The 72,089-nt window shown below is 41.8% G+C and overlaps 1 protein-coding gene across 1 annotated transcript; it reads left to right on the top strand.

Annotated features, from left to right (window-relative positions):
* Window positions 1–17,599: 17,599 nt before the first annotated feature.
* LOC117886492 (ubiquitin-associated protein 2-like) lies at window positions 17,600–69,768 on the top strand (the record flags this gene model as incomplete). Its single annotated transcript, XM_034788361.1, has 10 exons — window positions 17,600–17,908; window positions 30,696–30,835; window positions 35,477–35,554; window positions 38,679–38,789; window positions 44,877–45,030; window positions 47,350–47,427; window positions 61,997–62,051; window positions 63,434–63,537; window positions 68,075–68,134; window positions 69,716–69,768. Coding segments are annotated over exons 2-10 (792 nt in total), but the record flags the coding sequence as incomplete, so codon positions are not given.
* Window positions 69,769–72,089: the final 2,321 nt, after the last annotated feature.

Genomic DNA, 72,089 nt, shown 5'->3' with positions numbered 1-72,089 from the left:
TGTGTTTTTTTTTGTTTTGTTTTTTTAAAGGTGTTTGTTCCTTCAGAGCCTATCATATCCTACTTGCTCTTCAGTAAAGCTCAGATTTAGGGCTTGTGATACTTATTTCTGTTTAACTAACCTGAACACATTACTACCTATTCATGGTGGGAAGGATGAGAGGCTGTGAGATGAAGCCTTTTATTAAGACACAAACCTGTAATAATAGCAAAAGAAATGCAGAAAAACCCTGTCCATATTATTCTAATATGAAAGTCCTCCTCTCCAATCACATTTAATGTCAACTGCTAACTAGAACTTCCAGTCCTCCTTGAAGGCTCTTCCACTCTACTCCAGGAATATGTTCTCCCAAGCTCTTTATTTTCTGTTACTCCTCAATACTGTGAAGAATACACACTATGACTAAGATAAGACCCAAGTCATGGTTACGCTGAGTGAAGTAATCTTATCTGTTCTTAAAGAGCTAGCCTCATGCATGAAAAAACCCTGAAATCATTAATTCCCAAAAAGGTCTAAATAAGATAAACCTCATGGTTCAATCATTTTTTCCCCATCATTTCACATCTCTCTTGCTGTGAGTGTGCACGCATTTTTGTTGTTAATACTCTCTCTTTACGCTGTAAACTCCTCAGGGCAGGGTATTTGAGCTGCTTGCATGTGGTTCCTGGGGGTGGAGTTGTTCCCATCTTGTGTGCTCTTTGTCCCACCATTTCAGTTAAGACTGCTAGAAGCACTTGTTGCAGAGTGTTTTGAAGGTAGATTTGAGAGACGGTGCCTTTCTCTCACAGTTTCCTAAATCAGTTTTCTAGCACAGTGGTCTCCAAAGTGGGGTGCGCAAGAGGATCCTTAGGGATGCGCGGCAGGAGGAGAGCTTTTCTTTTTTTTTTTTTTCTTCTTCGGCAGTTCGGGCGGGAGGGGGTGCGTGCTCAAAAAATTTGTACTGATAGGGGTGCGCGATCAAAAAAGTTTGGGGACCACTGTTCTAGCAGATCAGCTGGAGAGCTCGCTAGCCTGGTGAAGAGGTAACAGCTTGCCTTAAAATCCAGTGGCGTGTTTCCCATACTGAGGGAGCTTTGATCTTTCCTGGAACTTTATTTTAAAAAACTTCATCCTAAGTGACCATTGCAGGGTTTTTGCTTTATCCTACTGAAAACTCAATTTACTTCAAATCTGCACATGGAGGATAGATAGCAACATTTATCAGTGCTCTTAAAATAACCACTGTCTGAATCTTAAGAAAAGCAAAATATTTTTGTTTTGTTCATCTCCATTTTTGAGCCATCTAGGTTATAAACATTTTTACCCAGTTTAATGGCAAAAATCCTTTTCTTATTCCATTAGGCAGCCATATGGTTTAGTTGTAAAATTCAGATTTTACAGCTGAGTTTATTCCCAGATATGCTCCATGGCTCTGTGTAGAAGGGAATCTATTTGTGCCATTTTACTGTGAGAAAAATAGGTTTCATCCAAAACATTTTAGTTGCATTTCTCAAGACTAAGATGTTGTTTCTAGAAGTAGAGTTATTTGAGGGAGGAGCTCTAGAGACCAGATTAAGATCCTTCTTTCTGATAAATATTTATTTTAGATTCTTTATACCAGATCTAAATTTCATTGAATGCTGTTTGGGCCACAGTGATTATAGTCATGCATAGTGGAACAAAGGATTAACTGTTGGGTTGCAAATTTTAAAAACTCTAGAACGGAAATGTGGTAAGAACATATCTGAGTGATTTGATAATTTATCACATTATCCACTTTTTTCTGTATATGGAGGAAATGGCTGTTGGCTATTTTCTCTGAAGTTTTATGAACCACATTTTGCTTGACCTTAAATCTTGTACTGTGCATAACTGTCTGCTTGACCAGTTTCAGCAAAATGTGAATCTTTAACTTATATTGTGGCCAATTTCTGCTATGTTGCAAAGGTGTAATTCCAGAGTACATCCATTGAAGTCTTTGTAATTGTGATGTCAGAATGTGGCTTACAGTCCAAGGGCTTCTCTACACTATGGGCATCACAGTTGGAGTGCTGCAGTGTAGACGCTTCCTCATTGACAGATGTTTTTTTTTTTTCCATCGATGTAGGTAATTCCCCTCCCTGAATAGTGGTAGCTGGGTTGACTGAAGAACTTTTCCATTGGCCTGCTGTATCTGCACTGGGGGTTAGGTCAGCTTCACTATGGCACTCAGTGGTATGAATTTTTCACAGCCCTGAGCAGGGTGGACTGATTGAAATCAAGACAAATTAAAGTGGCAATTTAAATCATGATTTAAATCACCAAGTGAAAGCCTTGTTTTAAATCAGCATTTCCATATGTACTTCAGTTATTTTCTAAAGAAGGGTGTATTCTTATTAATAGATATAACCATTAAAACATGTTGATTCACAACTAAATGGAGCCTTTGCACAAGATTTGGTACATCTTTTTTGCTACTTAGGAGGGTACACTATAACCATTTTCATTTAAGCAATTGTTTACCTTAATATTTTCAGATTCTTATTAATTGTATATTTTTAGTATGTTAGAAAATGGTGAATCATATATTGCCTACTTATGTAATTAACTCTTTGCTCACGATTTGTGTCAAGTTGCATTAGAGTGGTAACTGGAATGTAATTAAACATATAACAGCATATACAACTTACTTTTATGAAACAAAATAATCTTAAATGTTTTGGATACATAAATTTCTCTTATCAAAACATGTTTCATGTTTACAGCTAAATGATTTATTAAAGGAACATAGGAGTTAATTGTAGTCAGTGAATTAAACTGATTATTTCAGGTCAGCCTAGGAACATTTTCAAATCTGCCTAAGTGAAAGTGACTGGAGCTTAAGTTCCTACTCACCTAAGTCCCTAGAAAATGAGATGACAGTCTCCTAAATTACTTAGGCTGTCATTCAAACTTTTTAAACTAGTAGATCTCATCTCCCACACTGCTTGTTTTTACTCTTAGACTGGAAGAGAGAGAGACAAGTTTTCCTGCCTTTTCGACTCCCAGTTGATATCTCAACTTTGAATGTATGGGTCCAAAAGAAGCAAATACTGTGTGTGCCTGCAGGAGAGGCTACTGCTGTTGAAAGCTGGCTTAGCACTTCAATAGACTCTGGTTCTGGGTGCTTGGCTAGTAACTTCTACCAGTTCAGTGATGTGACTTTTTTTTAAAAACATCAGCAACCATGTACTACTTGAATGGTCACCTCCAGCGTTGGCATGTTTGAGTGATTATTAGATGCCCATGTCACAGCAGCAGCATCTTCTTCTTCAGCAGTTTGGCAGATTACCTTGGTGCATTGGGTTGAGAATATTGGTAAGAAAATGAGGTGGAGCAAGTGCTTGTCCAGATGCTTTTTTTAATGCCTGCAACTTAACTTTGTTGTTGGGTATCTTTTTCTTCAGTGTCTCTTGAAGTTCTTTCCAAATTTCAACAGCCCCAGCAAAACCACAGAAATCTTTCTGCAGTTGATCCAAGGCTATGGAAATAGATTTCAGTATATTTTCTACATTTTTCTTTAGTCCAGTGTTGACTACTTTGGCAGTGATGGTTCCATCTATTTTGTCATGGTTTTCTCCACAAATTATCAAAATAGGCCAGTTTTAATAAATTGATCAAAACACTCAACCACTGAATTCCATTGTACATCTTGTGGAGAATTAGTTTGTATCCTCCTGCTCTCTTCGGTGAAGCTGAAATGAAATGGTGGTTATAGAAGTGTTAGCAATTTCAACAACAATTTGCTTTATTATTGGAGTTAAGTCGTTAGCTGAAAGATACACCAAATGGCCATTGCACCCATGTGTTATAAGTTTCAGGTTCCCTTCATTATCTTCTTCTAGATTTCTTCTCATCTTTGCTACATTTGCAGTATTGTCTGTGACAAAGCTATGCACTTGACACTTGAATGTTTGTTCACAGAGCTTTTCCTGCTACTTCTTTTAGTATTCTGCTGTATGTGCATTTCCTGATGTATCCGTTATTTTTGTAAAACAGACAGTCCCATCTTCTGTTGTCACACAAGCGTTGGTTACTAGATCATTGTGTACATTGCTCCAGCGATCAGAGACTCAGATTAACTAATTTCCCGTCAGTATTTTTTGCATACTGTTCAGTTTCCTTCTCGAACATGGTATCCAGCAATATCTGCTCTGCCAGGTGATGCTTAGCCAGGTCATAATGATTGAACCATGTCAATGAAATGTTCATTCTGAAAAAGACAAAAGGGAGAATTTGTTACATAAAAGATGAAGAAGGTCTTTTATTTGATACAGGTATGTTTAGTTGCAGCACTGCTGGTGGTACCAGCAGATAATTCTGAAGTTGTAGACATTGCAGATGATGGACATTCTTAACCCTTTATATCTAAGCCAGATTCTTCAACAAAATGGTAAACAAAAGTCACTCTCTTTCACTGACCTTTAGTGCACTGCCTTTAAAAAAAAAAAAAAAAGAAAAGAGGTGGTAAATGAATGATTCCTCCTACTACAATTGTTAGTACCAAGATCATCTGACTCTATTATCTTTAGCAATATACCGAACAGCTTGGGGGGAAAACACTTTTTAAATGTAAAAATTCATAAACGCCTAATAAAACTTTACTTTTAAACAGGAAATCTTCACATAGGATGTTTATTATATTGAACAATTAAAATCATCTTAGAAAGTCCAGCAGTAATAGTAAAAATGTAATTGATTAATACTCCCACAATTAATTATATTTAGAACACAAACATTTTGAAATTCATAAGTACTCCACCCAAAACACAAATGTCTAATGATAGTCTATCATCATTTATTAGCACAGTAGGACATAGTAGTCCGTCTATTAAAATGGTGTAAAAATAAGTTTACTAACCAGCTGATCCAGATTGTTCAGACATGCCCACATAATTTTCAAAGTCATTGCCGTTTGAGGAGCATTGCCTTTGTCACATTGTTTACATTTGGCATGTGTTCCTTGTTTACCCAAAGGTACAGGAATTTATTGAAAATATTCTTAAATGTGGTGGTTTTTTTTTTTTTTTTTTTTTTTTTACAACTTCCAGACATGGCAGTTTTCTCTTCTCTCTTCTCTCTTCTCTTCTCCTCCCAAACTGCCCTCCCTGGACTCTCACCCAGAAAAACAAAAGAACGATAATCTAAGATTTCTGCTTGTGTAACCCACATACCTTTTGCACTGCAGTACTTTTTTTTTGTATAGAGACTGAGGGAGGTGGTTGAGAAATTGATGGATTGCTGTTTGTTTGTATTGCTGCCTGCGCACATGTGCGAGGAGACAGATCAAGACCATTTACTTGAGGTGCCCAGAAGGAAGGTCCTGGTAGTGGGCGGATCAGTGTTTTTCCAGGAGCTGGAGAATAAATTTCCATGGTGGGTGGAGTCATAGATGCTCATAATTTGAGAACTCAGCCACTCAGGGAGAAGCTGTAAAATAGGAGTACGAGACCACCGAGATGGGCTCAGTAGATACATGATGGTGTCTCCTGGAGTCAGAGGCCAGGTCCCAACATGTGTGATGACTTTGTCAGTCTGTTGGTCCACAGGATCACGCCTTTAATACAGTACATGACATATTGTGCCATATTTACAAAGCTTGACCGTGAAAGCTAGATATTTTCCTCCGATTCTTTCTCTATATAGAAAAGCAGCCTTGAACTCAGTGTTTTTGGTAAAGGTTCATGGGTTCAGTATTTTTTTATTTAGCTGTTTGAAGATATAAGTTTAGACTTTAACATATATTTTGAATTAATTTCAGATTTCATTTTAAATGGGTTTATTTAAAAAAAACTTATTATAATAATGAAATAAACATCCAATTACAATAAAAAACAAATTTGATTTAAAAAAAAATCTTTTTTTTTTTAATCCACCCTGGCCTTGAGTGACATAGCTATGTTGATCTAAATTTTAAGTGTATATCAGGGATCAGTAGCTTACGTCTGAAGGGGGATAGATTTATTTCAGAAATAGACTTTCATTTTGGCTTTAGATTGCACATTCTTCTGTAACGGAGTTGGTGCAGTTTGGGACTTGCACATGTCAGTGATCTCCCTTGCAGATGTTAAGTTTGGGTGCTTAATTACTATGGGGATGAGTGTGATATAAATAAATAGAATTGCATTGGCCAGCCTTATACTTCAGTCTCATTTGGCCCAGTTGGTGCAGATGAGTATCTTATCCAGTGGATAACTAAATATGGGGGGCGGGGGAAGGCTAGCTGGTTGAGTCTCAATCCAGATAAGATTGAGGTAATACTATGAGCATGGGGGAAGCCATTTAGTGGGTGGAGAGGTTGGTTTGGAATGGATGCTTTGAAGGGAAGACTTTGCCTGTTGCTTGTGACACAGGTTCACAGTCTGGGACTTCTGTTACGTTCCCAGCTGCTTCTAGATGCCAAGACATCAGCAGTGAACCAAAATGTTTTTTTTTTTTAATCTTCCCTTGGCTAGAAGGTGAACCTCTTCTGCAATGATCAGTGCTTGTATCAGCTAATGGTAAGATTGCTACAATGCACTTTACGGGGGCTACACCCGAAGACCAGAATGTGGGGGCTCACTTGCTTCATGGAGCTTCTCACAGGGAGTGCTTTAGACCTGTGCTTGGTCATGTGCACTGTATGCCATTTTGTGTCTGGAGCATTTCAAGGTGTTGGTTTTATTCTATAAAGCCCTAAATGGCTTGGGGCTTTGTTCATTAAGTGAGAGACAAACTGTGTGTGTGGTACTACCAGAGGTGCTGGAGCTTAGCAGTTACCCAAAAGGAGGTTGATAGCAAGGCATTTTTGGTGAGAGCTCATCTATTCCAGTATTTATTTTCCCCCTTTAGTTGAATGAGCCTAAATCCGTTGACCTTCAGGGTGCACACAGGGCCCTACTGTTCTCTCAGGCTGTTGAAAAGGGGACAGGTTAAGGAGACACTAAGTGGATTTAAGTGTGATGTTGATGGTGGGAGTTACTAATTACTCCTGCTGAGTTGAAAGGGGGAGTGGAATTCATCTTATTTCTTTTTAAATGCACGTACATCTAAGACAAAAAGATACATTCATGTTTTAACAAAATCCAAATTTTTGTGGCTGCAGAATGGAGACCTGGTTGGTCATCTCTGCATTGGCAAAACAGAGAGATCCATAATTCAGTGGAAGTGGCTCTCGACAGGGCTCAGTCATTTTACCTCTGTCATCTGCACAGTGATAGAAGTGCCTGAACCGTGTCTGTGCAACTTATAATCACTACCGTTGCACACATGGTGAATGATGGCCATCATTGTTTGTGTATGTGCTGCAGTTAAGGCTGGGCAGAGTATTTGGTACCTAATATGCTTGTGTATGTTACAAAATTGTATAATACTTCAAAAACACTTAAAATAAAACCGTTTTGAAGCATTTGCTGCTCACATATTGCAGAATTGGGCTAGTACGTGAAATTCTGAAAGCAGAAACAAACTATCCCATTTTCTCTGTTAACTGAAGTGCAAAAGAATAAGCAGACTGCAGTGTGGTGAAAATTGTATTAGATGGTTAACATTACTTCAGTTCTAATAATTTTGGGTATTAGAAACATAAGGAAGGGAAATCTTAAGAGTCTTACCTTTTATTTCGAAGGACTGAAAGGATGTGTCAGTTTCTCCTTGGAAACTTACCTAAATTGTTTCTGTACTGTGGCTTGTTTCCCTCACTGGTCCTCACAGTGTTCTATAGAAAGGGACAGAGTCCTGTGGCACCTTATAGACTAATAGAAGTATTGGCGCATAAGCTTTTGTGGGTGAATACCCACTGTGTCTGACAAAGTGGGTATTCACCCACCAAAGCTTATGCTCCAATACTTCTGTTAGTCTATAAGGTTCCACAGAACTCTTTGTCGCTTTTTACAGATTCAGACTAACACAGCTACCCCTCTGATACTTACTGTTCTATTGGATTGTTCATGAGTGCCAGGTCACTCAATGAGAGGAGTGCAGAATATCCAGTTTTGATTTTATTACTTCTCTCAATAAACCAAACTCCCCCTCCCCACCTCCAAGAGAACAGAATCAAAGATGACAACCATTTTTAAAAATTACATGCAGTTGGCTACAGGAGAAAATGGGGTGACATTTTGGGTCTAGAAGCCTCAAATGTGTCCTCCTCCCTTTTTTTTCTTAGTTCATTTTAGCTTGAAAACAAAAACTGAGCAAAAAAAGGTGTGTTCAGTGACTAGGCTTACTTTGGAGTCCAGCACAAGTGTGTGTTCCCAGTGCCCTCCACCCAGAGACCTTGCTGGGAAAGCTGACCATCGCAGCTTCTTTCCCCTCTACATTTCACATGGGAGAGAGTGATGCAACTGAGGATAAAACCTTTTACATGCTTTTTGCCAGTCTGTTCTCTCTGATCACAGCTACATGCTCTAATGGGTGTGCAGGATGAGAGGAGGACAAACTGGATTGGCTATGGCATGTGGACAAAAAAGGGGAGTGGTTGGTTTGGCAACTTTCAGGGAAAATAACAAGTTCTGTATTCTTGATGCATGAAAGGTGTGTTTATTTTTGTAGATTTGCATTTCTGTTGTGTGTATGCAGATTCATGTACTTTGGGGCAGGGAACAAATAATTTTAATATGGCACCATAGATGTGCCTGACACCGACAAATTAACAAAGTCCCTGCTTAGAGGAATTTACAGTCTAGGTTAGATGGGACATGACATGACACGACACAGGAAGAGATTAAGTCAGGCAGGGGGCATGATGGCTGTCTTCCACTCTCTAGGGTGTTTTTTGTTCTTTACTATGCCTAGCACAATAATAATTGGGGCCTTCTGATTCTACTATAATCATAAATAGTGTAAAGTTATGAGATCATCTTCTGCATTACAGGCATTGTGCCGGTGACCTGGATCTTTTTATAAATGTATTTTTATTAAGTTTGTGTGGGAGCATGGATCAGCATTGGTAAGTTGCTGTTGTATTATGTAAACTTTAATATAAACAGCAAATTTGAGGCATAAGTTTTTCAGATATAAAATGAACCACAAAAGATTTGGGGAGCGGGAATAATCTCGTGGTGGCTTTGTAAGATTCCAAAAGAGGGAAAGAATAGCTAGCTATTTAAACGTGCTATTAATTCTGTAACTTAACGAAATGAAACCATTGCCTCCTCAATTTCCTGAGAAATCTGAGCTGCAGACGTCATGGTTTCTCTGCCAGGCCAAGTGACCTCCCATAAACACAGCTCATAAACTGACTTAGCTGAAACTTTAACAAACAAAACACACACAACCCTCACCTTTGGTTGTGATGAAGCCTGAATATGTTCTGCTGAAGACAGAAATGCATGAGTGAAAACAGGACTTCAGAGTGGATTGGTTCAGCCACAGTTGTGTTCATGGTAGCTGTTTCATTTACAGAGGCAGAGACAACAGGAAAGTCTGGAGCTCAGATTTCTCAGCATCTTGGGGCCCAGTCAGGTGAAGGTTCCTCACCAGGCTTAGCTCATTGAAGCCCATATGAGTTCGGGGCATGCAGCACTACTCAAAATAGGGCCCAGGCCTTAATTGTCTCAAATTTGGTTGAAACCCTGGGCTAATTATACTTTAAAATGGCCACATCTACTTCCCTCTTTTTCTGAATCATAATGTTTTAAAAAAAACACCAAAATCTTTAGCAAAAACTTCATATTTAGATTTGACCCCAAACTTTGGTCTCAGATTTCATAAAAACAATTTTATGTTTCCATACCCTTGTTTAAAAATAGGAAAACAATTGGTTTTGCACAAACGTTTCCCTGCCTCATTTGAAACCCAAACATTGAAGCACTGGGAGCTTGAAAGTGAATCTAAGTATAAACATTGATTTTCATTGTCCGAACTGAGAAATGCAAAAATAGAGCCTTTGTCAAGTTGGGTTTTTAAAATACTTCAACTCTTAATACTAAAATGGCTTTAGGAACAAAGGCTGGGATTTTCAAAGAAGCCTGTTAGTCTGCCAAATCCCATTGAATTTCATGGCACTTGGGTGCCTAACTCCTTAAATTGTAAATCCCATCAAGAGAAATGTTTGTACACAACATATATGATTTGTAAGTTGACACCACTGTCCTCTGAACTATTAAACACCCAATTGCAGTTCATCCCTCCTGTCGTCACTACATTTATGATGGAGTACATGGGTTCCAGGACAACATTTTTAAAGGACTTTTTGCTTGATGTCTCCGGTGTAAAGTTACAGCCTCTGTAAGCCTACAGTTCTCTGGCTTCTCGTTAAATTCTGAGATTTTATTTTCATGCACCAGGTTTAATTCCAGTCTCCTTTTTTTCCTTCTTGTCACCTCAGGTCACTGATTTCCAGCCAGTCTCTTTATTTTATTTCATTCTATTCTGTTTTTTACTTGCCAGTAGTTACTGTGACAGAATTAACATTTGTTTAAGGTTTTTTGTCATCCGTTCTGACCATGATATATTTATATATGATCTGTCCTGAAGGTGGGAGTTCTTAGCCTCACTGTTTATTTAATATGGTGTCCATAATCTTGGAAAAGTCAGAGTAATTTTAAAGAAGATGAGTGTATCTTGTGTCTCGGAAACAAAATGATTTATTGATTAATGTTTTTTCTCTTACCTCTGCAAAAATAATCTCTTTTGAAGAAAGCAAGAAATGTTGCTACTCTTGTAGTGTATATATTTTTAACTCTTCAAATGGATTTCAGTGAATGAGTAGGAGTAAAAGAAATTTTACACTTTTTGCTTTACTCAAATTCATTTGGGGGGGGGGGGGGAGTAAAAGTTCAATATTACAATGATCAGGAGAGCTGATGCTTTACATGCCATTTCTCTTTTCTATTTGATCCTGAAAATGAAAGTGAAATGCTATATTTGTAACCTCATGTTCACTTTCATGACCACTGCCTGATGTCACAAACTCGGGATTATGATTTCATTGCAAGATCAGTCAGGATAACAAAATTGAGCACTTACCTAGTGCCTCTTGCCTGTGGGTCTCAAAACACTATGCAAAGGCAGGTGAGCATTATTTTCATATATTGCAGAAGGGAAAACTGAGTCACATAGAGAGGCTGTTGCCAGGATACTATGGTGACTGGTGTTCTATAAATAGAACATAAACTAGATATATAGCTTGCCCAAGGTCATGCAGTGAAAGAGTGGCAGATTTGGCAGTTAACATCTGCCTCCTGCTTTGGGGTGGGTGGTGAAGGAGAAATTACCCAGATTTAAATACCTGAGGTGGTATGAAAGGCATACACAGAATGATTTGTTCAGAAACATTTTATTTGTGTGTGGTTTTTTTAGTTTCACCTTATTTGTTCTAGTGAAACAGTTCCTTAAGGTAGTCTTTAAAATCCCTGTTCTTTGGAGGAAGTGCTGGCTGTGCTTGTAATATACAAAGGTTGTTATGTTTTCAGTACATCTTAAAAATGACTAATGTGCAACTATGTGCTTTACTCACCATAAAGCTGTTCTCTTAATTCATTTAGGATGACACCATGACTTTACAGAAAGTACAATAACTTACAGCCCACTGTCACTGCCAGTATCTTACAAAAGACTGTCCAGGAAGTGATGTTGGAAATAAGTGTATCGGTATCAACAGCATACATTTCAGATTAATGTTTTATCAAGTTTCTGGTTTAAAATTTGCTGCTTCTGCATGATAGTCTGTAGCCAAAGTTTGTCAACTTGTAATGTTTTGTCTAGTTTGTCATTCTTCCCTCACATATGCATATATAGCATTTTTTAATTAGGAGAGTTGGGTACAAATTTACCATAGATCTACTAGAACAGTCCAAAAGATTGGGCATGCATTTAAGATATTTGTCCAGTGATGTTTCTTATAAGTGCAAAATTGATATTTGTAATGTATTAATGTTTGTCTGACAGACTGCCTTCAGTTGCATGGTTCAGTTTTGAGGTTGAGGGTGTTGGTGAAATCTACCTGAGCATAGCTCACCTGCCCGCTAAGGGGTGAACTGGTGTAATAAAACAAAAGTAGCTGTTTTATAAACTGTAATGCAGGGGTAGGCAACCTACGGCACGGGTGCCGAAGGCGGCACGCAAGCTTATTTTCAGTGGCACTCACACTGCCCGGGTCCTGGTCACCGGTCCGGGGGGCTCTGCATTTTAATTTAATTTTAAATGAAGCTTCTTAAACGTTTTAAAAACCTAATTTACTTTACATACAATAAGAGTTTAGTTATATATTATAGACTTCTAGAAAGAGACCTTCTAAAAAAGTTAAGATGTATTACTGGCACGCGAAACCTTAAATTAGAGTGACTAAATGAAGACTCGGCACACTTCTGAAAGGTTGCTGACCCCTGCTATAGCCTTTTTTTAAACAGAAGTCAGAGTTCCCTGATCTTGCAGCAGATGTACTCCTGTTTAGGTTCTCCTGTTGGTCAAATATGCAGGTGGGTGCTAGCATCCTTTAATAGTACATACTGGAGGATATATTTGGAAAAAATAGTTTCCTTATTTATGGTATTCTGTCTAAATGGACCTTGTTAAGTAACAATGCACAATATGTTAAATTATTCCCAGATACACAACTTCAGAGTTCTAGTAGAGAATATATTGTGTTTAAAAAGAAAAGAAAGGCCTGTTTCTGTTCCCGCACCGGTCTTACGTTTGCCCGACCCTGTCTCCTCACTTATAAATTAAAGATCCCCATCCCCGAAATCAGTTATCAGAATTTTATTTCAGTGACCGTGTAACCTGTAGCTTCTTCTCTATTGTACATTAAGCACATGGAAATATTTGGCTTGCATTTGAGGGGTGTGCAGGATTACATCCAGACCGTATAGGGTGCCCTGCCATGTATCTGGAAGAAGGGGTTTCCTGATCCATACAGGGAGGATGAAGGGACACAGTGATATCTTCAGCCTATGTTAGGAGGGTGTCCAAAATACAGGAGGGGAGTCAAATACCAGTAAATTAGTATTTTCTGACTTGTGTATAAAGGGCGGGTAGCAAGCAGTTGGTTGGCCAGCTTGTAGAGTGTGCTGTTGGGGAGAGGGTTGTGTGGGTCTGTAGCTCGTGTTGGAGACTACCACTGTAGATGGAGAGTGGGCAGTGATACAAGGGCAGAGTTACGGTTAGTTTTTGAATCTTAATTGTGATTTCTCTGACTTTGAAATTTCTGTTTAAAACAAAGTATTAATGTATTTTAGCTAAATAAATAATGTATCAGATTTAATTTAACAATTCTGTCTGAGCAGTGCTTTAAAGAGACGCAAGGGGCATCTTACTCCATAATCTTAATGAAATTGAATTTTGGAGTTGGGGGTGCAGTTTTGGTCAGGGAATTTATTTAGATTGTGTGTGTAACTGATAAATTGAAATGCTTTTAACGGTGCTTATAACTTGATTATTTTTGTCACATAACATGGGTGCCACATGAAAATAAAAAAACTCTTCAGTTAGGCCTGTATTCCAGTAGTGGTCACAAACCAGAGCTGGAACTGTATAACTTGAGGGGTTTTTTGTTTGAAATTGTTTACCACAATTTCACTGCAGGTTTGATTTTTCTAAGGTTTACTCAGTGTTTGAGATCTCATGCAAGTTGCAAGTTTTGCAACTGATGCTTGTAACCATCAAAGCACGACCACATTTGAAGCTCCTTGGAAGTTGCTTGTTCCATGCAAATCTAGCAGCATATGTAAATTCCACAAATGCAGTATTTTTTTCTCTGGTTCTCGGAGTGATTACAAACTCAGTTGATAGTGCTTGTAAAGTGCAATTTCTGAGAAGCCTCATAAGTAGCTCTCTGAGGATTACATTTCATGAGTACTCATGAAAATTACAAGCACCATTAGCATAGGGAACGTGGATTGTAACTTTCGCCAGGTGGATGACAAAAGTTTAAAACATGGAGCCTGGAACCTTAAATCAGAAGCCACTTTAATTCAGCATAATAAAGAAAGAGTTCACAAAATGCAATAGTCTAGGTATATTAGATTTCCAGAAAACAAGTTTTGAGGAACTTAGTGAATAAGTTGTCATAAGAGGGACTATTAAAGCCCATCTATGTGAAGGAAATGTTGGGAATCTTAAAATATGCTAATTAAGGTGCAACAGTCTACATTCCCTCCGAGAAAGAAGATTGCAAAAACCATGAAGCAGCCAATGTGGAATTTTATCAAAGACTGGCTCAAAGAGCTGAGGGGAGGAGGTTAAAACCTTGTACTGGAAATGGAGAAGAGGGGTGGCAGCCAAATGCTCAAGTCAGATAAGAGTCACACAGGAAAGATAAAGGCAGGAAAAAAAGCAGAACCAGTTAATGCCGGCCAAAAGGAGGAATAAGAAGGGCTTTTACAAACATCAGGAGGAAAAGAAATATTAAAGTAGGTCCGTTAATAAATGAGATGGGGAATAAAATTTGACTGAGATACTTAACTCCTTTTAACATTTTTCTTTAAGAAGAAAGATGAAAAAAACTTGAATTAGGAAGTAAGGCAGACCCCATAAAACAGATATTGTATTCTAAAAAAAAAAAAAAAAAAAGAGGTGGGGAAACTTGCACATATATGAATCAACTGATCTAGATTATACCTGCTTTTAGTTTGTATGCCACATTGGGCAGGCACCTCACTCTCCTAGACCAACTTTGGTGCAGTGTGTTGTAGACTGAATCATAGAAATGTAGGACTGGAAGGGACCTTGAGAAGTCATCAAGACCAGCCCTCTGCGCTGTGATAGGACCAAGTAAACCTAGATCATCCCTGACAGGTGTTAATCCAACCTGTTCTTTAAAACCTCTGATGGGGATTCCAGAGCCTCCCGCGGCTTGCTTACTTTATTTATGGGGTTGTAGAAATTAATAATTTATATCTTAGGATGGCAGCATATCAAGCTTCGGTCTAGTGGAATATGGTGGGGATCAGTGTCTCTTCTTATTAATGTTCTAGAATCATAAACCACATGTAAATGAAATTTGCAGATGGTACTAAATTTTGAGGAGTTGCAAATGATAGTGAAAACAAAACAAAAAAAATAGAAAGCTTCAGATGAGAAATGTGGAAAGAAAAGAGTTTCAGCTTAGAAAAAATGCAGCTGTTACATCTGGGGGAAAGCAATCCAGATTCAAGTAAGTGGATTCAGTGAAATGGGGGAAGCCTGGTAAACAGTAATGCCAAGGGAAATCCATTAAGATATGAATTTGCAGTGCAAGTGTTGGCAACCAAATAATCCAATGCAGTTTTTTTTATAGTGTATGCAGAGGGATCAAATAAAACCACAGGCAGATAATATTCCCTCCCTGTACAGCGCTGGTGCAACTACACTTGGAATATTGTATTCATTTTTGGACACGTTCGTTACCAGAAAGACATTGATAAATTGGAAGGAGTTCAGAGAAATAGGAAACAATCAAGTGGTTGGAGTAATTGTTTTAAGAGGAAAGATTAAAAGAGCTAAATATGAAGAGATGATAGAAGGCCTGGGGGGTATCCATGATAAGCCTACACATATTTGAAGGTTGTGTGCATGAGAGAGGAATTATTTAAAAGGGTTCAAGGATGTACAACCAGTACTAATGAATTGAAATTAAGGGGGAGAAAATTTAGGCTGGATATTGGGGGTGGAATTTACTGACTTTACTCTGTAGAACAGTGTTCTATTGAAATTAGAGGAAACCTAATAGTTTTTTAACTAGTTTAAAATTAAACAAGCAGTTGTAAAAGCACAGAAAGGAACAATGCAGCATTGGCAGCACCTCCTAAGTGCATGTCTACGCTGTGCTTGGCACTTTGGACTGCATGGCTGTGAAAAGCAGGGCACGCTAACATGCTGCGCTGTAAGTCCCCCATGTGGATGCTTTAGGGACAGACTAAAAGGCTCCTAGTTCGCATGGGGAATCTAGTCCTCTTTAAACAGGAATACATCACTGCAAAGTAGGAACCTTTCAGTTTGCACCTGCTGTGCCCACATGGGGGAATTACAGCGCAGCACTTTGGTGCACACTCCTATTCACACCCCTGTCATCCAAAATGCTGTATGTTGTAGACCTGCCCTAAGACTTAGTCCTTCTCTATTGTATTTCCATGATTATTCACACCTGAACTCCTGACAAAAAAGTTCCAACCAAAAACTTGACCTTCTAATAACTTCTCAGTTGGAAAAATAAACTTTACTACACATATCCTATCTGAGTTTTCATCAAGATCACGTGCACAATATAAGCTCAAGGTTGGTAAAGCAAGTCACTTTTAATATGTGCATAGAAACTATTAGTTAATTTCCCTAGATGGAGAAAAGGTGACCTTTTCAAAGCCCGGTGTGTTGCAAATGATTTATTTGATACTTTAGAATTTTAAAAAATTGTGCTATGCCCTGGAATAAAAGTTTTCATTATAGTTGTGGGAAGACTGGAGAGTATTCCAGAACTGGGCTAGGGGTGTAATCTTCTTTTGCTTAGATCAGAGATTCCAGATATATTTTTTTTTTTGCTGTACCCCTCTTTTCCGTGGGAGTCACATAACAGCCCCCTCAACTCCTGGCCATTGGGGGTAGAAAGTGACTCCCTGAGGGGAGTAGGGGAGCTCATGTCTGGGGTGGTGGCAGAACCCAACTAGTTTAATCGCTGGAGGAGCTCATGGCAGTGCAGTGCTGAGTAGGCCAGAGCGCCGTGCCTGCCTTCCCTTCTGTCTGGAGCCCCTTGGTCTGGCAAGCTCTGGAGGGTTTAAAATATGCAGAGCTGCAGCCAGCAGGCTATCCTGTCCAGGGAAGGACAGCAGCAGGGAGAACACCAGGCTGCTCTCTGGGTAGGGCTGTGCTTCCCTTCTCTCTCCGGACTCTCTGCGCACTCTCCCGATTGCTGCCCTGGCGTGACCTGGCCACGCCCCGTGCCCTACCTTTGCACCCCACAGTTTGGGAACCTTTGGCTTGGATTATAAAATCTTTGAGTCAGGGACGCCCCTGATTTTGTGTCTTGTGCAGTGACAAGTAGCAATCTGTTATTGTGGAACTGCTGAAGAGGCCCATTGTGCTAGACAATGTAGGAACACACACAGTCCATGGTATCTGTCCACCTTTGGTGTCACCATCAAACCTCTGAAGATCGAATCTAAAATCTGATGTAATGAGATTTTAACAGCATACCTACTTGATGTGAAGACTCTCTAGATATAGCCTAGCTAGGTTTTCAACAGTGTTTGCTGTGATGATATTCCTGATGGCTGGTAATTTAGCCATTGGGATTTGTGTTGGGAGCTGTAATGTGATCTGGTGAGAAGGTTGTAGATCTCTATTAAGGTGGCTCTCTGTGGTTCAAACTTTAAACAGCCGCACCTTCATGTAGAGAGCTATCTTTCACCTTTTAGTGGTTTCCATGTCTAATGTGAATTGGGGTTAAGCACACTTTTTGATGCAGTGGCATGCAACGCTTTGGCATGCAAGTTTGCGTTTCTTCCAGTTCAAGAGTGTCAGATATGTGTGAATCCTTGCTTGGCTATTTATAGAAACTGTTGCTTGTATCTGTTTCTATTCTAGGAATTCATTTGGAACCTGTTCCAGGGGAACGCTATTTAGAAGTGCAAAGGGGAGCAGAAAGGGGGTAGGGAGAACACAAGCACTGAGCATATTCCTGTGATCTGGCAACAGTGTGCACCGTGTTGGCCTCTCTCTGGTGCCCTATTGTTTTCCATACAGCATCTTGTTTACAAGAACCTCAGTCAAAGTGAATTCCCAGCACTGGAAGTTATCTTGTCTTTGGTGCAGGACTTGTGTATGCTTTTTCTTACTGCAATTTGCAGCACCTCGCTTCATACTCTTCCGTTTGCAGCATGTCCTTGAGTCTGTTTTCATATGTGAATGGTGGTAAACTTTAAGGGCTGCCTTGAAGTTGATAGCTATACCAGACTGAATAGCTGAAATCCACGTTCTCTAGTTTAATAACTGAAGTTATCAGCTCCCCTCTCCCATGGTAATGGAGAATTCTTATTATTCTGTTAATACCTGTTTAAATCTGATTAACTGACTTAATCAAAATATTCAGTGTTCTTAAAGCTTTTCACAGTTTAGTAGCTAATTTGTTACGTGAATCACCAGTCTTGTTGGTGACGTTTCTTCAATTGAATGTGAATTGCATGCTGTAATATTCCTGCTTTTGAGCCTTACATTTCTGATAGTTCTTTAGTTTTGTTTTTATTGATGTAAATTATTTATCTCAACCTATTGAACTGTACCACTTAATTGCTTTAACAATTTTTGTTTTTTGTACCTCTTGGAGGATAGGTCCATTGGTGACTATTAGCCCAGATGGTCAGGGATGCAACCCCATGCTCTGGGTATCCCTAAACCTCTGACTGACAGAAGCTGTGACTGGACAACAGGGATGGATCACTCAATAATTGCCCTGTTCTGTTCATTCCTTCTGAAACATCTGGCTTCAGCCACTGTCGGTAGACAGGATACTGGGCTAGATGGACCCTTGGTCTGACTCAGTCTGGCCATTCTTATGTTCTTACAGATTTTCCTAAAAGTACCAAAGGTTTATATTAGACAGGATCTAAGTGGTATTTGTGGACCAAGAAAATTAATTATGAAAACTTTGTAAACCTCCATAGTAGGTTTGTCTGGTTAACTTGATCTGTAGATGGTCCCTTCTTGCCTTCTTACAGGTAAAACTAGGTTAACTCCTGGTTTGTTGATGGGTGTACTATTGCTTTTTGGACTGTCAGCATTCTGCTGACTTTGGATGGTGACTGATACTGGAAAATGGTTCACTTTAATTTTTTTAACAGCTTTGTCCAACAACTGGAACTCTTGGCAAAATGCAAGCCTGCAGTGCCCTTCATCTGTGCTTTTAGCTAGTGTTCACCGTACTGCAGTAGCCCAACCTTGTACTGCTTTGAAATTGTCTTGCTGAGGTCGTCACTAGAAACATGCAGGAGTAATGGCACCGAGAAAAGCCAGTCATAGCATAGGCAGGAGATGGGCAGGCTTTCCTATATGGCTCTGTCAGTGCACCTCTGACTTGACCTAACCTGTCTCTGTCACTTAAATCTTACCAGTGTTACCTGTAATAGTAATAGATAGAGGCATTGATTAAGCGGAGGTCACAAATCTCCATTCTCGTTTTGAACTAAACAGATGATTTGCTTTTCTCTCTGTCTGAGAGCTCTGTGCCTCCCCGGTGCATTTCCTTTTTCTCCATGGGGAGCTGCTTCCTCGATCTGCAGTAATCCTGCAGATGCTGTTCAGTTGGGTGCTCACCTAGTCTGCTGCTGTTCCCTACACTTAACTGGGAGATGAGAGGAGGTGTGAAGTGTTGCACAAGTTAGTGCGGATCGCTTTCAATAACATGTTGCTTTGCCCTGTGGATTTTGGAGGTGAGGGGGAAAATCCAGTGGGGGAGTGACCAGCCCTGCCCCTTCCTAAACAGTGGGTCTGGGTTCTTCATCCCCACCTACGGACGGCCTACCATGGGGTTGACTGGTTAGGAGGAGAGCGTGCTATAGAGCTAGCTTTCTTTTCTTTTGCTCTTACCGAAGCCAAATCGCCAGGTTTTGGCTCCCTTGCAGAAGTGGAGAGAGTGTGGACGTCCCAGCATATTACTTTAGTACAGGGGTTCTCAAAATTCATTGCACCGTGACCCCCTTCTGGCCACAAAGATTACTACATGACCCCAAGGGGGAGGGCCCAAAGCCCGAGCCCCACCACCCAGGGCGGGAGGGCCAAAGCCTGAGTTGGAGAACCGCTGGTTTAGTAGAAGTTGAAACTCCGTGATGGGGACCAGAAGAAGCGTGAGAGCCAGTGTGCTGTCCAAATTCTTGTAAGATGGTTGGAATCTCTAGAAGCTTATGCAATAGTTGTGCTAATCAACTAATGACTAGTACTATTCAGAGCAACTTAGATTTCTCTTGTATGGTCTGATGCTGGTGAAAAACTTGGTCTTTATGATGGGGTGTGAGGAAACTCAAACAGCTACCAGCACTTCCCTGATTTAAGGAAAGAACTGAATTTCATAAAAACATAAGAATGGCAATATTGGATCAGATCAATGGTCCATCTAGCCCAGTGGTTCCCAAACTGGGGTTCGCAAAATGTTACAGGGGGTTCTCAGGAAAAAATTCCCTAATGGCGGACAGAGTTGTCCCAGCAGCCCGGAGCCCCTGGACTTCCAAGAGCTAAGCAGATCAAAGCAAGCATATCTCTCACATTGAGGAGACTTAAACTTCAAGACTCCTTATAAGAAATGGAAAGGATGGTGGATATTTTTTGCTGGTTTTAAAATTAAATAGGCAGCTTGTATTGTTTTTAAAATTATTATGAAGAACAAGTTTAAGCTTTGTTGTAACGTGCGTTGTTTGCCTGGACTGCTCAAGACCTGAATGCTTGTGTAGGAGGAACTCTTTGAGTTGGCTTCTTAAATACCTTCCTGCTGTTTCACATCTGATACTCCTTGATGAAACATAGGAGCCTTGTCTTATAACAGACTTATTCAAAGTGATACATGCTATGAAAGTGAGTTCTTGAAAGAGTGTTGCCATTTTCATGTAATAAAAATACTGTAATAATAAATAATTAATAATAAAGAGTGTGTAATAAGCATGTCATAAAAACAGATTTTATATTTCCAAGATCACTGCTCTTATAATTTATACTCAGGTAAAGGAGAAAATCCCTGGAAATAGTCATTTTTAGGAGGGGGTTCGCGAGACTTGACATTTTAGTGAAAGGGGTTCATAGGTTGTTAAAGTTTGGGAATCACTGATCTAGACCAATACCTTCTGACAGCCAAATGCTTCAGAGGGAATTAACTGAACAGGGCAGTTATTGAGTGGTCCAGTCCCAGCTCCTGGCAGTCGGAGGTTTAGGGACACCCAGGATATAGGGTTGCATCCCTGACCATCATCGCTAAAAGCCTTTGATGTACCTGTCCTCCATGAACTTATTCTGTTTTTGAACCTAGTTATACTTTTGACCTTCATACTTCCCCTGGCAATGAGTTCCACAGGTTGATTGTGCGTTGTGACAAGAAGTACTTCCTTAGGTTTATTTTAAACTTGCTCCATACTAATTTCATTGGGGACCCCTGGCTCTTGTGCTATGTGAAGGAGTAAATAAAATTCTAATTCACTTTCTCCATACCATTCATGATTTTGTTGTCCTCTCATATCCCCCCTCAGTCATCTCTTTTCTAAGATGAACAGTCAGTCTTTAATCTTTCCTCTTATGGAAGCTGTTCCAGCCCCCTAATAATTTTTGTTGCCATTCTCTGTACTTTTTCCAATTCTAATATTTTTTTGAGAGGGGGTGACCAGAACTGCATGCAATATTCAGGGTGTAGATGTCCCATGGATTTATATAGTGAAATTAAGATATTTTCTGTTTTAACCCTTTCCTAACATTTTGCTAGCTTTTTTGACTGCTGCTGATTGAGTGGATGTTTTCAGAGTACTATCTGTGATGACTCCAAGATCTTTCTTGATCGGTAATAGCTAATTTAGACCCCATTATATTGTATGTATAGCTGGGATTATATTTTCTAATGTGCATTATTTTGCATATATCAACACTGAATTTCCTCTTCCATTTTTTGCCCAGTCAGCCAGTTTTGTTAGATACCTTTTGTGATTTAATGTTTTGCTGTCTGCTTTGGACTTAATTATCTTGAGTAATTTTGTATCGTCTGCAGACTTTGCCACCTCGCTGTTTATCCCTTTTCCAAGATAATTTATGAATATGTTGAACTACACGTTTCCCGGTACAGATCCTTGGGGGACCCTGCTATTTACCCCTTTCCGCTGTGAAAACTGATAATTTATTCCTGCCTTCCGTTTCCTATCTTTTAACCTGTTACTGATCTACGAGAGGACCTTCCTTCTTATCCCATGACTGCTTGCTTTACTTCAGAGCCTTTGGTATGGGACCTTGTCAAAGGGTTTCTGAAAGTCTAGGTATACCATATCCACTGGATCACCCTTGTTCACGTGTTTTTTAATTTCCTCCAAGAATTCTAATAGATTGGTGGGGCATGATTTCCCTTTAGAAAAGCCATGTTTACTCTTCCCGAACATATTGTGTTCTTTACTATAGTTTCAACCAGTTTGCATGGTACTGAAGTTAGGTTTACGGTTGCCTGGATTACCTCTAGAGCTTTTTTTAAAATTGGCATTGCATTAGTTATCCTCCATTCATCTGATACAGAGGCTGATTTAAGCGGTAGGTTACGTACCATAGTTAGTAGTTCTGCAGTTTCATATTTGAGTTTCTTCAGAACTCTTGGATGAATACCATCTGATCCTGTTGACTTATTACTGTTTAATTTATCAATTTGTTCCAAAACCGCCTCTGTTGATACCTCAGTCTGGAATAGTTCCTCAGATTTGTCACTTTAAAGGAATGGCTAAGGTGTGGGAATCTCTCTCATATCCTCTGTAGCAAAGACCGATGCAAATAATTAATTTAACTTCTCTGCAATGGCGTCATCTTCCTTGAGTGCTTCCTTAGCACCTGGATTGTCCAGTGGCTCCACTGGTTGTTTGTCAGGCTTCCTGCTTCTGATGTACTTAAAACGAAAACATTTGGAGTTAGTTTTTGTGTTTTTGCTAATTGTTCTTCAAATTCTCTCTTGGCTGGCCTAATTATACTTTTATACTTGACTGGTCAGAGTTTATGGTCCTTTCGGTTTTCCTCAGTAGGATTTGATTTTTTACTCTGACTGCCTCTTTTACCTTGTCTAGCCATGATGGAATTTTTTTGGTCCTCTTACTACTTTTTTTTTTAATTTGGTGTGTGTGTGTGTCTGTCTCTCTCTAGTTTGAGCCTCTATTATGGTGTGTTATAAACATTTCTATGCAGCTTAAAATAGTGTGCTTGGAAAGACAGACAATTCCAGTGCTGACAGGTTTTACTATCCTCCCTTCTTCGGATAGAAGCACTTCAAAGCCTTCTGTAAACAGGGATGTCTTATAACTACAAATTACTGAACCACTAACACATAACACAGGCATTTGGGATTTAAAGAACATTTCTCAAGGAGTGTAATACATGACTCTGTTTTCTCACTATAGATCAGGAACAGAATATATTATAAAAGAGCAACAGATACTAAGAGACTCATAGAATCTCACATGTGCAGCTGATCGAGAGCTCCCTAGTCCTGATGGACAGAATCTTCCCTTGAGGGTTTTCAGTTTTAAAAAAAAACTTGTGCCGCTGCTGATGAGTTATTTAATATTTGTTATGGTAGCGTCTCGAGGCTCCAGTTGGGATCAAGACCCCATTGGGTTGGGAGGATGCACTAAGGAAGATTGGACATTGAGAGTAACAATGCAGAGGGTTTCAAAAGAGGAGCATGCAGTTACTAATTCAGTAGACACTATTCACAAACAAAACACGTACATAAGAGTTAAAGCTGAAAGTATGTTTCAGTGGAATCAAACTAGCATTCAAACAACAATTTTACACTCTTTATAGAAACTCTGTACCTTTTTAAGAATAAACTTTAAATTAGGAAATGAATAATTAAAAGATTGCAAGCAGTTCTCCACTGCCACATAATCTCTCGCCCACCTAGCCTGAAATTTGCCACGTGTTTTGTTCTATAATGGAAATAAGCTATTGGGTTTTATAAATTATTACATTTATAGCAAAGATTTCAAATGGAATAGAGACCCAAGATACATTGTTATATCAGAGTTCTGTAAACTTTTGCATAGTGTGGTGAGTGTGTGGCATAGAAAACTTTTTATCAGTAGAATTGAATTTATTGATCTGTTTTGATATATGAAGTTTGTTGATTTAGGTGCAAGTTTATGTAAATGTGTATGTAAACCTTACAAGATGGTTCCAGTAACAATATTATGTAAGAATGAATGTGTAGGTTTTTTCCAGTGACAAATTTTATGGTATATGTTAGTGTAATTAGAAATGGTATTTTATAATCTCCTGGTGTGGGGGGTGTGTGCGCGCGCACACAAATTTTATGGGGCAAAGTTAAGAGTGGGTGGGCAGTGTAAGGACAGGTGGGATGATAGTGAATACTGAAAGATGATATGACAGTGGGCAATTGGCTATATCCTCTAACTGTTCATTGCCGGACTCCTCCTTTTTAAAGGTAGAATTTTTGGAAAGGGTATTTTTTGGGGTGGGCTCAACTGGATAGCTTCGTATGAGTGTGGTACTTCATCCTTCCACTTTTAAGTCACATACACACCTCTGCATTGAGCGTTGTCTACCGTGGCTCATTATACAGGGCGTCAGGAGAAAGGCTTTCTTCGGCCTGTCTCTAGAAAACAGTGAAACAGCTGACAAAGGAAGTTTGCTTCAGCTGAGAGAAATAAGTCCTCAGCTTCACAAAATCTCTTGTAAGCATATAGTCCTGTGTAAGCAAGATGGCCAGTTTCCCAGTTCCGCCTTGGTCTGCCCATAGAACTCTCTGACCCTGTTGCTGGGTTGGGTAGAGATAGACTTCACGTACCTTCTCTTCAGGTCCCTAATGAGCCCATCACCAACTCCTTTTATCTTTGTGTGGGGTATGCACAGACTTTTTCAAACATTCTTTATATTCTGTACCTTTATACTGCTCCCTCTAACCCTCTCAGTAAAAGCCACTTCACTTTAGCAAGGTCAACAAAATAAATGTCAAATTTGTAGGTCAAGCGCATTTGGAGAGAAGATCCAAAAAAAGTTATGAAACCTTTCAAAAATTACAAGGATTTTTATCAGTGCTAACTTTTATAAACTCCTTTTGATATTTTCCCCTCCCCAAAACAAAACCAAATGCTCAGGAATTCTACCCTGTGATGAGCTGTGTAAATCTTTGGGGGAACTGATTTCTCTTGAGGAAAGTTCAGGGTTGGCACATGAAAACTGGGACTACATTGGAAAACTAGCTAGCTGCATTCAACCTTTAGTGTGGAGCAGTTATTTTGCTGTTCCTTAATATTTCTCAGGCATTCTTGTATTCATGGTGGTATCTAGGAATCCCAATCAAGAATCAGGGTCCCATTGTACTAGATGCTATACAGTCAAGGGCATTAAATATGAACTTAAGACTTGTTTGTACATGCCCCTGCTCTTCTCCACTTTGAGGTTTAGCCAGCCACTGTACTTGAAGACTTTTACAAATTCATTTTTTAGCCTTTGTTCCAGTGGGAAGGCTTTTGTGAGATATTACTAAAATTGAGTTTTGCATCACGTTCTGAAAGTGCTCAGGGCTGGTCTCCTTCAGATCTCCTCCAGTGAGGAGTTTCTTAGCACTTGAGAAACTAAACAGTATTCAAAGTGAGGGGTTTTTAGGTAGTAGATGGGTTTCTATTAGAGGGAATTAGTATCTCCCAGATGAGGGTGATCTTAACTTATATTGGGCTTGGGATGATTTGCTGAAACGGATCCCAAGTAACACAGTTTTTACTGTCGTAAGGGAAAGTGTGACTGCTTCTTTATAGCAGTGTCTGAAAATCCAGTCTGTTGTGTTGCTGGAGCACTTTTCCCCTCCTCCAACACTTGTACCATAAAGGTCTGTAGCTTAACATGAATCCATTTATTCAAAAAACAGCTGTTCCAGGTGCATATTGGAGCAGCAGTGTATCTGGAATACTTGTCTTTGCAAGGTCAAATATGAACTTCAATCAAGAGATTTTCACACCGGGCCAGACATCAATATGGACTGTACTGACACACAAATCCATTTGTCAGCTTTTTGTAACTTTCCCGAATAGATCTTTAACCAGGCTTTCTATCCCTCCCAGCCCATCTTCTCCTCACTTGATCTTGCAGTCAAGATGTAATGCTTGAATTTGTGACATACTGGTCATTTCCATGGCAACAGACTGTCAAAAGGATTTGACTAACCTGCAGGATCAAGCTGAAGGAGAAGCCAGTCTGTGAGGGAGAGAGGCTCTTGTTAAATCGCATCTTAAATAATTAGCAATATCCACTTAATACTGAAAATTCTTAGTGTGGTGCTAACCTCTGATTTAGAAAGCAGCAGGTGTCTGTTGCCATCCTGATATTTCTTACTATACCACTGTAAAGGATGATTGTGGAAGTTGGTGAAATTCTAGTGACAAAGTGATACAGCAGGGGGCCTATCTATGCTGAGTTAAGGAGTAATGTTAGCATCTATGTAGAGCAGGGGTAGGCAACCTATGGCACATGCGCTGAAGGCGGCACGCGAGCTGATTTTCAGTGGCACTCACACTGCCCGGGTCCTGGCCACCAGTCCAGGGGGCTCTGCATTTTAATTTAATTTTAAATGAAGCTTCTCAAACATTTTAAAAACCTAATTTACTTTACGTACAACAATAGTTTAGTGATATTATAGACTTATAGAAAGAGACCTTCTAAAAGCATTAAAATGTATTACTGGCACGTGAAATCTTAAATTAGAGTGAATAAATGAAGACTCGGCACACCACTTCTGAAAGGTTGCCGACCCTTGATGTAGAGCATGGCTCTAACCCTGTTGTTGTTAGAAAGGTGCTGTGTTTCCTTGGCTGGTACACACAGGGTGCAGTGGTGCAATAAAACCATTTAAAGCATGGTGTCAAGTATCAGAGGGGTAGCCGTGTTAGTCTGAATCTGTAAAAAGCAACAGAGGGTCCTGTGGCACCTTTTAAGACTAACAGAAGTATTTGGAGCATAAGCTTTTGTGGGTAAGAACCTCACTTCTTCAGATGCAAGACTTCAGGCTTGCATCTGAAGAACTGAGGTTCTTACCCACGAAAGCTTATGCTCCCAATACTTCTGTTAGCAACAGAGGGTCCTGTGGCACTTTTAAGACTATTTAAAGCATGGTTTCTTAGGGCTTGTCTACATTGTGAGTTAGTGCACAGCAAGCCAGGGTGTGTGAATCTACAGCATGCCAGTTTGCCGTGTGCTAACGCGCTGTGTGTACACTGCTACAGCACTGTAAAAGTCCTGGCAGTACACTAAACTGCACTCTGGTACTTTCACTGTGCTGTAGATTGACACCCTGGCTTGTTCTTTCAAAAGTTTACAACTGAACCTTGACTTAACACAGCTTTGAAATGTAACTATGCCCAAGAAAAATACTGCTTTCCCTTTATTTTTTTCGTAGTTTACCTTTAACACAGTAATGTACTGTATTTGCCTTTTTTTTTTTTTTTTTTTTTTTTTGGTTTCTGCTGCTGCCTGATTGCATGCTTTGAGTTCCAAATGAGGCGTGTGGTTGACTGGTCAGCTCATAACGCTGAGGTTCAACTGTAATAGTTTTTATTTGTAAGGTTCCATCTCCACAGGGCTTTCAACTGGTTTTTAAGAAACATGCTTAAATTTTAGTCTCTGGAGGGCTAATACATTATTCTAATCCAGATTACTGGGCTCAATGCAGGAGTAACAGTGTAGGGTTTAGTGGCCTGTGAATGTGCAGGAGGTCAGATTAGATGATCTGACATTTCCTTCTGGCATTAAACTCTGGGTACATCTACACAGCCAAACAAACAAACAAAAGCAAACCCTGCTGCAGCAAGTCTCTGAGCCTGGCTTGTGCAATAGGGCTAAAAATAGCAGTGTAGACCTTAGGGTATGGGCTGGATCCTGGGCTCTGAGACCCTCCCCCCTTGCCAGGACTCAGAGCCTGGGCTCCAGTCTGCACCCTAACATTGACACTGCTGTTTCTAGCTCCATAGCGTGAGCCCAAGTCAGGTGACCCAGGCTCTGAGCCTTGCTGCCACGTTTTTTCTTTGTGTTCTGCTGTGTAGATGTACCCTATGACTCTTAATAGGGTTGCCAGCCCTCCTGGATTGGCCGGGACTCTCCGGGAATCGCAATTGATCTCCCAGTAGCTACTGAAACCAATCCGGGAGATTTTAATAGGCTGCTAAAAGTCTGGTTGGCGGCGCAGCAGTGCTGAGGCAGGCGCCCAACTTGCCCAGGCTCCACATGGCTCCCAGAAGCAACTGGCATGTCCCTGTGGCTCCTAAGCACAGGGACGGCCAGGGGGACTCTGCACACTGCCGTTCCCCCTCCCTCCCCCCCGAGTGCCAACTCCACAGCTCCCATTGGCCGGGAACCGTGGCCAATGGAAGCTGTGGGGACTGCCCCTGCAGGCAGGGGCAGCGTGCAGAGCTGCCTGAATACCCCTGAACCTAGGAGCTGGACATGCTGGTTGCTTCTGGGAGCTGCCCAAGGTAACTGACCTCACCGCTCCTGCACCCTGCCCCAACCCTGAGCCCCCTCCCGCACCCAAACTTCCTCCCAGAGCCCACACCCCCTCTTGCCCCCGAGGCCGGCTCTAGATTTTTTGCCGCCCCAAGCAAAAACATTTTTGGCTGTCCCCACCCCAGCCCTGGGCTGTCACTCCCCCCCTGCCAGTGCCCTCCCCACCCGCACCCCCGGCTGCCACAGCCCTGGGCTCTCCCCCACCAGTGTTGACTCCGCCTGCTCCCCCCTGGTCCAGCGCTGGCACGATCAGGGAAAGCAGCGTGGCTCCCGGGCTGCGCCTCAGCCCAGGGTCCCTCCAGCCAGGGCTCCCGCCTTGACCCAGGAGGGCAGAGCTGGGGCACTGCCCCGGCAGGGGGCTGAGGAGCCGGGGCAGGGCAGCCCCAGAGGGAACGGAGCCCCGGAGAGTGGGACGCGGGCCCTGCACAGCAGCGCCCTGCCCTCTATGGCCCTACTGCTTCTAGCCACCCTGCCTCAGTCCCTGAGCAACTCGGGCCGCTTCGCCCGGCCCCGGCTGCGGTGCTGGGGGGCAGCCGATTAGACAGTTGGCAACCCTGGACTCTAAGCATGATTGTTCTTGGTTGCAGCTGAGCCAGGTTATAACAGTGGCTTGCTGGTCAACATGGATGGGGGTCAAACTGAGTTGTAACTGGGTTTAAAAAATAGCTTTAATATAGGTCTCTAATCTGGGCTAACACTTCAAAACAGCCTCTGTTATAACACTACCAGTATTTGTCTTTATGCATGCTGGCAGGCCAAACCATGCTGTAATAGAATATAATTAAAACTATGCTCTGTGTGTGTGTTTGTTTTTTAAGTTGTTTCACACTGGAAAAGTAAACATGGTTGTGAAAGGTGGTTGTGGCACAGCTGTGTAATAAAATGGCTTATTTTTGGTCTGTGTGGGCAGTTAAAAAAAGGTTATAACTCTATTATAAGGAACTCTGTGTTAGCCTAGGTATCTGAAGGTTAAAACCTGATTCTTTAACATGGTTAAATCTGTTTTATGTTTGTACAGACAAAAAGAAACCATGTTATAAAATAGCTGAGCCCCAGCCATATGTTAAACTTGGATATTTCCATAATAGAGAGATGGACTTATTTAGTGCAAGTAGATTTAGACGTTTCAAGTGAGTGCCTAGCTTTAGGGCCCCAAATAGTTAATTAGCCACCTAAAGGAAAATGGGCTGGCTTTAGGGGGGCTGAGTCCCCACAACTCAAGTTGGAGTCGGTGGGAGTTGCAGGTGTGCAGCACCTCTGAAATCAAAATGGCCCCATTGTTTTATTTAGGTGTGTAACGTCAAGTACCAAAGTGTGAAACTATCAACCTTCGTCTTTGAAATGTAGTAATGCTTTTTCCAGACTCTGTGTACATAGGACCTTGCTCATTGCTTATAAGTTGGATTCAAATTGTGATGTCCTGGGCAGTACAAAACAAAAGTGACTCAAAGGTGTAATTAGTTTACCTGAACTTAAATCTTCAGTGTACTGGAATTCAGAGGGCCGCTAACTGTTTTTTCCAGGCAGTATAGTTCAAAAGCTATTTGTGTAAAGAAGTGCTAGTGCATATAAAAGATTTGCAGGTTTACCATTAGAGAACTTTTATCAAAGGAAGTTACTTTAAACTCTGCTGAAGGTTGTTGTCTTGCAATGCGTATTTGAAGTATCACTGAACAGCCAAGACGAGGTAGCGTGTGACATAATCAATGCACTTTTAGTTTAAATGGTGCCCACTACTGCTTAGTAGGTTAGTTTTCATGTAGATCAGACTGCCAGCTGAGCTTGAATTACATGTGTTCTGTTTTGATTTGGATCTTTTGAATGTAAAAGTTCAGTTGCTGTGAGGGTTTATACATGTTGGAGCACTGTAGACAAATTTAGCCTGAAGGACAGGTTGGCTTTGGCAAACCTATTCATAAAACCAGATGAAATACAGTCTTCCTGTTCAGATCGTGCTACAGTCAATTCCTGGTAAAAGCAGCTTTTTTCCAATTAAATATGTAAGAGTTCAGGAAATACTGTGTTTCTCTTCAGAATCTATTGAATACATTTTAACTATCACATCAGAAATCTTAATGGCTGAGTTCAATCTTGGTCCATAAAAATTGTATTTATGTGTAAATGGAAGAGGAGGAGGAGGAAGGTGAAAAATACTAATTAGACCAGGATATAGCAATAATAGGATTAGCTATAAAATTCCTAGGTAACCTCTAAAAAAGGCTCCTAATTACTGTAGACCTGTATTTCAAAGACTTGGGCATGCAGCAGTGTTTCTAATTTCTGTATGTAGCTTCTGCAGATGTACTTTAGAATATTTGTGCACGCTGATGGCCAGTTATGCATTGAATTTGCCCTTTGCCTAAGTACTCACAGTAGTTGTCTCTGTGTATGCAGTTATGCACCTAGCCAGTTGAAAACGTTGTACATCTATTTTCATGCCTTTATGGTAAGGGACAGGCAATAAATCTTGTGGATGAATTTACCCTTCTTCCTTGAGTTTGGATGTGTAATATATCTGGTAGTTCAAGCATATGTATCCTGTCTTAACCAGCTGATGTTTTTTCCTTTTCTTTCAGATTTTCTATTTTGTACATACATTGTTTTGTATATACTGTATATGATGACTTCGGTGGGCAGTGAACGTAGCCGGGGCACTCGGGACAAAACACAGATTTCAACCACACAGCCAACACAACCACAGAAACAAGTAGTACAGGTAGGTGTTGTGTATCATCTGTCCCTCAGGTTGAGAGTAAATGCCATATTATGATCTGCAACCATCCCCATGGTCAGTGGTTCTCAAATTTATTTGATTGGGTCCCCTTCTTTGTGTCTGTAGTTGTTTACCCCCTCCCAAAAGTACATATACCGCCACCCAGCTCTGAAGGCACAGCAGAGAGCAGTGACTGCTGGCGGGTGCCCAGCTCTGAAGGCAGCCCAGCACAGAAGTAAGGAAGGCAATATGAAAAGTGGTATTCGTCAATATCACTTGTCACAGCAGACTTAGTGCCCATTGCCACCCTTACTTCTGTGCTGCTGCTACCACCGCGTGGCTGAGAGCTGGAGCCCTGCTACCTCCAAGTGAGGGATGGGGCGGGAGAGGAAGGAGAGCCTGAGCCCAGTCTGCTTATCGGTGAGGGAATGGGGGGAAGGAAGGAGAGCCTGAGCTGCCTCCAGGTGAGGGATTGAGGGTGGAGGGGAGAGCCCAAGTGACAGGGCTTCCGCTGTCCCCTTGATCCCAGCCTCCTGGGTGTGCTCAGCCTTTCTGCATGAGGACCAGCCACCTGGGGCTGACAGCTAGAGCTCTTTCCCCCATCCCACCCCCAAAAATGTAAGTACACAGCTTGCACCTCCCTTGACACATTCCCTCGCCTCTCTGGGGAGGCCCACCCCATAGTTTAAGAACTGCTGCCCTAGGTTTAGTAAAGACTGAGAGTGGGGGAGGGAAGAAAGCATTGCATCAGTTCGGCGAGCATGTCCAGTTGCTTGTATTTTAATCCTTTATTGGATTAGTGAGCAAACTGCTTGCTGGCTTCAAGTCTGGGATCTATAGTCCTACATCCACGCTAGTCTTGCGTTCTTCAGGAGTGCTCCAGATCAGCAAGGAACCGCAGGCTGTCTGCTAGTCTTCTGCCAGGATCTTATCCCATGGACTCTTCACATCTTTTCAGACTTCAGCTCTCTGTACTGTCCAGAGGCTAGAATCTTGATGCTAGAGCAGTGGTTCTCAACCCGCGGGCCGCTTGCAGCCCAATGAGCATACAGCTGTGGCCCGTGACCTCCTCAGGGCCATACAGGTAGAATATATATTGTGTGGCTCCGGCCCAGAACACACAGAGAGCTGCGTATGCAGCCCGCAATGGTGAATAGGTTGAAAACCACTGTGCTAGAGGATCTGTAGTTAGTGCTGGAGCTTGGGTGGATGAGCAAAGCTTCTCTCAGTGGCCAATAAGGACCACACTCAAAAAGGCATTGGCAGCAGGATGCAGAAAGCTTCCGAAGACCTGTCAGGTGGAGTATACTCACAGGAAGTGGTACAATGAAGATTAAAAAAAGATTTGCATTTTGAGGGCATTGAGGTTGACACTGTTGACTATGAAGGACTTGGGCCGTCTTTCCATTGTTTAGAGACTCAGCAACCCTGCAGCGATGGTCTAGGCCAGTCCATCGGGGCAGGGAGGGAAAGAGAAGCTGGGCACTAATAGCCAGATTTTCAAAACAGATTGGGAGCTGCTGGATGCCAAACACTTCTGAAAATCTGGCATTCATTCAGGAGTTACCCGACTGTTCTGCTGGGCTGACAAGAGCCTGTCTGTCTGTCTTAGGTCTCCATATCCTAAAATGCAACAGGCTACTGGTGCTCACCTGGGGAATGGTACCTCTTCTTGGCTCTTGGATTGACTTGTGCTATGGAGAGGCTGACTTTCTACGGCATATAGTAGTCTCTTTTACCATGTAACCCCAAGTTCCCCCTCTGATTTGCGTTCGTAAGTCTTGAACTTGGTGTCTTGCTCAACTGCACAGACCCAGAAAGTGGTTTTCGTGGGGAGAAGCTTTATTTTTATAACCTGACAGCTTGGATACAGTAAATCTTCTGAGTTTTCCCATGTGGTGTCTAAATTCTTCTCTCCTCCCTTTTCATAAGATCATTGGTCAATTGAAGAATTGCTTATTTTAAGTATTGCTGACTGTCCTGTTCTCTCTCTGCTGTCTTCAGATATCACATTGGCACTTTTGCATGGAAGAACCAACAGAAATGTGCTGTATTTTACTTTGTGGTCACTGTTTATTCATTTCTCTGAATTGAGAGGATGCTGCTAACCTCGGAAGTCACCTTAAAACCCCACAGTGTAATGCTGATCTTAATTTGAATTGTATAAGAAATGACATTACACATTTTTTCCTTCCTCTGAATGGTATCACTGTTACACTGGGTTTGTAACATTTGTTACTTGATTTTGTGGGTTTTTTGCTTTCTGATTTTTTTGTGTTGGCAGTAAGACAGATAATTAAAAATCCCTAGGAGTGTGTTTTGTGATTGTTCCTGCAAAGATCAAGGTTTTTCAGACAGGTAGAACTTAGCTGTCTTGTTTATTCGTCATAAGAACTAAAAATGACGGCGCAACCTTTTGTGGGCTAATACAGTGCTAGTTATAAAGTTGACACTTACTCAATAAGGGCAAACCAGACTGCAGATATTGAAAGCAACACTTCCCATGACTAATGCTGGTTTGGTAACCGTGTCTGTGGTTTTTTTGGACTCCTAATTCAAAATGGGTGCAGCTCCACTGATGATAGCTGTAGTACAGACAGGGTTCAGGAGATTTTACCACTGTCTTCTAACTCTGGGTAATAGGACAATGGTTAAATTCCTGAACTCTGTGTACATACAAATACTATTGATACTGACACTAGTGGTGTTGCACCCATTGAGATTTGCAAGTCAAAAAATCCTAGTGTAGACAAGGCCTTTATTTCCAGTTTTTCTTTGTGGATGTGTCACATCTTGTATTACAGTCAAGTTCCAAAAGATTTTGCTTTTTATCTAACAATGGTTGGTTTTCTTTAAAAGTATTGAGCAGGGATAAAATAACTGGTTTCTTGTTTCTGGTCAAATAGTTGTCTCTGTTCAGGAATGCTACTGTTTGTTGTGATTACTGTCTAAATTCTTCACTGAGATAAATTAGTGGGTAGGTTATCAGAAATGGGGAAACAGGTGCCTTAGTATGACAGGAGTATAGTGCCACTAGATGAGTAAAAACCACTTGCTCGGGCTTATCGGGACTTTGTTCCTAAAATTATTAGTGGACCTTGCTCCTTTACAATAAATGTGCCTAAAAGCTTTCTGGTGTGTGCTTACATGCATTTGGTGCTAGTCTGATTTGATAAGCTTAGTTTTAATTGAGGCAAAATGGTCTGTTGGATTGAACATAGAGCTGGGGGTTAAGAGCTCCTGAATACTCTCTGTTCCGTCACCAACTTACTCTGTGAGGATCATGTACGTACGACACCTTGAAAATGTAAAGGATTAAGTCCTGTTATAAGTACAAACTGATTGTCCTGCAGCCTGGAATCTGACTTTTCATTGCTGCATATGCCACTTTCCTCCAGGAACTGGGACAGCTGCAGTGACTCCTCACTAAGTCAGCAGCTGAGTGATGTTTGTTGAAAACCATTTTTAAACTCTTCCACTCAGTGTTTAGACTTGTTGCAGGAGGGATCGCCGTCTGCCTCCTTTAAATTGTGTGCTTGTGGTAAATGCCTAACAGCACAGGCATTCTTCTTGAAAGAGGTGTTGGCAACCTTGACTCGCAGCCAAGGAATAGAATTTTACTGTGAAGTCTTTCTGAGGTGGCCTCGTAGTAATGAGATTCACCTTTGACAGTGGGTTTTCACCTGTGTTCTTCCATGGATAGATATGATCCCCTTTTTCACTAAGAACTCTTTCTAAGTGTGTCAGCATCAACTTGGGACTTGAGTCATCTCCCCAGCATTCAGTTTAGTATCCAGCAGGTAGAAAAGGTTTCCTGTTTTGGGAGGGAATGGAATGAGGCCCATGAGAAGGTGGCCCAAAGCCCCTTTCATTTTTCCTTTACAGGTTTATCCCACAGATGCTATAGATCCCTGAAAGCCACATGATGGATCAAAATGTAGCATTATATGATGTGGCCACTAATGTCCATGGGTGACTGCTGCTTCACCAGAAAGATGAGGGCAGCTGCAGTCTGCTCCATGTTATGCCAGTCGAGTCTGGCTCTCGGGGTTCCCGACAAATGGCCAGTGTGGTCTGTTGTCCAAACCTATAACCAAAGTAGCAACCTTTCCAACAACAAAAACAACCATTAACAAAATTATTCAGTGACAGATTGAGAGACAAAGGAAACAAGCTTAGCGTGTACAGGGAAAACAAGTGAGACTGTTCACAAGTGAAAATGTGAGACCTAATACTATAGCACAGTCCAGGGCCTTGGTTACACACTGACAAAGCTGTAGTGTATATGGAAGCTGTCCCTACAACAAGGTGAAAGCCCCTGGACTCTGTAGGACTTTTATTCTGGTACAGGGGCATGGTTATGACTTATCTAGATTCCCTGGCTATGTCACGATTGTGGTGTAGATGAATTTATCCTTGACATACCCTCTCCCCTACCTTAAAGCTGGTTTAGATGACGCCTTTTTAGTTCCTTCCTCATGTAACTTCTGAGCCTGTTCCCTGTATTCCTCTTCAAAATTTTTGGAAGATAAAATTGGTGTGTGTTGGCAGTGGGAGGGATATTACATGAGTACAGTCAAAAGTTTTTGTTTTATATTTTAATTAAATTTGTTGGAACCCTTACTGGATATTTGCACTTTTCAGGCAACAGCAGAACAGATTCGCCTCGCTCAGATGATCTATGATAAGAATGATGCAGATTTTGAAGATAAAGTGAAACAAGTAAGTTTCCCATGTTACTACTGGTGCATTGATTTTTATATGTAGCTTTAGTCTGGTGCTTAATGATTTTGTTTGCTCAAGTTTCAGAGGACAGAGTGATCTCTCTGTAGCTTTCACACTGCATCCTTATCCTTCAACCTACCCCCTTGATTGAGCCCATTGGTGGCAGTGGGGAGCCCATGGTCTCTTAGCATGCCCTGAAGGTTAATGAATCCAGGTTGTGGTGGGAAGCAAGTTCCAGAATACAGGACTTCTCACAGAGAATGCCCTGCTAGTAGCTGCCTCCCATTTTTAAATCAACCTAAACACCTCTGCTGATTGCAGTTGTGGTTGTATCGCATGGGTGGGCAGATATGCCTACCTGGGAGACTATCTCATACCATGTAGGGCTTTGTTGGTCCAAATCAACAGCCAGAACTCAACCCACAAGACAATAAGCAGTCACTCCAAATTTTGGAATGCTGATGTTATGCTCTGTCTGCTAAACCCTGTGTAATCAGATAGGAGCTAGTGCAGAAGGCACCTAGATGATCCCAAGTTAAAGTACCATGTAGATCATATTGCTCACATCTAATCTCAGGGTGACTGTAACAAGGTGAGCTTTTGGATGAAACTGTCACATCGCACAGATGAAAGCGAAATGACGTTTGTCCCAGGCAGGAGCAGTCCAAGATATTTCAAGATCCTCAGACTGAAAAACTCAGGAACAAGTGCCAACATCGTTGTCGTCAATTTTCCCGATTGCTTTTTCGGATCTACCAGTGTTACACTGGGCTTGTCTGGGTTGAACCTTATCCACCTAGTCCTCGTCCATGCCCTAATCTCCTATAGATACAGCATCTCTCCAGTATCAGAGGGGTAGCCGTGTTAGTCTGAATCTGTAAAAAGCAACAGAGGGTCCTGTGGCACCTTTGAGACTAACAGAAGTACTGGGAGCATAAGCTTTCGTGGGTAAGAACCTCACTTCTTCACTTGCATCTGAAGAAGTGAGGTTCTTACCCACGAAAGCTTATGCTCCCAGTACTTCTGTTAGTCTCAAAGGTGCCACAGGATCCTCTGTTGCTTTTTACAGATTCAGACTAACACGGCTACCCCTCTGATACTTGACAAGTATAGAGGTGTAATAGCTGTTCCCATGCCACCCCTCTTGAAGCTCCCAGGAGGGGGATCCCATTGGGGTGGGGTTGGTATCAGGTACCAGGGCAAGCTATATTTGGCTATCCTTAGCAGATACTCCCTTAGGAGTTGTTACCCATCGGGCAGGTGCTTGGAACTCCACCAGGGCTTCAATCTCAACTCNAAGTACTGGGAGCATAAGCTTTCGTGGGTAAGAACCTCACTTCTTCACTTGCATCTGAAGAAGTGAGGTTCTTACCCACGAAAGCTTATGCTCCCAGTACTTCTGTTAGTCTCAAAGGTGCCACAGGATCCTCTGTTGCTTTTTACATCTCTCCAGTGTGAGCTGCTATTGCTTAATAATCTTTAGAATAAAGAGTGTATTTAGCGCTTATGCATACATCTATGGGGGAAGTATTTATCACCTGTGTAAACTGCATTTGCTAACATCTTGGCAGCTTTTCAGGAAAAGTGGAAGTTTAAACGTAGCTGAAAGGTGAACTGAATCTTTAAATAAATAAATAAACGGAGTTTCCAGATCATTAAGAGCATGTGTAGGCTTAAAATTGCAAATAAATTCATTGTAAAATTAAACTGCTTCTCATCAGTTCCTCTTCCACTTGCATGCCGGGATCTGGGTACAGGCTTTTAGGGTTCTAATTATCCTGCTGTAGTGGGCAATCACTAGCAACTTAGGCAGTGTAAAGAGTTCAGTTCCTTGCGTTGCCTTGGGTTAGGATTATCACTTGCTGCCAAGCGCTACTATTGGGGTTACTGTTGAAAAACAGTCAGCAGCTTCAGCTGACGCAGAATCTAGCAGTCCACCCACTTAGAGGTTCAGCGTAGGGTGACTGCATGGCAGCTGTTCCTCTCCTTCCAGTGGCATTTTCTTGGGTTTCATTTGTAAAGCCTGGTCTGGGGCATTGTCTTTATCCCTTACTGTTTCCTGATGTCTACATTATACAATTGTCTGGTATGTGCTCCGTTGCTGTGGCGATGGGTGCACACCAGGAGCCAAATCGTGTACTCCCTGCTCAAACCAGAGGGCCCTACTTGTAGCATAAACTGTGTGCATCTGTTGGGTGTGGAAATAAATAAATAGGATTCCAAGACTCTGCGTAGGAGGTAGTGACCTGCGTGGACCAGAATGTGGCAGAGGCTTCCAACATGCATGGTCTTTTGGGGTTGGGGATCTGCCACTACAGAGATAATATCTAGTCAGTCATCCCTCCACCCCCTGAAAGCGCACTGCAGACACTGCTGTGGCCATGATGCTCTGTGGCCTATTGTGGGGAAGGTTTCCTCAGGCTCTTGCACTTCTCTGCTGTATACAGCTATCTGACCCTGAGTCAGTGGTCCCTAAACTTTTTATGTCGCTCCCCCCCTTACCTGTAATGTAAACTGTGTGCGCCCCCCGGGAGCAGAGGCTGGGGCTGCAAGCCAGGAGTGGGGCCAAGCTGTGGTTGGGGGCCAGGGCCTGAAACCGAGGCTTCGACTAGGGACTGGGAGCGGGGGCTGCAGTTGGGAGCCAAGGCCGTGGCCTGGGCTGGGGCCGGAGCCAAAGCGGAGCTGGGGGGCAGAGTGGGGCAGGATGGTGTGCCTTCCCTGCCCCCCATAGGGGCTGGCTTGGCCCCCTCACACTCTCCAAACATTCCTCTAGGCTCTCCTAGGGGGGCACACCCACAGTTTGGGGACCACTGCCCTAAGTTATAAATATAAATAAAAATCACACACAGAAACCTGAGCTCAGATCTTGGCAAAGGTAAGGCTTTTTAGATCACTCTTAAAATATATTTATTTGTCCTGTATGTCCGCAAATGTGGTGTTAATGACACTGGGATCTCAAGCAGTTCTTTAAAATATATATATTATAAACACTGCATTTCAATTAGTCTTTGGTACAGCAGTGATGTTCTTGTGAGTAGTAGCACTAATTCTTGCCTTATTCCTTTTAATAATGGTTTGGTATCTAATGAGTCTGCAACTTTTTTTTTTTTTTTTTTACCAGCTTATGGAAGTGACGGGGAAGAACCAGGATGAATGCATAGTGGCGCTACATGATTGTAATGGGGATGTGAATAGAGCAATCAACATACTGCTGGAAGGAAGCTCAGACACAGTAAGGATCCACTTGTGAACAAAACAGCATATTTTTGTTATGGTCCCTTTTTTCTCTTTTCAAGGAGTGGATTGTGGGGGAACAATCAAGTACTTGACCTCAGGAACCTCCAATCTCTCTATCTCCTTCCAGCTCTCCCTAAAAAAGAAATGAAGACTGGGGAGACTTCTCACTCACATATTGGTATAATAAAATCTGGACTGTCCTTGGAGTGAAAAAAATCTTTCATGCCAAGTATGTACACAAAAGAAGCGCAAAAGGGAGCATAGATATTGAGAAATTTGGTCACCCTTTTTAGCATGCTCAGAGGAGGAGGGCTTCCCAGCCAGTAAGCCAGAATCTTTAGCCGGGTTCTTTGAATACTAACCTGACCCTGACGTATGATGTAGTGTGCTAATGTTTTATTGTGACTTTGCCTTAACAAAAAGTTTAAAAAAACAAAACTCAGGCATGCACAACAAAACACCCAAACCCCAAACTAAGCTTTGAAAACATTGTTGCTGTCATGTCCCTTTACTGCTGGGTCCCTCTGTGATAGACACTAAAACTTCATATAAATAAAACCACTTAATGGCAAATGCAGTGTTATGTGCTGCCATGTCTGTAATAAGTCTGGTGTCTCAGGCAGTTGGAGATGGTCCAGAGTAAACAGCCTTGTGTGTTTGCCTTGAATAGCCAATTTTCACTGCTGTAACAGGAGAAGGAGCCACTTGTAGATATACTGTATCGCTCCATAGGTGCGCACTGCCCTTAGCAAGTGTAAAATTAAGATGAGGTCTGTGCCCTGAGGAGTTACAGTTCAAACTCTAATAACGGAACAGTAGGATATGGCAAATAGCTACTTGTTTCACTAATAACCTCATTAATGAGAATCCCTTTAAGAGGAGGGCAGAGGAATATCTCCAAATATGTGTTTAATAATATATGGAGTAACACAAATTTCTTGTCCCAAGAAGCAGTTTACAAGAGTCTTAATGTGAGTGAAGTTGTTCCTGCAAAGCCTTTTAAATTTATAAGATGGGATTCAGTCTGCTTCCTCATCTCATCCTAACTGGGAAGGGAACCCTGGACTTCATTTGCTTTTTAAACCCTCTTCCTTTCTCTCTCCTGTAACGAGTCAGTGCAAAGATATGTCCTGCTTAGATGTTGCTATAAGCCAGTTATTCCAGTTTCAGCTTCTAAAGCGTAGGGGTCACAAACTGGGATCTGTTTCTAGTTGAGAGGACAGGAAATGCTTAAGTAAGCAGGTAACAATCACAAACAAACCTTACTCTGCCCAGCCTATGTCTAAATGTTGGGGTCTTCTGAAGTGGACTATTGCCAAGGCTGCGAGTCTTTCATGGAGGTCACGTGACTTTCCGGGACCTCTGTGCCTTCCGCAGCTGCAATTCCTGGTGCGGCTGACCCCAGGGCCGTCCGAGCAGCTGGGGTAGGCCCCGGAGCCAGTGGCACCAGCTGCTGCTTGGGCGGCCCCAGGCAGTTGGTCCCCCAGAGCAGCACCGTCCTCTCGAGCACACCCCCAGCACCTAAGATTTAGTTAGGGGTATTTTTAGTAAAAGTCATGGACAGGTCACTGGCCATGACTTTTTGTTTATTGCCTGTGACCTGTCCATGACTTTTACTAAAAATACCCATGACTAAATCATAGCCTTAACTATTGCTTGCTGCACAATAGGTGGTTAAATCAAGACTAGCAGAAAGCAACATACCTTGAATGAGTGTCTTGGGTATCGCTCAGGGACCAAATACATACACCTCTACTCCGATATAACGCGAATTTGGATATAACGTGGTAAAGCAGCGCTCCGGGGGGGCGGCGCTGCGCACTCTGGCGGATCAAAACAAGTTTGATATAACGCAGTTTCACCTATAACGCGGTAAGATTTTTTGGCTCCCGAGGACAGTGTTATATCAAGGTAGAGGTGTACTTGGAACAAAAAAAAAAAAATTACATTTTAATGACAGCAAGTATTGATTTCAATCTGACTTTAAAAGTTTGAGTGTTCATGGTCTTCATATTGAAAATACGTGCTTCTTTGGCTGGGCACATGACTTATGAGGAGAGGCTGAGGAAACTGGGGTTATTTAGTCTGCAGAAGAGAAGAATGAGGGGGGATTTGATAGCAGCCTTCAACTACCTGAAGGGGGGTTCCAAAGGGGATGGAGCTCGGCTGTTCTCAGTGGTGGCAGATGACAGAACAAGGAGCAATGGTCTCAAATTGCCATGGGGGAGGTCTAGGTTGGATATTAGGAAACACTATTTCACTAGGAGGGTGGTGAAGCACTGGAATGGGTTACCTAGGGAGGTGGTGGAATCTCCATCCTTAAAGTCTTTTAAGGCCCGGCTTGACAAACCCCTGGCTGGGATGATTTAGTTGGTGTTGGTCCCGCTTTGAGCGGGGGGTTGGACTAGATGACCTCCTGAGGTCTCTATGAATGTTTTCTCTGTTTAGCAAATTAGATAGTTAGCTCAAGAAAGAGAAGTTTTCTGTAAACCAGAAGCCAGGTAGCCAGCACTCTTAATAGTTTAGCATAGCACTTCCACCCTTTGGAGAGTCACTCCAAATCTGTCGCTCACCATAGAGAAGTGCCAAAGGCTTGGATGGTTGTACATCAGTGTAGTACTGAGCCTGCCTGCTGGGAACCAATACTGGTGTCATAAATAGCAGCGTTTTTCAAGTTTCTCAGTATACACTTTTTTATTACATGAAATGAAAGGATTTAAAGCTGCTCTTAAAATTTGCTGCTGTGCATATTCCTCACCTTTCTCAATTATTTTTGAGGCAATTTCCTGATAGTTCACAGAGGATACATCTTGAGAACTGGGTACTGTCTACCCAGCCTTCCCTCTACAAGAGTATGCTTCCACACTGCCAGCCTTGGCAGCCACAGAATTACAGTCGCACCATGCTTTGCCACAGAAGGACTTTAAAGCCAGCAGCTGTAGTTAAATGAGAGAGGAGAAAATTGGATCTTAGACTGTTACTCTTTGTTACCATGAAGGCATTTGCTTTAGTATCCTTGTTAAAGTTCAGCGGGAGAAGTTTTTCTGTCTACGTAATTGCAGGAGGAATTTTTTGGTTGGGCAGAGTCATCTTTGTCCTTATCTGTTGTGTAGTACTGTTGCTACAAACTGCCCCACAGGTGGCTCCATTCCAGCGGTAGGTGAAATGAGAGAGCTTCAGCATGCATCAATAATATCAATGCATTGGAGGTCTTTGCTTGAAAGACACTATAGGATGTCAAACGTTGTCATGAGATTCTAGTTGTTCATATATGCTACACGTAAAGGGCTGACGTAACTTGTAAGCAATCTATGTAATGCGGCCAAGATGTCCGCAAAGCAAGAAAATATGGTTAAAAGTTCTATTTGTAGAGCATCCAAAAGACTGCCAATGAGCTTCTTTGAACTGAGGCCTCCATGCCATCTGGCTGTCTGATAATTGCTTTATGAAGATCCCCATCTCCAGTAGTTCTTACGGTCTCTTCTGGATGTACAGAATCTACGGAGGGATTAGGCAATGTTCCTTTGACTATTTTTCAGCTGGGGATATTACTGAAATGGTCAGCCTCTGTCTTCGTGCCTGACTAGCTCTTTTGCTGGCTAAATCCTCTAAAGCTAGAGTGCCAAGCTGGCCCTTCAAACAATCCATCCTGCCACTTAAGCTAAGACCAATAACTTCACCAAAGACAGGCCTCTTTTGTTACATTGCTGCCCAAGGTCAGATCTGCAGCTGGTGCTTGGACTGCTTCAGACAAGGTCAGCTGAAAACTTTGTTCTTTAACAGACTGTTATTGGCGGTGAGTTATCTTGATGCTGGCTTTCCTCTCCTCTAAGATGTTCCCTGTTAGGAGATACCCGCATTAGCCTTAGAAGACATCCCTAGGGAAACCCAGACTCCTCTTGGCATTTCCTTCTAGAGGAATTATTCTTTCTGTGCATAAGTAGCATTAAATGGCTTAATGAAACCCTCCACTTCAGCTATTACTTTAGGGGAAGTTCTTATAAGTGGAGAAGGAAGGACTTGATTGCTCCATAACTCTACACCTGTTACTTAACACACTCATTAACACCTGAACAGTTTCAGCAGGAATTCTAGTCTTCCCACCAATTCAGGTTAGTTCTCACTAAGGAGGAACTGTGATCCTCTGCTTCTCAAGTAGGCTCTGCAGTAGCCTCTGTTTCCAGCAAAACATCTCTTCTCATATTGGGGGACACCGATTCCACCGACTTGTTAGGAAATAGAATAGATAGAGGCCTTTTAAAAATTCCTGTCTATTTGCCACTACCCAACTTTTGTTAGTTTTTGCATACAGCTAATGCCTGAGCAAACTTAACGACAGCTCCTTTTGAGACCCACTCCTTTTAGGGTGACTTGTAAGTTGTCTGCCCTGTAGGATTTCCTTTCCTTTCAGAGATGTCTCAAACTTTCTCAGGATTTCAGCATGTAAATAGGCTTCATCCACCATAGCGCTTGGAACCTTATGGTAATCCTCCTGTATTGGAGGAGAATCAAGCTTTCCACCGCATATAAACTAATATCCTTTGCATGTTCTGTCACCTGTTTGATGAGCAACTCATAGTCCATGTCTTCTGTCAGCTTAGGAGAAGCCCAAACCTATGATACTTCAGCCTCTCGCACCTGAGAAGAAATTGAAATAGGATTGTGACTATCACTCTTCCCTCCTCTCCTCCCCCCCCCCACCCCCAATATCAGCTAGCCACGAAAGGGAGCCACCAGAGTAACTTCTTGTAGTGCTAACTCTTTCCAATGGAGAAGTTGAAGCACAGACTATTTTTTATTTTTTTATTTTTTTTTTTACTTTTAAAGCATTACAGTATTCAGTTTGTTTTGCTACCTTGATAACATTAGGGACTTTTGCATTGTCTAGCCAGCATTGGTTAGCTTGTCACAGCTCATCCTCAGGAGAGGGGACTTTTGATTTGAGCTGAATGGAAACTTTGCCTCAGTAGTTCAGGAGAGTCTGGGCAGGACCTAGAGTTAATGGCAGCCATACTTTGTCTTCATTCTGATTGGTACCCTGGCTTCTCTTGAGGTCACAGCTTCATCCAGCATTCCAGATGGGGGCTGGAGGTATAAATTGCCCCCTGTTTGTATGTTGTCTGTCTAGACTGTAAGCTCTTTGAGGCAGGGACTTCATTTTCATAACTGTATATCAAGTGCTTAGCACACAGACACTGTACAAATCAATTGTAATTTTTCTCCCCTGCTTTGTAACTATGGCTCAATAGCCTAATTATACAATTACATAATATATTATCAACTGCCATATTATTCTGAGAAGTTTCTTTTTAGCTATTTCATTTTAAACTCCTACAAATGTTTTGTGATTCCTAAGGGTCTGACATGAATCCTGAATTTAACTGTGGATTTAAGAGGAGAGCAGAGGTCTGACGTTCAAGCCTTGATTCTTTCTCTTGCTTGGGCCTTGCAGCAGTTTCTGAACACAGCAATGCTACACGCGATGTGCTGCAGTCCTTGGGCATAGTGGGCTGACTTGTTTTGGCCCAGTTTCCCCACGCTGCTGTTCTGATACTCTGATCATCAGTGCTTAGATTCCAAGAAAGCCAAGTTCGTTTGTTTTATTTTCTAATCCATCTGCTCTCTCGTTTACCTCTTTCTCCTTGTTGCAAATATGCATTCTCCCCTGACCTGTTGAGAGATGGAATGATTTAGTCCTGTTTGTTTCCAGACTTCTGAAAACAGTTGAGAGGATGAATACCTACCTTTTAGAAAGTTTTCTACTATGCTGTCTAGCTAGACTTCTTTAAAGTAACCCAACTGAGTTGTAGCCAGAAAGAGTTGATATTAAATGCATGCTACCTATATTCCATGGGAAAACCTGCTCTCAAAAAGCTGTATCTTCTCCCCCCTCACAGAATGATGTCTTCCTTGCTCTCTGTCCTAGTTTAGCATGTGAAAAGCATCACATACATCTATGGCTTTATACACATAAGATCCATTTATCTATGAATTGGGGTTTGGGCTGGAAAGTTTTGCAAAGTTGGCTGTGGTTATCTCTGCTTTTTGATCTGTTGTGTCTAATACTTCTCTACCCAAATAGACTTCATGGGAGACTGTAGGGGGAAAGAAGAAAAGCCTTGGAAAAGAGAGTTCAGAAAACAAAGAGAACAGAGAAAAGCGAGGGGACAGAGAAGTGAGCCGTGGACGGGGAAGCTCCAACAGACGGGGAAGAGGAGGCAGCCGTGGCCGAGAATGTAAGCACAGACACCTTTTAGTCGCCTTAATCTTTCTCTTTCTTGCAACTGAAATTGGTTGAGTTATGAAAGAGAAGAGGATCTAGTGGAATAAAGTCCAGCAGATCCTCAGTGTGGTGACTGAGTTACTGCATTTGGTTTTTTTGGCAACAGGTATGCAGGATGCTGTTACATGTCTCGGTTTTGAGAATTTATTTTTGATTTATCTTTTTAGAGGCAAATTGAATTTATTTTAAATATCTTCTGCCTTTTTATGATCACATGATTTTTTTGAGAGTTGCTGTTCGGCACTTAAATTTGGAATAGAACTTTTGTAAGGACTGTATGTTGAGCATTGTAGAGCAGATAAAACCTGATTCATTTTCCATATGTTTCTTTTAACAAGCAAATAGCCAAGTTTTGATTCCATGTCATATGAGTGGGAGAACCTGAGGGTAGTCTGAGTTTTATGAAATGTTTTTCCCCTTAAGGGAAAATGAAAAGGCCTTGGTATATTCCAGGGATTAATTATAAGGGCACACATGCACAAAAGATAAGCTTCTACGCAAATAGAAAGGGTTCGGTGTGAACCTAAACATTATTAGAATTACCACAGTGTATTCAAGGGCAGTGATTCCAATACATTGCACAAAAGAGTGCTAATATGCTGCAAATGCTATTTCCAAAGTTAGGTAGTACTGAATTAGATCACCTTTGAGTATGTTACCCATTATTTAAACCATTTCTTAAAGCACCCCAACCATATTATTAAAAAAAACTACAAAGTCCATATGAAAATATATATGTACATTTAAAAAAAACAAACCTCCACCCATACAAAACAGTACAGTGCATATACAATTCTCCCCTTGGAGAGATGATGAGAATGAATGAACCACATGTGACAGATGTTAGTCACATTGCTTAATGCACTACTGGAAGGCCCTCAGATGCTGCAGTGATCTGGGTGCTGTAAGAACTTACATAGAATAGTATCTAGATGCTGTTTCATTTAATGATCTGGAAGATGATGTATCGAGGATAGTAATGAAATTTGCAAGTTGCTTTTAGAACAAATAAGGGAATATCAGGGCTTGTCCACACAGAGACTTAGTGCATGGTAAGCCAGAGTGTGACTGTATAGTGCTCTAGTGTGCCATGCACTAACTGATCATGTGGACCCTACTGCCTTGCACTATGGAACTTTTAGTGCATGGTAGCAGGGTCCTGACCTGTTAGCGGGCAGCAGGCTGAAGCGTTGCACTTTAACACCCTGGCTGGCTGAACACTAACTGACCATGTGAACAAGCCCTAATTCACCAAAACAAAAAAGTAGCTGCCCAGAATTTGTTTGCCAGAGCCAAATGCAGCTTGGCCTTCAAGTTTTGGGCTCTGTGCTAAATCTGGAATTTAAGGCTTTCAGATGGGTTCTAAATCTTGCAAAATGTGCTCTCTGCACCTTTATGTGCACGTAGTTACGTCCCCATTGCAGTGCTGAAAACAAGTCGTGCAGTGCACAGTCTCCATTTAACAAGCACAAGTGCTGTAGTAAGTGGTGAGAGTCATTATTTTCCTTCAGGGATCCCCTCCTTTGGGTTTCAGCTGACACTTCAAAACATACAGCCCCAGGTTTTCCACGGAACGTCATTATAGATCTCTTGCAAAACAACAAAAAACATTGTGTCCCATGCAGGTTAAATGTAAAGGACCAGATTCTGGTGGACTCTGTGTGTGAGGTGGGGGGAAAGGGAAGGCATGAGACGGGAGGCTTCTTCCCCACCCCCTTCTAGGTCCTCCTGGTTCTTTGACAAGGGACAATCAGAATGTAGTTGGGTAGGGAAGGCTCAGTTTAAGGCTAGCCTCAGTACCTGCCTCCTCAGAGTGGTGAGGTCATGACCCTGTCCTCCTTCCGACAGGTCAGCAGAGCAGGTCAGGGACAGAGTGTGATGCACCAAAGAGTGGCAGAGCTCCTGTTGCCCCATATTTCCCCCTATAGCCTCAGATGGGGTTCCTGCTGAAAGGTGATCTCCCCTGCCCCCCACTCCACTCTACAATGCCAGGGCCCAAGATTTATGAACTTCCATTTAGGCACCCAAATCCATTTTTAAGATGTTTAAATTAGTGTATTGATTTGAGAGGTGCTGAGCACCCACAACTCCCATCACCTCTACCTCACTTGCTGCACCAGCCCAGCACCTCTGAAAATCCAGCAGTTTATTTAGGTGCTCATTAGAAACTGTGAGCTACCCAATCTGTTGCTCCTCTCCATTGTTTTCAAACCTCTTACAAATGTAAAGATAAAATTTCCTTCCATGTCAATCTTCTGTCTTCTCTCCCCAGTTCGAGTAGAAGAGAATGGAGTGGACAACAGTCAAGGGGAGAGGCCTTCAGACCGTGGGAAGCGTGGTCGTGGGAGAGGTAAGGTGGTGTTGCTGATGCGTGGACAATCACGGCTTTTCTCTTGTTCAAAGGATAACGGGCTTTTTTAGATCTCAACAGGAAGAGCAGCTTAACAAGCCCAGCCATATACAATAGTCTGTGCCCTTTGGTTCCATAAGAAAAAGCCATGTGTAATTTGATTTTCATTACATTTTTGGCTTGAGTGACTTAAACAAGGTGCACAAGCCTGCATGGCAGGTTCAGATGTGGGCTGGCGTACTCAGATCTGTCACTTGACCCCAAAGACATCCAGCATTTGGGCTGTGAGCCCTCAATAACCTGCTGTTATGGGGAGTTCCAGCCACCCCATGAAAGTCAAATCTGAGCGGAGAGCTGTGGACCTCCAAGATGCACTATGGCCTGTGGGGCAGCACTGGGTTATTTTGTTAAAGATAATGAAGGGGCGAAGGGGTTTGACTTGTACTTGTGCCAGTCCCTCAAAGTGGATTCTGGTGGTGTCAAGAATACCATCTCTGCTTTGTACCCTTTGAGGGGACATCATGCTTCTCTGAGGCTTGCTAGCTAGGTGACATGGAAGGTTAAGGGAACCTGGGATACTGAGAGAGAAAAAAAATCAAAAGGTGCAGGAAGTAATCTAGATTGTGTTGTGCTGAAGATAAGGGAAAAGGGTGAAATCTGGATTTATCAGGGTTTTGGTAGGGGAAGCGTCTGTTGATTTAGTGGGTGAGGAGAACATGGCTTTTGGGTGTGGAAGTGATTTCTTTAGCATGCAGGGAGGGTTCATGGGGAGCCATAGTATCTTGTGGGTTGGAAGGGAAGTGGTTGTTGCTAGGAGGAGCTGGGATAAAAGTATGTCAGAGCTAATAAAAGCAATAAGTAGCATACTTCTAATTTCATATGCACAGAATATTTTTGCAGTACTCCCTATCCTTGGCATAATACTTGAGGATAATCACATGTTCAATGACACATGAGAGCAACAGTTAATCTGTATCTAACCCTGCTCCTTTAAGGACTGGCAGGAAACAAGGGCATGTAGTTTCCAGAGCCGAGTGGGAACATGACTAGGTTGTGCATGTGAATCAGCAAATACCAGGCTAAGTATGTGTACAGAGTAGCTGTTCAGAGAGGGGGGCGTTATAATTAACTGCTACCATTTTCTGAGTTTTCGCACCAAAAAACAAACGGTGCAAAACTGGTGGAGCTCAGTTTTTGTTTTGAAAGTGAAATTTCTGTTTAAGCTTCTGAGGTATAAGGAAAAGAAATATTAAAAAAAGATTAAATTAGGAGTTTTTCAGTTGATGGTGTCCTCCTCCAAATGTGTTCCAAAAATGAATCTCCCACATTCACCCAACTCTTTACAGTTTTAATAATAGTTTGCTGGTGTTACCCTAGGCACTCAGATACAGTAGTGAGGCTAAGCGCAGTAGGATAACTAGTTAGTTTCTTAAATGTCTCACAACTAGGCATTTAATAATCACTAATAGAAAGCTGGCATACCTTACTGAGAAAAGGAATGCTTTGTGTGTGCCGTCTTCAACCAGACACAATTCATTGCATTGTGTGGTACTTCTATATCTGCCTAACAAATAGACTGCACAGTCACATAAATGAGCTAATTTAATGAAAGGCCATCTGTAGCTCTTAACTATCCATTATAAACTCTCTCTTCTTATGGCTTCTGGATCATTGGCTGATGCATGCATTTTGGGGGAGAAAAATACCTAAGGTTAAAATTTACTAAAGTAATCCTTAAAAGCTGCAGGGATTGCTTAAAGTTATACATTTCACTTCCTCACTGTTAAGTCTTCTCTTTTCAGGATCACATCACCACCTCTTTTTGCATATTAGCAGAAATATAATTTTTCCTGCAGTCAGCTTAATGCAATAAAAACTGGTTTCTTGCTGCTTCAGTAAATACAGAAAAGTCGAGACGAGGGATAAAGTTTTCCTTTCAGTCGAGAGCAAATTGGTCACTTGTGATCAGCATGGAACCCTTACTTTATATAATCTAGTAATAACACCGTTCAAAGGCATCCCATGCAGCATTTCTATCTGCATTTCTAATGCACATGTCACTCAGGAATCTAGGCACCAGATACAAAATTAGGGGTTGGTTAATGTTTGAACAATGGACTCCATTTCTCCCTTCCTATTTTAAGCTGCCTTCTCAGGCAGGAATAATCTTAGTGGCTGTTTTCTAGGAGGATCCGTGCTGGGTCATCGCGTTACTCCTTCATAGGAGACCAACCTGATTTAAAGAGATGATGTGTACTTATCCCTGAAAGTGGCAGGAATGGGGCTAATCCTGTGGCAATAGTGGTGCGTAGCCCTCTATAGAAACCTCTGCCCTGAGATTTTTCACCCTCATGTCTGTAAGCTGCATGCTTATCCAGCAGAGATGCTGTTATCTGTATGACATTTTTTCCAACTGCATGCACTGGACATGGTGCTATGTTTACAATGTACAAACAGTTCGAGCCGGTGTAACAACAGCTGGGTTTTGTACTATTGGCTGATTAGTGGACTTGTGTGTTAAGATATTGCCTACTGGAGTGGCTCTATTGCACAGACCTTAATCTCTGCGTAATAAGTAGAGGGTATAATCTTTGATTTAGAAAGGAATCAAGGAATAAAAACTTTTTAGCTGGGTCTTCAGTATCTTCATCTCTCATTCTCAAGACCAAAATTCTTGAATAAGCTTAATTTATCCCTAAGGAGTATTATAATGCTGATAGATATTACTTTCTTGCAATTACTGCCTGATAGCGGTACAACATGCAATTACGATACTAAGATATCCTGTATGATACATACTGAGATATCACAGGCAGGCTTGCTAACCTAGTGAGGAGGCCTTTAAAGTAGGTTTGCCGGGGGATGGTGACTTAAGCCCAGAGGTAAGTGGGATACAGGGAGGAAACACGAGGAGGAGGGTGCAACAGGAGAGGCCTCCTGATTCATACTGAGAAAGTAGGGCAATTGGCTAGTTATCTTAGGTGCCTGTACACAAACGCAAGAAGTCTGAGAAACAAGCAGGAAGAATTGGAAGTCTTGGCACAGTCAAGGAACTATGATGTGATTGGAATAACAGAGACTTGATCAGGTAACTCACATGACTGAAGCATTGTCATGGATGGGTATAAACTATTCAGGAAGGACAGGTGGGGGAGAAAAGGTGGAGGAGTTGCACTGTATGTAAGGGAGAAGTATGATTGCTCAGAGCTCCAATATGAAACATGCAGAAAAGCCTGTTGAGTCTTTGGGTTAAGTTTAGAAGCAAGAGCAAAAAGGGTGATGTCGTGGTGAGCGTCTGCTATAGACAACCAGACTAGGAGGACGAGGAACACAAGGCTTTCTTCGGACAACTAACAAAAGTTTCCAGATCACAGGCCCTGGTTCTCATGGGGGATTTCAGTCACCCTGACATCTGCTGGGAGAGCAATACAGCAGTGCACAGACAATCCAGGAAGTTTTTGGAGAGTGTTGGGGACAACTTGCAAGTGGTGGAGGAACCAACTAGGGGCTGTGCTCCTCTTGACCTGCTACTCACAAACAGGGAAGAATTAGTAGGGGAAGCAAAAGTGGATGGCAACCTGGGCAGTAGTGACCATGAGTTCAGGATCCTGACCAAAGGAAGAAAGGCGAGCAGCAGGATATGGACCCTGGACTTCAGAAAAAACAGACTTTGACTTCCTCAGGGAACTGATGGGCAGGATTCCCGGGAGGCTAATATGAGGGGGGAAAGGAGTCCAAGAGAGCTGGCTGTATTTTAAAGAAGCCTTATTGAGAGCGCAGGAACAAACCATCCTGATGTGCAGAAAGAATAACAAATATGGCAGGCAACCAGCTTGGCGTAATAGAGAAATCTTTGGTGAGCTTAAACACAAAAAGGAAGCTTACAAGAAGTGGAAACTTGGACAGATGACTAGGGAGATGTATAAAAATATTGCTCGAGCATGCAGGGGTGTAATTAGGAAGGCCAAAGCACAATTGGAGTTGCAGCTAGCAAGGCATCAGAAGGGTAGCAAGAAGGGTATCAGGAAGGGTTTCTACAGGTATGTTAGCAACAAGGAGGAGGTCAGTGAAAGTGTGGGACTCTTAATGAATGGGAGAGGCAACCTAGTGACAGATGATGTGGAAAAAGCTGAAATACTCAGTGCTTTTTTTGCTTCAGTCTTCACAGACGAGGTCAGCTCCCAGACTGCTACACTGGGCAGCACAGTATGGGGAGGAGGTGAGCAATTCTCAGTGGTGAAAGAACAGGTTAAGGACTGTTTAGAAAAGCTGGACATGCACAAATCCATGGGCTGCATCTAATGCATCTGAGGGAGTTGGCTGATGTGGTTGCAGAGCCATTGACCATTATCTTTGAAAACTCGTGGCGATCAGGGGAGGTCCTGGGCGATTGGAAAAAGGCAAAAATAGTGCCCATCTTTAAAAAAGGGAAGAAGGAGAATCTGGGGAACTACAGACCAGTCAGCCTCACTTCAGTCCCTGGAAAAATCATGGAGCAGGTCCTCAAGGAATCCATTTTGAAGCACTTGGAGGAGAGGAAGGTGATCAGGAACAGTCAACATGGATTCACCAAGGGCAAGTCATGCCTGACTAACCTAATTGCTTTCTATGATGAGATAACTGGCTCTGTGGATATGGGGAAAGCAGCGGACATGATATCTTTACTTCAGCAAAGCTTTTGATACTATCTCCCACAGTATTCTTGCCAGCAAGTTAAAAAAGTATGGATTGGATGAATGGACTACAAGGTGGATAGAAAGCTGGCAAGATCGTCGGGCTCAACGGTAGTGATCAATAACTAGATATCTAGTTGACAGCCACCATGAAGCGAAATGCCCCAGGGGTCTGTCCTGGGGACAGTTTTGTCAACATCTTCATTAACGATCTGGATGATGGGATGGCTTACATCCTCAGCAAGTTCGGAGATGACACTAAGCTGGGGGGAGAGGTAGAGACGCTGGAGGGTAGGGATAGGTCCAGAGTGACCTAGACAAATTGGAGGATTGAGCTAAAAGAAATCTGATGAGGTTTAACAAGGACAAGTGCAGAGTCTTGCACTTAAGACGGAAGAATCCTATGCACTGCTACAGGATGGGATCTGACTGGCTAAGTGACAGTTATGCAGAAAAGGACCTGGGGATTACTGTGGATGAGAAGCTGGATATGAGTCAACAGTGTGCCCTTGTTGCCAAGAAGGCTAATGGCATTTTGGGCTGCATTAGTAGAAACATTGCCAGCAGATTGAGGGAAGTGCTTATTCCCCTCTATTCAGCACTGGTGAGGCCACATCTGGAGTATTGCGGCCAGTTTTGTGCCACCCACTATGGAAGGGATGTGGACAAATTGGAGAGAGTCCAGCGGAGGGCAACGAAAATGATTAGGGGGCTGGGGCACATGATTTATGAGGAGAGGCTGAGGGAACTGGGCTTGTTTAGTCTGCACAAGAGAAGTGAGGGGCAATTTGATAGCAGCCTTCAAGTACCTGAGGGGGGGGGTTCCAAGGAGAATGGAGCTTAGCTGTTCTCAGTGGTGGTAGATGACCGAATAAGGAACAATGGTCTCAAGTTGCAGTGGGGGAGGCCTAGGTTGGATATTAGGGAAACACTATTTCACTAGGAGGGTGTGAAGCACTGGAATGAGTTACCTAGGGAGATGGTGGAATCTCCATCATTAGCGGTTTTTAAGGCCCAGCTTGACAAAGCTCTGGCTGGGATGATTTAGTTGGGGATAGCCCTGCTTTGAGCAGGGGGTTGGACTACATGACCTCATGAGGTCTCTTCCAACCCTGATCTTCTATGATCTGGAAAGATGCGGGAACAAATTATTGAACAATCTATTTGTAAGCATCTACTGAGTAAGAGGGTGATAAGTAAGAGCTAATACGGATTTGTCAAGAACAAATCATGACAAACCAACCTAATTTCCTTCTTTGACAGGGTTACTGGATGGGGGGGAACTAGTAGATGTGATAAATCTTCATTTTAGTAAGGCTTTTGATAGTCCCACAGTCCCAGACATTTCTCATAAGCAAACTAGAGAAACGTGGTCTAGATGAATTTATGGGTGCACAACTGGTTGAAAAATTGTACTCAGAGTAATTATCAATGGTTCTCTGTCAAACTGGGAGGATGCAGGGATCTTCCTAGGTCTGGTACTTCTTAATATTTTCATTAATGATTTAGATAATGGAGTAGAGTGTGCTTATAAAATTTGTGTATGAGACCAAGCTTGCAGTGGTTGCAGGCATTTTGGAGGACATGGATTACAATTAAGAATGATCTTGACAAATTGGAGAATTGGTCTAAAATCACGAAGATGAAATTCAATAAAGACAAGTGTCAAGTACTATACTTAAGGAAAAAGAAATGCACAAACTATAAAATGTGGAAAAACTGACTAGGCAGTAGTACTGCAGAAAAGCATCTGGGGGTTATAGTGGATCACAAATTAAATATGAGTAACAATCTGATGCAGTGCAAAAAAGGCTGATTCTGGAGTGTATTAACTAGAGTGTTGTATGCAAGACACGGGAGGTAATTGTTCTGCACTGGTGAGGTCTCATCTGGAGCACTGTGTCTAGTTCTGGGTGCCATGCTTCAGGAAAAAGGTGGGCAAATTGGAGAGAGCTCAGAGGAGAGCAACTAAAATGATAAAAGGTTTAGACAACCTGGCCGATGATGATAGGTTTAAAAAAGTGGGCATATTTCATCTTGAGAGAAGAAGTCTGAGTGGGGACCTGATAAGTTTTCAAATATGTTCAGGGCTGTTAGGAAGAGGACAGTAATCAATTGGTCTCCATGTCCACTGAAGATAGGACAAGAAGGAATGGGCTTAATCTGCATCAAGGGAGATTTAGGTTAGATATTAGGAAAATCTTTCTCACTATAAGGGTCGTTATGTGCTGCAATAGGTTAACAAGGGAGGCTGTGAAATCCCCATCACTGGAGGTTTTTTAGAGCAGGTTGGACAAGCATGTGTCAGGGATGTTCTAGGTATACTTGGTCCTGTCTCAGCATGAGGGGCTGGACTAGATAACCTCTCAAGATCCCTTTCAGCCCTACATTTCTGTGATTCTGAGAGTATCTGAGTAGAGTTCTATAACAAAGGTGATATGGAGAACTGCTTAGCAGGACACAAGCAGGTTAAAAATCCTAAAGTTATAAAAAAACAAAATTCCTTATTTGTGTGAAGTGATTAAAAGTGTAATAAGTTTACCAATTTAACTTTCATTGTGGCGTTTTACACTTTGAAAAATGAGACTAGACTTGTCAGTTTCACTTTTGTCCCTAGTCAGTTTTTAGTAAATCCTTTTTTCTTCATGCTGATGTGTAGAGCATCTTTGCATTGCAAACGCTGTAGGGGAATGTTTATTAGAAAAAACCCTCCTACCATGGGTGGCGATAACTTCTGCCCAAAGAGTCTGAGATTAGGGCATTTACCTCGGTGCCACCCTATATGGTGTTTTTCTAGGACAAGGTTAAGCTGCGGCCACATCCGGTTTTCCTGCCCAAGGTGGTTTCGCAGTTTCACATGAGCCAGGACATATTTTTGTCAGTCTTCTTCCCAAATCCTCATAAGTCTGAGGAGGAACGTAAGTTGCACTCCCTGGATGTCAGGAGAGTGCTAGCCGCCTACATCGAAAGGACTGAATCATTTTACAATTCGACACAGTTGTTCATCACAGTGACGGATAGGATGAAAGGTCATCCAGTGTCCACCCAGAGAATTTCATATTGGATCAACGCCTGCATCTGATTTTGCTATGATCAGGTAAAAGTGCCTCCCCCGGCAATTGTAACTGCCCACTCAACTAGAGTGCAAGCCTTGGCGGTGGCCTTCCTGACCCATGTGCCAATTCCAATCATTCATTCACACATTCATGTCTTACTATGCGCTTACCCAGCAAGCCTGAGATGACGCCGGCTTCAGTAGAGCAGTATTACAAGCCGAATGTCTGTGAACTCTGAGCCCCTCTCCAGGGATACTGCTTGAGAGTCAGCTACAATGGAATCGACATGAGCAAGCACTCGAAGAAGAAAAAACGGTTACCCACCTTTTCATAACTGTTGTTCTTCGAGATGGGTAGCTCATGTCCATTCCATTACCCGCCCTCCTGCCCCTCTGTTGGAGTGCCGGCAAGAAGGAACTGAGAGGGTGTAGGGCCGACAGCACCTGATATACCGATGCATGAGCGCGGCACCCCAGAGGGCGCCACGGCTGACCCTACGGATACCGCTAAGGCAAAAGTCTCCGACATTTGTGCATGTGGGCGCGCATGCACCTAGAATGGAATCGACATGAGCAAAAGTTACGAAAAGATAGGTAACCATTTTTTTTCAATCATTAAACCACACTAGGGCTTGATCCTGTGAGCATGTGTGTGTGTCTGGAACTCTCAATGGACTTCATGGGGAATGGAGAATGCTCAGCACCTTAGAGGATCCAGGTATCCTATTTCCTGTAACTGAGTTGCTATGGAAAATCTCTCTAAATGCAACAAAGCAAACTACAGCTGGTGTGCGAAGTTGATTAAGAGCGTGAGATACATTAGTGAACAGAAAAAGGCCACCTGGCTCAATTAGTAAAATGTGGGAACAAACTAGAGTAAAATGTCAAAATGAGCAATACGATGGAAAAAAAACCCAACAAACTTTCCACTGCTGGCTTCCTGTGAATAGAGAGGAATAGCCAGGATTTGGCTTGACACTTGAACCCGTTGTTTGGAGATCTGAGTGTAAAGGAAGCTGAGAAATGTCAGGATTAGGAGTGGCAATTAGAGCTGTAATTTTATTCTTTGCCTGGTGCCCCCATTGTTTCCTTTTGTGCTCAGTAGGCTGACTAATTGAAGCAAGGTCCATTCACGCAGCCTGCTTGAGAGTTTAACATGTGCTGCTGCAAAGTTGCTCGTTCTCCTTTCTTGCGCAGATGGAAACTTACCGTCACAGAATTGCCTGTTGTGTTGCCAAAAAACCTGTGACTTCCTTTTTGTTTTGAAAACTGACCATTATGGTGCATTTTTTGTTGTGGAAACTATCTGGACAAGGCAATTCCATAATATAACAGTTAGAGCCTGCCTTCCCTCCCTTGGATGGATACTGCATCACAGCACTTAAGGTTCCATCTACACTGCAATCTGTTGGTCACTATTAAGGGACAGTGTTTAAAAAATTTCCTAATACGGGGTGGGGAAAACCTGAAATGCCGTAGTGACTCATCAGTGATTTCTGTGTGAGTTGCAGGTGCTAAGCACCTCTAGGGATCCAGAAGCTTAAATAACTTTGAGGCTGAGTTTTAAATTCAGAGTTGGGAGGAGAGAACTTTTTGGTTTAAAAAACTCAAAATATGGATTCGGTTGCTTCCTGAAAGCGTGGTCACTTTCAGTCCGCATACCACCAGAATACTTCTGATTCCAATTCCAACAGAATCTACTGTGTTGGAAGCAAAGATGGCAAAAGATTGTAGGCGTTGAGATTGTGCACAGCAGGTTTTCCAGAGTCGGGTTGTGTTGCCATGCATGGTAGCAGCATGTCTCCTCTCTTTAGGATGCAGCCAGCCTCTTTTGATCACCTAGGCTCCGCTGCAGCAACCTCCTTGCATCATTTCATGCTGGAACTCTACCAAAGGACACAGAAGGAATTAACATCATGGAATGTTGGGGCTTGTCTACATGGGAACACTCAAGAAAATAATCTGAATTAAAATTTCAAGTGGATTAATTAAACTTCATTAAACCCTTGTGTGGACGCTCTTATTCAGAATTAGTGACCTTAATTTGGTTTAATTAATTTCTCTTAATGAATTAAACTGAACTAAGGCCACTTTAATTCTGAATGAGACCATCCAGACAGACGCTTAATGCGGTTTAATTAATCCACTTTAAATTTACAGCTTTAGGCTTGGTCTACACTTCAAAGTTATGTAGGCATAGCTGTGTTAGATGGTGTCAAAAATACCCACACCCAGACCAACATAAAACACCCAGTTTAGATGCAGCTATGCCAACAGAAAAGGGCTTTTGTTGATATCGGTAATGTCTTTCAGGAAGGTTGTGTTCCTACATGGACAGCAATACTCCTTTTGTCAGGGTAGGCTGCATCTAAGCTTGGGGGCTATGCTGGCATAACTGTGCTAAAGTAGCTATGTGAGCATAGGCTCAATAGGGTAGTCATACCCTTAGTTATTTGGATCAATTTTCCTGAGTGTTCCCATGTAGACAAGGCCTTTAAAAAAGATCCAGAATAGAACTTCCTGGTTAGTTACCTAGAAGACCACCTCTCTTGAAGTCAGAATATGGAGTGAAATTGCTGCATGTCTAGCCCTAATCAGTAACTTCATTTTTCAGTCCTTAATGAAACACCAGGACAGGATCTCTAGCACTCTCTTCATGTACTAAATTGTCATCTTAAATATAATTAGGAAGGCCAAAAAATAATTTGAAGAACAGCTAGCTCAAAGACTCAGAAAGTAACAGCAAAAAATGTAAGTACATCAGAAGCAGGAAGCCTGCTAAACAACCCAGGGGGCCACTGGACGTTTGAGATGCTAAAGAAACTCTCAAGGAAGATAAGGCCATTGCGGAGAAACTAAATGAGTTCTCTGCATTGGTCTTCATGGCTGAGAATGTGAGGGAGATTCGCAAACCTGAGCCATCTTTTTAGGTCACACCTCCGAGGAACTGTCCCAGATTGAGGGGTCGTTAGAGGAAGTTTTGTTACAGATGGATAAATTAAATAAGAAGTCACCAGGACCAGATGGTATTCACACAAGAGTTCTGAAGGAACTCAAATGTGAAATGGCAGAACTACTAACTATGGTTTGTAAACTCTCACTTAAACCAGCTTCTGTACCAAATGACTGGAGGATAGCTAATGTGATGCCAATTTTTAAAAAGGAGCTACAGAGGTGATCCTGGCAATTACAGGCCGGTAGGCCTGTCTTCAGTATCAGGCAAATTGGTTGAAACTATAGTAAAGAACAGAATTATCAGACACATAGATGAACATGATTTGTTGGGGAAGAATCAATCAGCATGGTTTTTGTAAAGGGAAATCATGCCTCACCAGTCTGCTAGAATTATTTGAGTGTCAACAAGCATGTGGACAAGGTTGATCCAGTGGATATAGTGTACTTAGATTTTCAGAAAGCCTTTGACAAGGTCACTCACCAAAGATTCTTAAGCAAAGAAGGCTGTCATGGGAAAAGAGGGAAGGTCCTCTCATGGATCCCTAATTGGTTAAAAGACAGGAAACAGAGTAGGAATAAATGGTCAGTTTTCAGAATAGAGATAAATAGTGGTGTCCCCCAAGGTCTGTACTGGGACCAGTTCTGTTGAACATATTCATAAATGATCTGGAAAAAAGGGTAACCAGTGAGGTGGCAAAATTTGCAGATGATACAAAACTACTCAAGATAGTTAAGTCCCAGGCAGACTGCGAAGAGTTACACAAGGATCTCACAAAATGGGGTGACTGGGCAACAAAATGGGAGATGAAATGCAAAGTAATGCACATTGGACAACATAATCCCAACTACATATATAAAATGATGGAGTCTAAATTAGCTGTTACCACTCAAGAAAGAGATCATGGAGTCATTATGGACAGTTCTCTGAAAACATCCACTCAAGGTGCAGCACCAGTCAAAAAAACTAACAGAATGTTGGGAATCTTTAGGAAAGTGATAGATATAAATCCATGGTATGCCCACATCTTGAATACTGCATGCAGATGTGGTTGTACCATCTCAAAAAAGATATGTTGGAATTGGAAAAGGTACAGAAAAGGGCAACAAAAATGATCAGGGGTATGGAACAGGAGAGATTAATAAGACTGAGACTTTTCAGCTTGGAAAAGAGACGACTAAGGGGGGATATGATCGAGGTCTATAAAATCATGACTGGTGTAGAGAAAGTAAATAAGGAAATGTTATTTACTCCTTCGCATAACACACAAATTAATAGGCAGCAGGTTTAAAACAAAAAGAAACATTTCTTCACCCAATGCACAGTCAACTTGTGGAACTCTTTGCCGGAGGATGTTGTGAAGGCCAAGACTATAACAGGGTTCAAAAAAGAACTAGATAAGTTCATGGAGGATAGGTCCATCAATGGCTATTATCCAGGATGGGCAGGGATGGGAATGGGCAACAGGGGATGGATCACTTGATGATTACCTGTTCTGTCATTCTCTCTGGGGCAGCTGGCATTGGCCACTGTCAGAAGACAGGATACTGAGCTAGATAGACCTTTGGTCTGGCCCAGTATGGCCATTCTGATATTCTAATCTTTCACCTACATGTCAAGTTCTCCTTCTGTAATGCTTTCACCCGGTCAAATGGAAGAGGTGCTCTGCTGCTCAACCCATTTATATGCTTCTTATACCTCTGTTTTAGCTATTGAAACAAATGCCTCCTGCTTCAATCAACAATATCTTTCTATTCTAAACTCCCTGACTAGTTCTGTAGGTTACTATCCAAGTGTCTTGCCTCTGTCAATGTTCAGAATGATATTGCTGAAGAATCCTTGAAACATTCTTACCTATCTGCCTATGTTAAGTATTTCAGCCCTTTCCAGAAGCAGCCCCTGTGCAGGACATTTCCCTAATGATCTAAAACTAGTCCTATCCATCTAAATATTTATACTGTCATCATTGGGGTTCTCTGGACTCTGTTTCTGAAGGAACCTTGACAATGTCCTCTTTTTCCAGCCCTGCTGTGCACATTAGGTATCCTGAGTTGAATAGTTCCTCTTCTTTTGGAGAGAAATTAGAGAGAGATTGAGGCCAGATCTGCCAATAACAGATAAACCTGGTCCAAATTCTAGTGCCCTTCCTGGAGCATACTAAGGTCAGGCAAGCAATGCCTTGCTTTCTTGTATGTGTTTAAGAGCTTACATTCACACATGCATCCAATTGCTTCATGACTGTAACTAGTACTTGGGAGCCCTAAAAGATTACAATAGCAGGGTAATGTTAGAAATTCATACTTGTCCTGATAGATGGGGCAACCTAAAGATCCCTGTTTTGGTAACCTGTAATGCATCCATAATAAAATATTCTGCTTTGCTGTGTAGCTGGAGCTCTAGGCTCCCAGGTGTTGTGTTATGCAAATAGGTAGTTGTGAACTCTGAATGTATTTTCTTCTCAAAAAGTATGCCATCACACGTTAACTCCAAAAAATGAATGGAAAACCAGATGTAGAAATGCATTGCACATATGAAACACGGTTTAAAATGCTAAAATAGCAGACTGCTTTTGGGATTATTAAGTAATGTAAATGATTCTAGTATGTTGTCAGCACTATGCAAGACATGAAAGTAAAGACAGTCCCTGTACCAAAGAGCTTATAGTCCGAGGCTGATGTCAAGAGTGTAACCCAAAGGAGGGAACATCCTCCCCCTCCCCCCCCCGGCTGCATCTCTCCCCCAGTGCCAACCATCCCCACCGCATCACACCCCCCCAGTGCCAACCATCCCCCAGCCGCATTGTGTAAGAAGGGAGTCATTGGATATAGTTAAGGCTCTGATTTTGTCATGGAGGTCGTAGAAGTCCCGCCCCCCCCCACACTGCCTGCGATGGCTGGGAGTTGTGGGGTACCCTGGTCGCATCTGGCAGTGTGGCCCCCACAGCTCCCAGTCACTGGCCAGGGGTAACTTGCAGCTCCCGGCTGCCGTGAGCGGCAGGGGGACCCGGAGCTGCTAGCGAAGCCCTTTCTGTAGCCACCGAGGGGGTTGTAGGGACCCAACAGCTCCCCGTAGATATTTTTAGTAAAAGTCAGACAGGTCATGGGCTTCCGTGAGTTTTTCTTTATTGCCTGTGACCTGTCCATTTATTTTACAAGAAATATCTGACAAAATCTTAGCCTTAAGTATAATTTGAATAAGGCGAGAGTTTCGGCTTGGCGAACTGAGACTGCATAAAAGACAGCTGCGGGGAAAGGCCCAGATCCAGGAGTAGGAGAGGGAAACAAAATGGGTTGTTGAGGCTAACATTGGTACAGCAGAGGAATGAGAGAAAGTGTGATTAGGCCAGAGGTGTAGGCTGGGGCTTGTGCAGGCCTTGGAGTCAAGCACAAGAAATTGAAAGGTAAGGACTGTACACTGAACTTAGATGATAATAATAGCTATACATCTCCATACTAGACATAAAAAATATATGGTTTGAGTAGTTTCTAGTATATATTTGCCCACCCAAGTTTAATTTGTGTGCTGTACAGAGCTAGGTTGATACACACATTCAACAGTAGAGGCACTGTGTTGATGTGTATGATGTACCTAAGATTTTATGTTGGCCCTTACCTTGGTCTGGTTGATCTTTTCCTCTTCTAGTTTTAAGAGGAGAGGAAAGAATGGTTGCTTTACTATACTACTAATATTATGATGAACTAATATTTTGTTCTTTGTATGGATTAGAGAAGGGTTTTTACTTTGAGGGAAATTGAAGAGAGAGAAGTTGTATTTAGTAAATTCATCCATTCTAGCTTTCTTCCTCAAACCCAGTATTCTCCTGTGTGACAGATTGGCAATCAGCCCATCTGTATGGGTGCTATTAAAGGGTGTTCTCTCTTCTTGTAGGGTTTGGACGTGGCAGAGGGCGAGGAGCTGGGAGATTTTCAGCCCAAGGCATGGGGTAAGTGATGCATATAGTTCTCAGGGAAAATCGAACACAGCAGGAGTGTTAATCACTGTCCAATTTGTTAATACTACTTGACAAATATATTGTATATTGCTGTGGATAGAAAGCATACAGATCTGTGAAACTGTCTGTGAAATACTAGTGTGATTCATTGTATGCAGAGTGACTATTGCCATCTCTAGGCAAACTAACATTAAGTACACAGGAGTCAACATGTCAGAGACACTCAAAAAAACCAACCAACCCCCTAAATAAAATCCCTCCCCAGTCCCCAGAAAACTGAGCTTGTCCCCATGTAACCCAGCCCCTCAAGGAAAGTCCAAGTCAATCCAGAGGCGTTGCAGGTTGAAAGTTCTGCATGGCTGGTTTGTAGCCCTGTTTGAATGGTAACTTGTTTGGCTGTAGTTTGAAAAAACCCCCAAAGACAAGTGAATCTAATCTTTTCTACCAGAAGGTGCGGGAGCTTCCCTCCATTCTTAGTGTTTTACATTGTAGACAATGTTCTTTGCACGTGCGTGCACCTTGGTACAGAGTCAAAAGAAGCTTCTTCCCCTGCTGAACCCACAACTCTAAGGGTTTTTCAGTCTTGCCACTAGAACTCTTTTCATCTGGGCTGCAGGACCGTAACCTCGTTACCTCTAGCCATTATTTGCTCTCCGTAACTTTGTGGATCATATCCGTGGTGTCAAGAGAATAAAAATTAGCTTTTTCTCTTCTCCTTCGTGTCTTGGCTGCCTCCACGCCTTAGATAAGCCTTCTCCTTGCTCTTTTCCTCTTCTCACTCCATTCTCATGTGATAGGCTGAAAAACACCCCCCTGCCCCCCCCCCCCTTTTTTTTTTTAAACCAACAAATCAGTTTCCAGGTCACCATTTGGCTACCTCTTAAATATTGAGCTGTTTTGGCTTCAGTGGGTATTTCAGAACACTTCCATGCCACCATCTTATTGATACACTACGTGTTGCCCTGCATAAACTTCAGGCACCCTAAAAGCATGCGACATGGGATTCTCATCAGTATTATCCTGCTGAGAAGTGATCAACTGATTAGTTTACAGTCACAGCAGAATCTTATGTTTAATGAGGATGGGAATGGTTTGCCTGGTATTGCAACTTTTCCAGGAACTAGGTTTTGTTCAGTTTCTTTACAATGACTTTTTTTAATACTGCCCTGGTTTTTGGTGGCACACCCCCACCCTTATTGGGAGTAAAAAGAAATTGACTTTTTTGGAAAAACACAAATTATCGAAATATGAAAGACAAGAACTGGTAAAAATCTAATACAAATATAGACCATAAATTGGGGCATTTCATTTTGTGTGGCTTTGGTATTCACTTTCTGTATATTTCTGTTCTTCCCAACCTTTTTAAACCCTAGGACATTTAACCCTGCAGACTACACGGAGACTTCTGCCACAGATGGCTTTGGGCCAAAACCAGAAGTTTGGGAGACTGGTCAGAATGATGCAGATGATGGAACTGGTAAGATGGCTTCCAAAAGTGGAAGAGCTGGAGTGAAAAGCTGTAGCAAGTTGTCATTAAAATAACAGCTCTGCTGTGGGTTTTTTTTATGAACATCTGAAAATAGTTATACTTCTCACCTGACATGGGTGTTTGCTCACTCATACAGCTTGCTGCAGTACTCCAGCCGCAGGATGGCTGTATATGTACAGCTCTGTGGTTAGACAATGAGAAGGGTAGTTCTCGTTCGCAAAATCATAAACAATTCCCTATGAGTCGAGAGAGGTTGAAGGATGGAGCTATTTAAATCCGTTTCCCTATAGGGAATTTTTGATAGGTACATTACGGTGAGATTTTTCCAAAGCACGTGACTGATTTACAAGCACACATCTCATTGAAAGTCATTGGGACTTGTGCCCCTAAGTCACTCAGACACTTCTGAAATTCCCACTGTTACCATACAGGAAGGCAAACAGATTAGTTCCTGAGGTGTGGGACAGTTCCTAGATCTTGCCATCTTCCAGAACAGGAAATAACTAGAAATGTGAATAGGCCATAGAATTGCTACCAACAGAACAGTCTGTATCTTCATATGATTGTATTTATTGGTGGAATCTTAAGGGTGGAATGTTCATTGCTGGTTACAGGCAGAGACACAGACAGTAGGTTGAAAGGGGAGTGGTCTTGTCTGGGCACTGAAAAGCAAAGAACATAATCTGACTTATCAGTGACTCAGAAAAAGAACAGAATAGCATGCTGCCTCTTTGAGTTCCAGGTCAAGAGATGTAACGAGGGCAAAAAAAAAGATTGTGTCATGCTGGAGAAATGCCACTAATTACAGTAGTCCAGCAAGTGGAGGAAAATGGATGACTTCAGCATCTGAGGAATTGCTCACAAGATGGAAGGGTTCTATGCAGGTCATCTTTTTGACAACCCTTCTACTGTCAAATGAAAGGAAAAGGCTGATACTGGTGACCAACTGCTGATGTAAGGAGAAGGATTTCAGCTTCACTGAGCACTGGTGTGAGCCCCTTGTGATGTGACTTTCTGCGTTAGACATTCTCCATTTAGGCGGATAGGAGGCGAATCTCCTCGGTTCAGAGCTGGTGTGGCTCCTTAGGCAGACTTTAAACTAGTTGGAAAGGAGCTTTTACTTAGCTCAAAATCTGGCATGTATTTCCAAAATGAATGATTCTGAATAGATTTGTCCTGCAGCAAAACACATATAGCTAGAATAAAGATTATTAATTCACTGGTGTTTGTTTTTAAAAAATAAGTTTTAAGGCCAGAAGAGGCAGTCGAAGTGATGCTACATGTGAAATCCTGCCTATAATGTTAGCATTGGTGCTTGCTATATAGGGACGGAGAAGAGAGGTGGGAGGCAGGGCATGCTATTCTAATTATTTGAGAAGCAGTGAAATCCTACTTTAATGAAGAAAGGAAAAGATACAAGAAAGGAGAATCTACACTGAGAAATTGATAGTCTCATCCTCACTTCCTTACCAAGAATGGAGAGCTAGAGAAATTCTTGGACGAGCTATTGATATTTGAAATCATGGGAATGTATGCAAATCTGCCCAGATGTCTGGGTAACAAGAACAGCTAAATATGACTAAGCACAGATTCCTAAGTTACATAGAGGACAACTTTGTGACCCAGATAGAGGAGCTGTCCTTATCTACTTAGCAGTAGTAGAAGAATTCACTGAAAAATGGTGTGGGGGTAATGGAGTTTGGTGCTAAAGCATGAGCCACTGAAGTTCTCCTAGCTCTAAATGGGCTAGAACACATCAGTACAAGGGTATTAAAATCCAGGAAATCAAATTTTGAAGACGATGGAAAGCTGGTGAATGTGGTGCAGTGGGAGGAAAATGTGGGGAGAGAAGCCTGGAGCACCATAAAAATTACCATACTGAAGGGCGAGTGACTAGAAGAATAAGAATAATGCAAAGAAGCAAGAATGCATGCAAAGCAAAGATAAGGGCAACAAAAAAAGCAGAATGAGGCATTCTTTCTAGGTAGGAGCGGAAAGACAAATTGAGAACAGCTTTTGCATGTTTAGCTGGAAGAAAAGTACTGGACAGCTAGTGGAGAAATACTAAATCACAAATTGCAAAACAGTTCAGCCTTTTTAGATTTTTAAAAGATGTCCTTCTAATATCAACTCAGTTTTGAGTTCATCGTACTTGTTAATTTGTCCCCTCCCACTAACCAGGCTCAATTTTTCAGCTGTTTAAAAATTCTTTTTAGCTTATGAAATTCGTTTGCACTAAAGATGCCTTAGAATATGATGTCCTGGGCTGTCACAGATGGCAGAAGAGTCGCAAAAGGGTGCATGGATACTCTCGAGATGCATCATTCTGGGGCATCGTGGAAAAGCCAGCAGGTTCCGTGATGCTACAATACAACACCAAAGTATTGCTGATTGTGAAGAGGAAAGGAGAGGAGGAGTCTAAGTAACTTATAGAACCTCAAAAAGTTAAAACACACATCTATTCCAAAGAGTAGAAGGGAGCTGTTTATAACACTTTCCCTATTTGCTGCTTCTGTCCACTATTTTTTTTTTATAGTTGTAGGGTATGTTATAAATAGCTTAAAGAGAACTTTTTAAAAATGCAAAATGAATGAACCCTACATGAAAAGCAATAAACCTGAGCACTGTGAGTTGGTAGGTTAATGGGGTACTTGCCAGGTGGCCAGACGTACCCCCAGCTTTCAGATTTTTTGCAATACACTGAATGCGCTCACTTTCTTGTGACTTCTTGCTATGGGAGAAACCTGTAAGCATCTAGAAAATAATGGGCTCCTGAGCAATAAACAGCATGGGTTTTATATAGAGCAAGTCAGAGCAGACTCCATCACTTTTTTAAATGGAATTATAAAATCAGTGAATGAGAAGAATGCAGTAGATGTGATCAAATGTTTACTAAAGTACGGCTATTGTGCCTCAAATTTACTAGTAAATGTAATTCAGGTTGGCTTGGATATGTGCAGTCCCATGTGATTTATGAAACTGACAGGAGGGCCACAAAGAAAAGAGAGCAATAAACCACAATGTATCAGTCTCAGAGGATGGAGGTAATGGTGTAGCGGGGAAGCTGCAAGGGGTTGGGTTTTAGGTCCATTGTTGAAATGGAAAGAGCATTTTAATGAAAACTGCAGATTATACTAAATTGGGAAGGGCTGTAAATTACAAGGATAATATAAAACAGGGGAGCTAGGAAGGTTAGAAATAGGGATACAATAAGTTTCACACTCAAAGTGCAAGGTAATGCATCTGGAGTGAAATGGGGGGGAAATCCCAAAGGTGTGATCAGTAGCCAGAAATTAGGAGGAAAATAGTAGCAATCACACCAGCAATAAAGAGTAGAATGCACTTTTACTGGCTCGTTGAGCTGCTGCAAAGCAGATAAACCAGCTTTTACGGAAGAAAAATGGAAGCACCCACAGATGGAAATCCAGGATGAAATTTGCATAACAAACATACTTGGAAAAACAAAACACAAACTTTCAAGAGAAAGAAGATACTTGTAAAAACTGCAGTGTCACAGAAGACGTAGGGCAATAGTGGACAGAAAATTATTCCAGTTTGCAGTGATGAAAGGTGGCATTAAAGCCAGTGTGATGATTTTTTTGTTTTGTTTTTTGGACTGCAGAGGCCTGAAGACGTTGAAGAGAGGACCTGTTGTGCTAGTAGTAAGATCATACCTGGAATACTGTATGCAGTTCCAGGCCCTTCAATGTAGGAAGACCTTGGCAAATAGGAATTAATTCATAGAAGAGCAACAAAGTAGTTGAGGCTGGAGGGATTGACTTTGGAGGCAAGAGTGAGAATTAAATGCGTATAACTTGGCTAATCTTCTAAAATGCGTAGTGGGGGAGATGTGCTCATTGTCTGCAAATGCTTGAAGGGTGCCAATACAGAAAACGGGTTGATCCAGTGGGGGTATAAAATAGGAATGGGATGAACCATTAGGCTGAATGTCAGGGAAATGTCCTAACTGTGGGATCTGTTGGTTTGGAATACTCTCCCAAGGGGACTGGTGGAAGCCCCATTCCTGGACTTGTGTAAAAAAAAAAAAAAAAAAAAACTATACAAAACACTTGGAGCACTATTGTTTATTATTAAAGTACTGACACAAAATACAGAGACCATCCTTGCCCTGAAGAGCTTTACCATCTACACAAGTCAGACACAGAGTAGACAGGATGATGCATTCTTAAGAGAAACTAATAAAAATACATATAGAACATATCCTCTAGGGAGCAATCCTCCATTGGCCAGGAGGAAGAAGCCAGAGGAAAGGCTGACCTAACTTCCACATCTTAATTATACTACTCGGGCACTTCCTCCTGTCTGAAAAGCCATGGACACATGGGCTTGCTTGGGAGTTTGTCCAGGAATTGGAGATCTGGTGAATTTTCCTTGGAAACGCCAAAAATTACTTTGCTTAGCTACAGGTACATGACTCAACACTTTATATGGAGACCTTCAGTGAGAGGCTATTTGGTATAGTGTGACTGAGAGACATTTCAGGCAATTTTATATTGCTCCACAGAGCCAGCCCAGAGTGGACATTATCTTGCTCAGGACCTGCCAAATAATTGTGGACTCCAAGGTATAAGTCCTCTTTCTTTTTGGGGGGTATGTGTATGTTGGGGGCAGGGCTGTTCAGACTGCCAAATCAGCAGTGTTCAATCCTATTGTCTATGACTTAGCTGCAATGTAAAACACACAGAGGAATGAATTCAGATATATTGATATATATACATCTAGATTGATCTAATTAGCGCAGACTGGATTTGATGCGGTCTTCAAGGGGCTTTATTTTAAAATTCATTAATTGCAAATGGTTCAGTGCCGAATACAAGAATGCGATTAAAACGGAGGTGTCTTGCAAAGCTACATTTGATCAAAGGTGATGGAAACTAAAATTTTACTGCTGGTGGGTGCTTCGCTTGTGGTTGTGTAGTTAATTGGATGGCTCTGTTCCTGGGATAGCCTCAAGTGTGTGTGCCCCAACCCCCCTGCTTTCTAATGGTTTCCGACTGTTGTGTGCCCCCTCTCTCCCTTGCTGTTTCCTATAGAAGAGACCAGTTTTAAAAACATTAAACACGTTTCCTACTGCTGTGCTATTCCTGCACGTGTTAGTCTGCCTGTTGCACTGCACAGCCTGCTCTCTGCAACTTGTGACATAAAATTGGCTTGGCACCATGCTGCAGCTGGAGTGGCAGGCCAACCGCCATGCTGCCACAGAAGGAATGAGATTTTTTTCCCCTGTAAAATGGCTGTTTTCCAACTCGGGAAAGCGGACTGGGGTTATTCTGGCCTGAGGAGACAGCCAGCAGGCAGGAAGGGAATGTCCTAGAGGGGACATCACTGTGTGCTTTCAGCTCGGGCGGGTACGAACCGGTGATACGCAGACTGAGGCACGCAAACCGCAAGTGGCTCTTTAATGTGTCTTATGCTGCTTTTTACAGCACGTGATGATATTAAAACACTGGTGATTTAATTATTAGCCAATCTAAGTTATTAACCAATCAGGATGCTTTTACTATGTTGCTTACCAATTGTAGTTGATAAAATAATAATACTTGGTCAGTCATTTTGCTGTGAGAAATATATATATATATATAAATAGTAAATAAAAAAAATGAATTCACACTACTGTGGCTCTTTTGGGTTATGTTGATCACTGATTTGGCTCCTGAACCACTGAGGTCTGAGTATCACTGGTCCAGATGCAGACTTTGGAAGTCTAAGCAGGTCTTGCTATGCAGCCAGTATGGATCCCATGTTTATGGTGGTGCAGAGCTCAGATTCTACTCTGCTTTAGGATTCCATCATTAAGTTTAATCATCAGGGAAAGGTGAGTGGGGTGAATGTCTCATCATGCTTGGTGCTGTTGAGTATGATGGCTGATTTAAGGACACTGTAGTCTTTCCTTTAACATAAACCATCTCTGGTACCAGAAGGGCTAGAAATATCCCTACATTCTAGAGAACATGTTAAAAATATCTCCCAAAAGACCCTAACTCTGTAGAGCATCTTGTGGTCCTGACCATAATTTCCTGCGTGTACTGCATTCATAACTGTAATTAGAGATGGACGGTAAGATGGCTTTTAATGTGCGAACTGAAATATGATATTGAGTCTTAGGATTTGTGCCTAATTTCTCTTTTCTCCCATACTGCAACAGGAGCATGGAAGAATTCGATAGAAGAATGGACGGCAGAAGACTGGAATGAAGATGTAAGTATATGTGGATGGGTAGGCAGCAATTATTCACTCTGTGCTCTCTGTGCATCTCCTTCAGAAGTCCAAAATAAATGTCCTGTGTAATACTTTGCAACGTATGGGGGGGTTGTAAGAAAAATAAATTTTTTTTTAGTTCATTCCTATTTAATGGAGATCATAAAATCAATTATTTGATGAATTTCATTCTACTTTTTGGTTCAAATAATGTAAAAATATTATTCCCCATTTTATGAGGCTGGGTGAACTATTTGTGAATATAAGAATTTTACATATTTTTTTACAGTTAAAATATTTTCATTCTTAACCCAACTCTACTATTTATCACTTATGAGAGTTAATCACACACATTTCTCCTTGCATTGTCTAGAGCTTACACCCTTCGCATCGTGAGACTTTTTTATATAATGATCTTTATGAACTGGTAGATTAAGTATGAAAAATTAGCGACTGATGAAATTTTGATCCATGTTTTTCTGTTTATAAGATCTATATCATTCTTTTGACTTTTTTCAAAACATGAGTCAGTCTTCTTTGTGTTAACAGACTATTAAAAAAAAAAATCAAGACATATCATTATCACATAATCACTTTTTTTTTGTTACATTCCACCCCCCAACCTATGTTCATGTATTTTTCTCAGGCCAGTGGCCTTGCTTCATATCTGTAAAGCATTTAGCACATTTTTGGTATTCTAATAATAATCATTAATAATACCTACCAGCCCAGTCTGAGGAGCCCACAATAACAAACCACTGTGTATATGCAGGTTAGAGGAGTTTGGGGTGGAGTGGAGAAATTTGATAAGGAAACAGAGAACTTTAAAAATCAAGGTCCTTCTGCTGTATGTGGACATCAGATATTCTATGCCCATTTTCCTAAGAGGAGGAGTTCGCTTCAGAATGTTTGGTCAAGACCGGTGGTGGTTTTGGTTCTTACTGGAGAGAGGAGTGTTTCACTTCAAAGACAAATCTGAAAATTATTTCTTAGCTTCCAAGGAGGTTGTAATCTGGAAAGTATTAAAAGTGCCACGTATTATTATCCCGTGTGCATTCTTTAAAGGTGTCCGTTTTAGATTAATTGGAAATCTGTCTTCTATTTTTTAATGTCTGAGGAGTGGTTCTGTTGTTGGTATAGTATAGTCAAATAACTGGGTTTATTACAGGAGCAAGGCCTTGTTCAAAGAAATCTATGCAGGCTAACCCCTGCATCCGTTTGGAGCATCGTCGAAGTCATGTGCTCCCATGTGGGCACAGGGGTTGGTCTAGATCAGGGGTGGGCAACCTATGGCATGCGTGCCAAAGGCAGCACGTGAGCTGATTTTCAGTGGCACTCACCCTGCCCGGGTCCTGGCCATCGGTCCAGGGGCCTCTGCATTTTAATTTCATTTTAAATTAAGCTTCTTAAACATTTTAAAAACCTTATTTACTTTGCATACAGCAATAGTTTAGTTATATATTATAGACTTACAGAAAGAGACCTTCTAAAAACGTTAAAATGTATTACTGGCACATGAAACCTTAAATTAGAGTGACCAAATGAAGACTCGGCACACTGAAAAGTTGCTGATCCCTGGTCTAGATGGAGCTCATTGCAGGATTAGGGGCTAATTTTGTCTCACTTCACATCAGGGATCCCTCTGTTCTGGCCTGCCAGCTACACTCATGCAACAAACTAATGACTTCAGTGGCTGGTCTATTACAAACTGTTAGTGTTAGTGGAATCCAGTCTCAGTGGACAAAAGCATTGATTCCTTCACATGGAAAAAATATAGGTTATTAAAAGGCTCTTTAATCTGGTGGAGAAAGGCATAGCCAGAACCAGTGGCTGGAAGCCAAACCTAGAGTAATTTAAATTAGAAATATACTTTAGCCAAGTGCAGATTATGCTTTAGTCAAATGCAAGCTATTGGACTCAATACAGTGGTAATTGGGTGAAATTTAATGGCCTGTGATATACAGGAGGGCAGACTAAATGATCTAAAGGTTTCTTCTGGTCTTAAACTCTACGAATCTAGATATTCTCCATTCTTTTTAAACAGTAATAGACACTTGGAATTACAATATATGAAGATATTGCTACACCCACCTTGTGTGTCCAGTATATGAAATTGTATTTTGTTAAAGGGACAATGTCAGTGTGAAGGCAAGTCAAATTAAAAGCAAATCTATTTTCAGGTACTACAGTTGGTCCTCAGTCTTCCTGACAGTTTTTACAACCAGTCTCCTATTTAAAAAATAAATGGACAGAAGTGTGATTAAATTGGCAGTATCCCTTAAACAGGATTTAAGATGACATGAAAACCATCATTTTCATTT

The sequence above is a fragment of the Trachemys scripta genome, chromosome 13 (assembly GCF_013100865.1).
Source record: "Trachemys scripta elegans isolate TJP31775 chromosome 13, CAS_Tse_1.0, whole genome shotgun sequence".
NCBI lineage: Eukaryota > Metazoa > Chordata > Testudines > Emydidae > Trachemys > Trachemys scripta.
This window is presented reverse-complemented; position numbering and strand designations above follow the sequence as displayed.